At 36.0% G+C, this 72,089-nt stretch overlaps 2 protein-coding genes across 4 annotated transcripts; one reads left to right on the forward strand and one right to left on the reverse strand.

Annotated features, from left to right (window-relative positions):
* Positions 1-33,636: 33,636 nt before the first annotated feature.
* LOC139872503 (plant intracellular Ras-group-related LRR protein 7-like) lies at positions 33,637-38,853 on the forward strand. 3 transcript variants are annotated; one of them, XM_071860394.1, is made up of 9 exons: positions 33,638-33,952; positions 34,231-34,300; positions 34,989-35,035; positions 35,282-35,390; positions 35,785-35,870; positions 35,944-36,034; positions 37,692-37,777; positions 38,475-38,561; positions 38,663-38,853. In XM_071860394.1, exons 1-9 carry the CDS (start codon positions 33,851-33,853, stop codon positions 38,771-38,773), a joined length of 789 nt encoding a protein of 262 aa, XP_071716495.1. In that variant the 5' UTR covers positions 33,638-33,850; the 3' UTR covers positions 38,774-38,853. The 3 variants fall into 3 exon arrangements, with proteins under 3 accessions (XP_071716494.1, XP_071716495.1, XP_071716496.1); XM_071860395.1 differs by having other exon boundaries at positions 38,670-38,843; XM_071860393.1 differs by having other exon boundaries at positions 33,637-33,952; positions 38,475-38,843.
* Positions 38,854-39,950: 1,097 nt separating this feature from the next.
* LOC139870442 (uncharacterized) lies at positions 39,951-44,255 on the reverse strand. The gene is made up of 4 exons (XM_071858249.1): positions 44,180-44,255; positions 42,051-43,176; positions 41,577-41,912; positions 39,951-39,957 (listed from the first exon to the last, which is right to left on the reverse strand). The coding sequence occupies exons 1-4, from the start codon at positions 44,253-44,255 to the stop codon at positions 39,951-39,953; spliced, it is 1,545 nt and encodes a 514-aa protein (XP_071714350.1).
* Positions 44,256-72,089: the final 27,834 nt, after the last annotated feature.

A 72,089-nucleotide genomic window follows, 5' to 3' on the forward strand; every position in this document is an offset into this window, starting at 1 on the left:
CATATTCGTCATGAAAACATTTATATTGTTAGCCATGACCACCTCACTCAAATTTCGGGACGAAATTTCTTTAACGGGGAGGTACTGTGACGACCCGCAAATTTTCGACCAAATTTAAACTTATTCTTAATATGATTTCGACACGATAAGCAAAGTCGGTAATGTGGAGTCACAAAACAATTTAAACTGTATTCATGTAATCATTTGAACCTCGACCAACTCCCGACGATTCACGAACAAATGTGTGTAAATAAAAATGTAAATATATATAAGTATGAACATAAGTATATGTAATATTTTTGAATAAATAAAATACGCTTTAATCAATTAGAATTAAAAATGTAAATTAATAATAATTATGTATTCTTAAAATAAATATATATATATTGTAACGACCCTGGAATTTCCAACGTTTATTTATTAATAATTATTATTATTAATACGTGTGATTAAACGAATGTATGTTATTACATTTACATGTTACCATGATTGCCCGTACTTGACTTTTAAGTGCCCGAAACGTCTTTGTGACACCCGGAACTTTCACGAATAATATTTTCAAGTATTATTTACATTCATGATTAAATTTATTAATCATTTTAATTAACTAAGACTATTAGTTAGTTACTTGGGCTTTAATTGGCTTAACTTGTTATTAATTGTACTTGGGCTTTATTAGTGTTATGGACTCTTGAACTTGGGCTTCCAAGCCCAGCCTACTTATGTTAATGGACCTTTTAGCCCATGTCTTCCTTATGTAAGTATCAATTAAAGAGTAACTAGCTAGTTACTTCATTAAGAATCTTGTTAGCTCATAATCCCCATGAACAACCATCCTTTAACCAACCTTTTTAGTTTTTACATGCTTGTAACCATCAAACAACACCCTCCCTCTTCCTTTGGCTACTGCAGGCTGTGAGCTATGGGGTGCCCAAGAGGGTTCAAAATCTTTTTTTTACTTACTTGCTCTCTTGCATTCTTCATTCCAAAACACACACTTAATTCTCTCAACATTCTTTCTCTCTTTTCTCTCCAAGTTGTAAGTAACATGAAGCTTTTATCTTTTCTTTCTTTGTCCCAAAACCAAATACATACATGAATCATCATCATCTTTTGTTGATTGTTACTTGTTTCATCTTGTTGTTGTAGTTACTTACTAGCTTTCAAGAACCTAACTTTCTAGTTTTGGTTCTTCTATTATCTTGTAAGTTCAAGAACACAAGAACATAAACTCACTAGCTTATGATTCTACTTCAATTGTTTCAAAAGTTGCAAGTTCCATGTGTTGATTAAAGACATACTTGAAGCTCATGAAGTAAACTTTAAAGTTTACTTTCTAAAGATCAAACTTTTGTTTGAATCTTTAAAGTATGAACAACCATGAACATTTTCTTGTTTATTTAAGTTTACTTCTTCATTTTATGCACTTTAATTTCATTATTTATGTTCTTGTTGGTCAAATGTTACAAGTTAACTTTGATCTCATTAATCTTGAACTTAAAGTTAACTTTAAAGTTCAAGAACATATAAAGGAAACTTTTTAATTATAACTTTGTATACTTATGCTTGATCTAGACTTTTGAGTCTTGAATCTTCAAAATCTAACTAAGAACTATGTTCTACATTTTAAGATCTTGATTTCATAAGTTCATTTTCAAGTTTGTAACTTATTATTAGTCTTATAGTTCATGTAAGTGTCAAACCTAAGACTTCGATGTAACTTTAGTTCATCAAACTACATGCAACTCTTAAGTGAGTTGTGCTTCATGTCTTAGACGGCACTAGGGTTATGATGGTCAAGACTTGGTTAAGATGATGTAGATACGTCAATAAGTTGTACACTTGAAGCTATATGCATCAAGGATGAGAACCATGATGAACATCAAGCACCAAGACCACCGTAACCCTTTTAAACTTACTGTTTCTGTCCAAAAGCTACTGATCTGATGTTTCTGTAACAGACCAGTAGACTTGGGCTGTTCTAACCTTGATTTTTAGATAGAACTTTTCGAGTAGATAAATTTTCATATAGGACTCGTCTTAATCCGAGTTACGGTTTAGGATTTATGGCCCTCCGATCGTCACTATGTCCTTTAACGTTGTGCAGAAATTTCTGACCTACTCGCACTTAGATCATCGCCACGGTCAAATGAAGACGAGTTTGCTTTTGGAATTTTTACCACACTTAAGGGACTCATAGACGGAGCCATGGCCACTGGTCTCACCTTAATTCAGTAAGGGTAGAGGCCGTGGTGACTGACTGAAGTCGGACTTTGTTTTAAACTACTTTCATAAACGAAACCTACTTTACACCTTTTGTTTAATGATGAATGATGATGACCCTTAAGACCTTAATTACATACTTTTAAACCTATTAAGACGAATTACTGACTTAGTACTATTTGCCTTAGATTGAGGACCTTCGGACCGATTACTTGCACACCTTTTCCGAACCGACTTTACGACTACATTATCATTGTGAGTTATAGCATTCCCTTTTTACTTTAACTTGTTTTGGGAACTGAGAATACATGTGGATTTTATGTTTTACATACTAGGCACGAGTACTTAAATTTTATATATGTGTGGGTTATATAACGGCAGAAAGATTCCCTTTAGCTCGGTAACGTTTAATCATTGGTTTATGAACCGTGAACGCGAATCTTAGATATGGATCCATAGGGTTTGACATCCCCACTCGGGCTAGTAGTGCTAGCATTTAACGAGTGTTTAATACTTCGTAGACATACGCACTTGCCAAGTGTACTTTCAGGGGGTATAAACGTTAAGTTAGTTACCAAGTGCCCACGGTTAGCATATACTTTTACATACTTTCGAAACGCTCGTTGTAGCACTGAAATCTCGTGGCCTACCTTACATACTGTTATACTTAAACTATAACTCACCAACCTTTGTGTTGACATTTTTAAGCATGTTTTTCTCAGGTGCTTGAGGTTAGCTTCCGCTGTGTACTAGTCGTGCTGTAGACACCCGCTGCTTAGAGTTGTCATCGCATGAACTACTTTATTTTGCATTCAAACATTCGTACTTTTGAACTATGACTTGTAACGACCATTGTGGTCACATACACTTATTATTTGCTTCTACTTAGTGAAGCATGCTTTTGAAATGTAAAACATTTGATGTCGGTTATGACATCACCTTTTTATCGTGAATGCAACTTCTTTAATTACAGCATATAGTACTTAACCTTGTAATGATCCTGTTGTTGATGATTCGTACACGATGGTTTTGTACGGGGCATCTCATTTGGTATCAGAGCATTGGTTGTAGGGAATTAGGTTGCATTAGTGAGTCTAAGACCGACTCGAGTAGGATTCACTAATAGGACTAATCTACAACTTGCTAGTTTACTTGTTTCTGCTGTATTTACTGCATGCTACTGCTTACTTTTTCCGCTATATGCCATATGCTACTACATGATATCACTACTGTATGATGCTACTTGCTTTTGATTGCATGCTACTTTCATACGAATTGCTGTTATTGCCATGCTAGTTACTGTTATACATGATTTAAACTGTTGGCCTATTAATTGCTTGCTTTATGACATACTGACATGGAAAATTTATTTTTCCTTGTTCAGATGTCGGATGTTCCACCTACTGGCATTTCGGGCAGTATAGACTCAGACCCCGTCACCCTACCTACTGCTACACCTGCTACTGCTACTGCCGATACACCGGCCCCGACACCCACTAGTGATCCCGGCGCTTCTACTTCCGGAGCTGGTACTAGTGCACCTGCCCCAGTGTCTGCTCCCGGACCCTCGAGGTCACAGCCCCGCATTGGTGGTATTGAGATCCCCGCGGAGTTCGGGGAAGGGCCGTTTCGTAACCACATGCGCACGCCTTGTCGACGCACTCCCGACGGACGTTTAGTCGTGATTCCTCCAGGCAGACACAGACAGATGTTGGCCGCCTTCGGACACTTCGGATTACCAGCTCAGCCACTAGTGTCACCACCACACGATTCGGATGACTCATCATCCGCCGATTCTTCATCATCAGACGACTCCAGCGATGATGAGGATCCTGCTGATAGACCTATTCAGGCACCCTCCACCCCGCTGAAGAAGCGGTACCATTTTTACGGCACCGTCATTCCAGGGGTGAATGGAGGTCGTGCTTTTACTGACGCTTTTGGCCATCGTCGTAGGGTTACTGCTCGTAAACAAGTTGTGCCATACCCTGCCGACCCACAGATACGTAAGGTTCCCCGTTACGTATTGACTATTCCTGGAACTGTACCACCTAGATTTAGATACGGACCACTTACATCTAGGGACGTACCGTCTACATCCAGAGCCGGACCATCTACATCAGCACCACCGGCACCACCGGCACCGCCTGCCCCACCAGCTCCCTCTAACGAGGAACTGATGAGGGAGATTAAGACTCTCCGAGCTCGGGTCACTGAGCTCGAGGAGCAGTTGGCTCGAGGAGCAGTTCACCCGCCTTCACTGTAGGACCTTGTATTTAGATTTCATGATGTAATCTAGATATAGTTTCATGTATTTCATATGTATTGTATGAACTTATTCAGATGTATGAAACTTATTATTATTAATGAATGGAACTTTGCATTATTTAATTCTTGCACGATGTTCTATTTACATTGTTATACGATGATTCTGTGGTATTTGTACCTAGATGCATTATTTAATAACATGTGATGTTTTGATTCCATGTTGGTCACTATATACTGTATTATTACTACTTGCATACTGGATTTTGACTTGAGTCAAAATTTTTGTTTAGAATACCATGGCTAACGGAAGATCCACACCTACCGCCGCCCAGATTGAGGACATGATCAACGAACGGGTCGCAGCAGCCCTAGCAGAAAGAAATCTCGAAGCTCCACCGCCACCACCACCGGTTATTCCACCTGTTTGAAATGGGTGTACATACAAGGAATTCCAGAGCTGCAAACCGCATAACTTCAGCAGCACCGAGGGACCAGTTGGTCTCACCAGATGGTTCGAGAAACTTGAATCAGTATTCCGAGTTAGCAACTGTTCGGAGGACAATAAGACCAAGTTTGCATCTTGCACGCTATCTGACGGTGCGCTAACGTGGTGGAACACGTTAGCTCAAGCGAAAGGTATCGATGAGGCGTATGCTACGCCATGGGAGGAATTCAAGGCGGCTATGATTGATGAGTATTGTCCGAGAACCGAAATTCATAAGATGGAAATTGAATTCATGCAGTTGAAGGCCGTAGGGAATGACCTTAACAGTTACAATCGTAGGTTTTTGGAGTTAGCACTGATGTGTCCGACCATGGTCACCCCCGAATTCAAGCGCATGGAGAAATACTTCTCGGGACTCCCTAAGTCCATCAAAGGAAATGTCACCTCATCCAAACCACCGAATGTTCCCGAAGTAATGCACATGGCGCATACTCTCATGAATCAGATTCTTATTGATGAGCCGGAGAAGGCTAAATTTGAGGCTGGTAGTAGCGAAAAGAGGAAATGGGACAACAACCACAACAACAACAACAACAACAACAACAACAGGGGGAGAAACTACGATCAAACCCCCGCCAAGAGGCACAACAATGGTGGAAACCCTCATCCCAACAACAACACCAACACCAACCCGAACTACAAAGGAACCTTACCACAATGCAAACGGTGCTACAAACACCATACTAGGTATTGCAATGTTGTCTGCGAGAGGTGCCAACGGGCTGGGCATATCGGGAAAGACTGCAAGGTCACCACTTTGAATGGGAAGCCGAACACCAATGGACCTAAGAAGTGCTACGAATGTGGACAGATGGGCCATTTCAGAAACGCATGCCCCAACAAGCTAAAAGATGGCGGGCCACCCCGTGGTAGAGCTTTTAATGTTAATGCAAGGGATGCACGCGATAACCCCGACTTGGTGACAGGTATATTCAAAATCAACAATCTTTTAGCTTCTGTCTTGTTTGATACTGGTGCGGATAGAAGTTATGTATGTAGACATTTTTGCGATAAGATTAATTGGTCATTAGTCCCGTTAAAAGAAAGTATGCTTGTCGAGGTCGCCAATGGTAAACTTGAAAAAGTTGACCACATTAGTCGAGGAGCTATTATCAACATAGCTGGTGCAGATTTCGAAATTGATTTGATACCTATCAAACTGGGAAGTTTTGACGTAATCGTCGGTATGGATTGGTTGAGCAAGATAAAGGCCGATATTATCTGTGGAGATAAAGCACTTCGCATACCACAAGGAGATAGCGAACCACTGGTTATCTATGGAGAGAGATGTACCTCGAAGTTGAACCTCATTAGTTGCGTGAAAGCACAAAAGATTATGAAGAAGGGACGTTTTGCTGTCCTAGCACATGTGAAAGCGGTAGAAACTGAGGTGAAGAGCGTGAACGACATTCGAATTGTGAACGAATTTTCCGATGTCTTCCCAGAGGAATTGCCTGGATTGCCGCCGCAGAGAGCCGTAGAGTTTCAGATTGATTTAGTGCCAGGAGCAGCACCTGTAGCTCGTGCACCTTATAGACTCGCACCTTCCGAGATGCAAGAATTACAGAGTCAACTACAAGAGCTGTTAGACCGAGGATTTATCCAACCAAGTTTCTCGCCTTGGGGCGCACCTGTGTTGTTTGTGAAGAAGAAGGATGGATCCTTCTGTATGTGTATCGACTACCGTGAACTCAACAAATTGACTATCAAGAATCGGTATCCTCTTCCACGAATTGACGATCTTTTTGATCAACTACAAGGATCGAGCGTTTACTCAAAGATCGATTTGCGATCCGGATATCACCAGCTGAGGGTGAAGGAAAGTGACGTGATGAAGACTACATTTAGAACTCGTTATGGTCATTATGAGTTTCTTGTGATGCCATTCGGTTTGACCAATGCACCTGCCGTGTTCATGGACCTCATGAATCGTGTTTGCAAGCCTTACTTGGACAAGTTTGTTATCGTCTTCATAGATGATATCCTCATCTACTCTAAGAGCGAAGAAGAACATGAGCAACACCTCCGATTAGTGCTTGAACTCTTAAGACAAGAGCAACTTTACGCCAAATTCTCCAAGTGTGAATTTTGGTTGAAGGAAGTTCAATTTCTGGGTCATGTTGTAAGCGACCAGGGTATCAAAGTTGATCCCGCCAAGATTGAAGCCATCAGCAAGTGGGAGACCCCCACTACTCCAACGCATATTCGCCAATTCCTAGGTCTCGCCGGTTATTACCGAAGATTCATCGAAGGATTTTCTCTGATTACGCGTCCTTTGACCGCACTGACTCACAAGGGCAAGAAGTTCATTTGGGAACCCGCACACGAATCAGCATTTCAAACTTTGAAGAAGAAGTTAACCACCGCACCTATCCTATCACTTCCTGAAGGCAATGACGACTTTGTTGTTTATTGTGATGCATCGAAGAGTGGTTTTGGTTGTGTACTGATGCAACGATCAAAGGTTATTGCCTATGCCTCCCGCCAATTGAAGATTCACGAGCGGAACTACACTACACATGATCTTGAACTTGGAGCCGTTGTCTTTGCGCTTAAATTGTGGAGACATTATTTGTATGGAACTAAGAGCATTATCTTCACCGATCACAAGAGTCTCCAGCACATCTTTGATCAGAAGCAACTGAATATGAGACAGCGTTGATGGATCGAGACGCTCAACGACTACGATTGTGAACTCCGTTATCACCCTGGCAAGGCCAATGTTGTAGCTGACGCTTTAAGCCGAAAGGAGAGGATGGCACCCCTTCGTGTTAGGGCTCTGAACATCACTATCCATTCGAACCTCAATAGCCAGATCAGAGTAGTCCAAGATGAGGCTCTCAAGGAGGAGAACATATCTCATGAACATTTGAACATACTTGTCTCTCGATTCGAGGTTAGGGAGTCTGGACTTCGATGTTTTACCGGAAGAATTTGGGTACCTTTTTATGGTGATCTACGAAACCTGATACTTGATGAAGCACACAAATCGAGATATTCGATTCACCCTGGAGCAGGCAAAATGTACCACGACCTTAAAGAACAGTATTGGTGGCCGAATCTTAAGAAGGATGTTGCAACTTATGTTGGGAAGTGTTTGACTTGTTTGAAAGTTAAGGCCGAACATCAGAGACCTTCTGGGTTACTTCAACAGCCGGAAATCCCACAATGGAAGTGGGAAAGGATCACAATGGATTTCATTACTAAGCTGCCGAAGACGGTGGGCGGATACGATACTATTTGGGTTATTGTTGACTGCCTTACCAAATCTGCACAATTCCTAGCGATGAAGGAAACTGATACAATGGAAAGACTTGCTCAGCTGTACATTAAAGAGGTTGTATCTCATCATGGTGTACCTTTATCGATCATCTCCGATCGCGATCCTCGTTTTGCCTCTAGATTTTGGCGTTCTTTGCAAGAAGCCATGGGAACTCGTCTTGACATGAGTACTGCTTATCATCCTTAGACTGATGGGCAAAGTGAACGAACGATTTAGACGTTGGAAGACATGTTACGTGCATGTGTCATTGATTTTGGAAAAGCCTGGGAAAGGCATTTACCACTAGCCGAATTCTCGTACAACAACAGTTATCACTCGAGCATTAATGCCGCACCTTTCGAGGCATTGTATGGCCGTAAGTGTCGATCTCCTATTTGCTGGGCCGAAGTAGGCGAAAAGCAAATCACCGGACCCGAGGTAGTCCACGAAACAACGGAGAAGATTGCTCAGATTCAAGCGAGACTTAAGACTGCCCGCGATCGTCAGAAGAGTTATGCCAATCTTAAACGTAAGGACTTTGAATTCAACGTGGGTGATCATGTAATGTTGAAGGTTGCACCTTGGAAAGGTGTGATCCGTTTTGGAAAACGTGGAAAGTTAAACCCACGATACATTGGTCCTTTTGAAATCTTGGAACGTGTTGGACCCGTTGCATACCGTTTGGATCTACCAGCACAATTGAGCTCAGTTCATCCTACCTTCCACGTGTCAAACTTGAAGAAGTGTCTTGCTGCACCGGAACTTATCATACCACTTGAGGAACTTACAATTGATGACAAACTTCACTTTGTAGAAGAACCTGTTGAAATTATGGATCGTGAGATCAAAACTTTGAAACGCAACAAGATTCCGATCGTCCGAGTACGGTGGAATGCCAAACGAGGACCTGAGTTTACTTGGGAACGAGAGGATCAAATGATGCGAAAGTATCCTCACCTTTTCCCGACTCCTCCATCACCTGCAGCTTAAATTTCGGGACGAAATTTTCTTTAACAGGTGGGTAATGTAACGACCCTGGAATTTCCAACGTTTATTTATTAATAATTATTATTATTAATACGTGTGATTAAACGAATGTATGTTATTACATTTACATGTTACCATGATTGCCCGTACTTGACTTTTAAGTGCCCGAAACGTCTTTGTGACACCCGGAACTTTCACGAATAATATTTTCAAGTATTATTTATATTCATGATTAAATTTATTAATCATTTTAATTAACTACAACTATTAGTTAGTTACTTGGGCTTTAATTGGCTTAACTTGTTATTAATTGTACTTGGGCTTTATTAGTGTTATGGACTCTTGAACTTGGGCTTCCAAGCCCACCCTACTTATGTTAATGGACCTTTTAGCCCATGTCTTCCTTATGTAAGTATCAATTAAAGAGTAACTAGCTAGTTACTTCATTAAAAATCTTGTTAGCTCATAATCCCCATGAACAACCATCCTTTAACCAACCTTTTTAGCTTTTACATGCTTGTAACCATCAAACAACACCCTCCCTCTTCCTTTGGCTGCTGCAGGCCGTGAGCTATGGGGTGCCCAAGAGGGTTCAAATCTTTTTTTTTACTTACTTGCTCTCTTGCATTCTTCATTCCAAAACACACACTTAATTCTCTCAACATTCTTTCTCTCTTTTCTCTCCAAGTTGTAAGTAACATGAAGCTTTTATCTTTTCTTTCTTTGTCCCAAAACCAAATACATACATGAATCATCATCATCTTTTGTTGATTGTTACTTGTTTCATCTTGTTGTTGTAGTTACTTACTAGCTTTCAAGAACCTAACTTTCTAGTTTTGGTTCTTCTATTATCTTGTAAGTTCAAGAACACAAGAACATAAACTCACTAGTTTATGATTCTACTTCAATTGTTTCAAAAGTTGCAAGTTCCATGTGTTGATTAAAGACATACTTGAAGCTCATGAAGTAAACTTTAAAGTTTACTTTCTAAAGATCAAACTTTGGTTTGAATCTTTAAAGTATGAACAACCATGAACCTTTTCTTGTTTATTTAAGTTTACTTCTTCATTTTATGCACTTTAATTTCATTATTTATGTTCTTGTTGGTCAAATGTTACAAGTTAACTTTGATCTCATTAATCTTGAACTTAAAGTTAACTTTAAAGTTCAAGAATATATAAAGGAAACTTTTTAATTATAACTTTGTATACTTATGCTTGATCTAGACTTTTGAGTCTTGAATCTTCAAGATCTAACTAAGAACTATGTTCTACATTTTAAGATCTTGATTTCATAAGTTCATTTTTAAGTTTGTAACTTATTATTAGTCTTATAGTTCATGTAAGTGTCAAACCTAAGACTTCGATGTAACTTTGGTTCATCAAACTACATGCAACTCTTAAGTGAGTTGTGCTTCATGTCTTAGACTGCACTAGGGTTATGATGGTCAATACTTGGTTAATATGATGTAGATACATCAATAAGTTGTACACTTGAAGCTATATGCATCAAGGATGAGAACCATGATGAACATCAAGCACCAAGACCACCGGAACCCTTTTAAACTTACTGTTTCTGTCTAAAAGCTACTGATCTGATGTTTCTGTAACAGACCAGTAGGCCTGGACTGTTCTAACCTTTATTTTTAGATATAACTTTTCGAGTAGATAAATTTTCATATAGGACTCATCTTAATCCGAGTTACGGTTTAGGATTTATGTCCCTCCGATCGTCACTATGTCCTTTAACGTTGTGCAGAAAATTTCTGACCTACTCGCACTTAGACCGTCGCCACGGTCAAACGAAGACGAGTTTTCTTCTGGAATTTTTACCACACTTAAGGGACTCATAGACGGAGCCATGGCCACTGGTCTCACCTTAATTCAGTAAGGGTAGGGGCCGTGGTGACTGACTGAAGTCAGACTTTGTTTTAAACTACTTTCATAAACGAAACCTACTTTACGCCTTTTGTTTAATGATGAATGATGATGACCCTTAAGACCTTAATTACATACTTTTAAACCTATTAAGACGAATTACTAACTTAGTACTATTTGCCTTAGGTTGAGGACCTTCGGACCGATTACTTGCACACCTTTTCCGAACCGACTTTACGACTACATTATCATTGTGAGTTATAGCATTCCCTTTTTACTTTAACTTGTTTTGGGAACTGAGAATACATGCGGATTTTATGTTTTACATACTAAGCATTAGTACTTAAACTTTATATATGTGTGGGTTATATAACGGCAGAAAGATTCCCTTTAGCTCGGTAACGTTTAATCATTGGTTTATGAACCGTGAACGCGAATCTTAGATATGGATCCATAGGGTTTGACATCCCCACTCGGGCTAGTAGCGCTAGCATTTAACGAGTGTTTAATACTTCGTAGACATACGCACTTGCCAAGTGTACTTTCAGGGGGTATAAACGTTAAGTTAGTTACCAAGTGCCCACGGTTAGCATATACTTTTACATACTTTCGAAACGCTCGTTGTAGCACTGAAATCTCGTGGCCTACCTTACATACTGTTATACTTAAACTATAGCTCACCAACCTTTGTGTTGACGTTTTTAAGCATGTTTTTCTCAGGTGCTTGAGGTTAGCTTCCGCTGTGTACTAGTCGTGCTGTAGACACCCGCTGCTTAGAGTTGTCATCGCATGAACTACTTTATTTTGCATTCAAACATTCGTACTTTTGAACTATGACTTGTAACGACCATTGTGGTCACATACACTTATTATTTGCTTCTACTTAGTGAAGCATGCTTTTGAAATGTAAAACATTTGATGTCGGTTATGACATCACCTTTTTATCGTGAATGCAACTTCTTTAATTACAGCATATTGTACTTAACCTTGTAATGATCCTGTTGTTGATGATTCGTACACGATGGTTTTGTACGGGGCATCTCATATATGATATGAAACTATATATATATATATATATATATATATATATATATATATATATATATATATATATATATATGATTCTTACTAATAACTATTATTATATGGTAATATATATAAATGGATAATAATAAATGTTCAACACATGTAATCATATAATATATAATTGTAATTTAAAATTAAATTGTTATAATTTTATTGTCATTATTTTTCTTATTATTAACATCAGTATCTGTAGTATTAATATTGTTATATAAGATTGGAAATATGTAACATATTATACCTTAATTATAAATTGTATTATTATTTGATATTATTGTTACATTATCATTAAAAATTATTATTATTATTATTATAAAGTAAGACAAATTATTATTTTCATTAGTAATACTATTATTACTATCATATTATTATAAATTTGCAATATCATAACACTAAGAGTAATATTAATATAGTATTAAGATTAATTATAACTTATAAAAATAAATATATAAATATAAATAGATATACATATAAACAGATTTATAGATATATATAGGCTACTGATATATATGGTTATGAACACATTATATACATATTTAATTACTGTACAAAACGAATTTTGTTTCCAATCGTTATCATGATGTAGTAAATATTGCTTTATGATTCCCATCTAGTACCAATCACGACTTTAATCAGAAGAACGATCCAAAATTTGTTACATACCCTAATCAGCTTTTTATAATTTAACTTCTTTCGATTGTCTGTACTAAAATTCGATACCCACTCACTCCTTCATTATTTCTTAAATCATCATCTCCACCGAACTCTCCTCACCAACACCAATACCACAACACTACTTGTTTCTCATTGTTAATGACAACAAACAAGTACATCAAAAACACGAAGAACTACACCCACAGTTATATGTTTGAAAAGGTCGACGCTAGTGTTGGATCAACGTGTCCATATCACCACCTTGTACAATCAAGAACCACACTATTATCATCTCTATTTTCTTTCTTTCGTTTTCTTCTTCCTTTCGATTTTCTGTGTGAACATAACCAAACACCACCACCATAGTTCTATATATTTATTTTCTCTCTTCTATCCGGGAACACTCAATCCCTCTTCAACCCGAGAACAACTCGATCACTTTTCTTCTTCTCCAACACCATCGATCATCTTAAATCGATTATTGTTGCTTGCTCCTTTCTGTTAGAACCAAAACCCAAACACCCTTCGACTACAATTAACAATTTCCTGCTGATATACGTGTACACTGCTGCAGTTAACCTAAACAAGAATGATAAACGAAAACCTTTTTGTTGTGACTGCTACTGCTTGACGGCTATAACTATTGCTTCTGTGATTTTTCTATGTCGAGTCATTTCTTAAACAAGGAAAACGAATGAGGTGGTGATGTCAATTATGAAGACGAGGTATAAAAGAATGCGTATAATATTTTTCCATTGCTTCTTGATTTATAAATCCCTTAATGATAGGCGACATATACAAGTGGGTAGGGAAAAGGGAATTCACCTTTAGCAATACAAAAATAGATATTAGGTGTCTTTCTTTTCTTTCTTTTTCGATGGTTGGTAACGAATGATGATGGATCGATGATAGTGAATGCCACTTGCAATACAATAAGTTGAAACATACCGAATATTTGAAATGATTTCGGGCTTGATTGGAGGGAGTAAGGAATATTATATTACAGAAGACGTTGGTGTACTCTTGATTATGGCAAAACCCACTACAAAGTTTAAATGGCCACAAAAACCTAACCTCCATTTTGGTGTAACTAATCCATTATCAACGGCCCCATTTAGTTGGACCAACATCACCTAAACGTATTACATATGCTATTATTTCATTTGTAAACGATAATGATGTCATGAATATCATAAAGATCACGAAGTTTGATGACGATGTTATTATGATTTTATGATGATGAATGGTGTCTAGATAATGATAGGATAGAAACCGATAATCATAGTGATTAGGATTAAGATGATGATGGAAATTATAAACGAGAAGGATAAATGAGGTGATGATAACGGTGATGAAATGACGATGCTATGAAGAAGATGATTACATGATTATGGAAGCAATGGTGATGATACGTATGTGCCTGTTCGATATCAAGACCTAAATCTAACAATTAAATTGTTGTTATGGTTATCTATACCTCTGCTCGATTAAGCTTTAGAAGAAGGAGAAACAAACAGACTTTGACACCGCTGATTTTTTTTTTATACGTGGCGGAAGCATTTATTTATTAATTACAAAATAAACATTAACTATTGCTAAGACAACCAGTATCACGTGTCATTACAAAATACATGTTTAAACGAAGAAGATGTAGTTACAAACTGTTTTCAAAAGAACACGGTTTAAGCTATAAAAGATCACATCAGAGTTAATCCTGTCAAATATAACATCACCATGCCTGTCTTCTCCCAAAAAGTACTATCTACAAAAGCTATCAACCTGCAGGGAGGAGATGGAGGGGAATTAGCACGAAGCTAAGTGAGTACGACTAACTACAGGTCATAGCATACACAAGTGTTATACTAATCATGTCGCATAGTCTAACACACAAACATCACCCAAGTGCCGTCTACAGAGACTCTGGCGGCTCGACCAAACCATTAACCACCAGCTGATCGGACTGGGGCTTACCAGAAGTTCCTCCACCACCGTATGTATATACATAATCCACACGCAATGGACGCGTCATTCACATATATATACACCACGGCTGTCTGGGCTACCACAGAGGAACCCAACTCGCAGGTTGATCTCTCCTACCGAGGCTACCACACAATAGGGACGCACTGGGCTCCAGCAGACAAGCATCAACTAACATGCAGTCATCACAAGAACTAACTAACCACAACAATAAGTATATCTAACAAGCATGGCAATCATAATATAACATGCTTCTATATACTATATTCTCCAGTTAGTCCCACTCACCAAGTACCAGCAAACGAGAAGGTACTCAGCTATCTAATCACTGAACCTTCTCTTTCTCCTTTTCTCCTGAGAAAAACATATACACAAGTTAGTTTATATCCGATAGCACAAAACAGCACAAAACAGCACAATACTGAAATTTTTGTCAGAGTATCCGCTAAAAATTTTCTGTTTAACACTTGTGCACTTTCAAAATTTACATCATAAACACCAAAATACAAACGGGCAGCATAACGGCTAGAAATCGACACTAGGTAAAATATTCACTGCCCAAGACACTCGGTCGACTGTCAGAGACAGTCGGCCGACTGTCTACACTCACTCGGCCGAGTGTCTAGTCACTCGGCTGATGGTCTCTCACAGACACACTCGGCTGTAGGTCTTACACACTCGGTCGATGGTCGAGTCAGTCGGTCGAGAGTCGGGAGACACTCGGTAGACCGTGTTCATCTGCAGAAGCTGAAGATAAAGTGACGGGTTTCACCAAAAATCGACCAATTCTTTCACTAGAGCTCGATTACGACCTCAAAACTGACCAAATCAAGACACTAAGCATGTAGAAACATAAACCCACAAGATTTAGACTCAAACAACATCAAATCTAACTCTTTTGACCCAAAATATACACTTTGTAAAAACTAACACAAAAACCCAATTTTCTTGAAGATTAAAGCATGAAAACTTGTGATTCTTACCTTGATAAAATCAGTAAAACACAAGGAACAAGATAATGTAAATGATTTGAGCTCTAAAACAAGAATTTAGGATTATGGTTTGGTGTAGGTGGAGAAGATGAAGAACGGGGTAGTTTGGGAAGAATCTGTAAAATGCAAGAAAGTGGACAGCACTAGCCATCTAAAGTGGGTTAAAATCCTACACTGTGCAACACACGGGTATTTATCAGTTATCTGATATCTTTCGTACATCATTTTGCAACCCAAATGAAGTCCAAATTAAATAAACAAACCTGTTCTGTGACCTTTGTCACAAACTGGTCCTAACCACATCATTAATTAATCATAAATATTAAATAAAAATAAAAGATATAATAACACAATACTAACTTAAGGGCAATTTAGTAATCTTACAGCTAGGCCTGATTGAGGATGTTACAAATCTACCCCCCTTAAGAAGATTCCGTCCTCGGAATCTGGTCAAGGTTAAACAACTGGGGATAGCGTGCTCTCATTAACTCCTCAGTTTCCCACGTCAAGTTAGAACCTAAACTGTGTCGCCACTCTATTAATACCATTGGAATCTGCTTCTTTCTTAACTTGGTGACTTTCCTGTCTACTATTCGAATTGGCTCTTCTACTAACTTCTTACTTAAATCCATTTTCAAATCCTTCAGCGAAAGAATCAAACTTTCGTCGTCTACTTTACACTTCCTTAAATAACACACATTAAACGTGTTGTGAATTCCTGCCAACTCTGAAGGAAGATCTAAAACAACAGTCTGATCATTCATAATTTCTTTGATTGGAAACGGCCCAATAAACCTCGGAGCTAGTTTACCGCGTTTACCAAATCTGATCACTCCCTTCCACGGTGAAACTTTCAAGTATACACGATCACCTACATTAAATATTACCGGACGTCTGCGCGGATCAGCATACATCTTTTGTCGATCTCTGGCTGCTTTTAACTTCTCACGTGCAATTTCAACTTTTTCGACAGTTATCTGAACAATTTCAGGACCCGTAAATTGTTTCTCACCTGCTTCTAACCAACACGTAGGAGTTCTGCACTTGCGACCATACAACATTTCGTACGGTGGTATTCCGATACACGAATGATATGAATTGTTGTAAGCAAACTCTATCAATGGAAGATGTGAATCCCAAGAACCACCATATTCTAAGACACACGCTCTCAACATGTCTTCTAACATTTGAATCGTCCGTTCACTCTGACCGTCTGTTTGTGGATGATAAGCTGTACTTAGATTCACACGTGTACCTAGATTCTGTTGTAAACTGTTCCAGAAGTTAGATACAAACCTAGTATCCCTGTCGGAAACTATTGACAATGGTACACCATGTCGACTAAGGATTTCTTTCAAGTACAACTCTGCCAAATCACTCAACGAAGCTGTTTCACGAGTAGCTAAAAAGTGAGCACTCTTTGTCAGACGATCCACTATCACCCAGATCAAGTCGTGACCTTTATGGGTTCGGGGTAACTTGGTTACAAAATCCATCGTTATATGATCCCATTTCCACTGAGGAATTTCTAACTGTCGTAGAGATCCATATGGTTTTTGATGTTCTGCCTTAACTTGCGCACATATATGACATTTCTCAACGAAACCTACAACATCTGTCTTCATTGTTGGCCACCAATACAATGTTTTCAAGTCTCGGTACATCTTAGTACTACCTGGATGCACTGATAATCTCGATTTATGCGCTTCAGTAAGGATTAAATCCCTCAAATCTCCAAGCTTAGGCACCCAAATTCGATCTTTATAGGTCTTTAATCCTCTAGAATCATTGCATAGGTCAAATTTTCTTTTAGTCATTTGTTCAGTCTTTAGGTTTTTGTCATTCAAAGCTACTAACTGAACGGTTTTCAATCGATCAATCAAGTCTGAAACTATCTCAATTCTCATAAATCTAACATTTTTGACTGTTTTCTTGCGACTCAGAGCATCTGCGACCACATTTGCTTTACCCGGATGGTATTTAATCTCATAGTCGTAGTCTTTAATCAATTCTAAACATCGACGTTGACGCATATTTAATTCCTTCTGCGAAAAGATATATTGAAGACTCTTATGATCTGTATAGATTTCACAATGTGTACCATACAAATAATGTCTCCAAAGCTTCAAAGCAAACACAACTGCAGTTAACTCTAAATCGTGAGTAGGGTAGTTTCGTTCATGATTCTTCAACTGTCGTGAAGCATACGCTATAACTTTATTTCTCTGCATTAAAACACAACCCAGACCTGCACGTGACGCATCGCAGTAGACCACAAAATCTTCTGTACCATCTGGTAAAGCTAAAACCGGCGCTTGACATAATAACTATTTGAGAGTCTGAAAAGCCTTTTCTTGTTCATCAGTCCATCGAAAGGCTACATCTTTTCTAGTTAACTTATTCAACGGACCTGCTATTTTAGAGAAGTCTTTGATAAATCGGCGGTAATAACCTGCTAAATCCAGAAAACTCTTGATTTCTGTCGGCGTTTTCGGTGAGTTCCAATTCATTACGGCCTCTATCTTAGACTGATCCACTTTAATACCCTGTTCACAAATCACATGACCCAAAAACTGTACTTCCCGCAACCAAAATTCACACTTGGAAAACTTAGCGTACAACTGTTCCTGTTTCAGAAGTTCTAATACCAATCTCAAATGTATAGCATGATCTTTCTCGGTTTTCGAATATATCAAGATATCATCTATGAAGACAATCACAAACTTGTCAAGATACTGACGACACACCCTGTTCATGAGATCCATAAACACTGCTGGCGCGTTTGTCAACCCAAATGGCATAACTAAAAATTCATAATGACCATATCTAGTTCTGAACGCTGTTTTTGGTATATCACTCTCTGTAACACGTACCTGATGATACCCTGAACATAAATCAATCTTTAAAAAGTAGGAAGCACCCTGAACTGATCAAATAAGTCATCTATTCTTGGTAACAGATACTTATTCTTGATTGTTCTCTTATTTAAGTCGCGGTAATCTATACACATACGAAGCGACCCATCTTTCTTTTTCACAAACAAAACAGGAGCACCCCACGGTGAAGAACTTGGTCGGATAAACCCCTTATCTAACAGTTCCTGAATCTGAGACATCATTTCTCGGATTTTTGACGGAGCTAATCTGTAAGGAGCTTTTGCAACTGGCGTAGCACCTGGAACCAAATCAATTTTATACTCTACTTCACGTACTGGAGGTAACCCTGGTAAATCACCTGGAAATACTTCTGGAAATTCTAACACAACGGGAATATCGGTCACCTGCTTCTTCTCTTTCTTAACATCAATCACGTAGGCTAAGAATGAATCACACCCTTTTGTTATTGCCTTCTGTGCTTTCATTAGGGAAACCATAGGGAAGTTAAGTCCACTGAGCTCTCCCCTAGCTATCACTCGAGATCCATCAGCCAAACGGAAAGAAATCATCTTCTTATCACACTTAATATTAGCCCTATTAGCTCTTAACCAATTCATGCCTATGACTACATCAAAGCTAGGTATAGGCATCAATAAACAGGTTAAAGGAAAGGAATGGCCGTCGATTTCGATGGTAACTCCAGACACAGATGATGTGCATGGAACCATTTTACCATCATCTACTTCTATTCCCAAAGGCTCATCTAACATCCTAACAGGAAACTTCAACTTATTATAGAAGCCTAAGGACATAAAAGATCGATTCGCTCCAGAATCAAATAACACACGAGCTGGCAAGGAATTAACCAAGAACATACCGGTAATGACGTCATCGATAGCGGTTGCAGCATCTACCGTCATCTGAAATGCCCTTGCCTCTGCTGTTGGAGGATTCTTTCTCTTCTGCCCGGCAGTAGAAGCAGAAGATCCCCCAGAAGTTACCGACCTTGCCCCTGACCCTGCCCCAGGACTGGCTCTTGACGCAGATGGACAATTTGCAGATCTATGCCCCTCTTGATGGCAACTCCAACAAACATTAGACTTAAAAGAACAAGTTGTTGATTCATGCCCTAATACTCCACATTTCAAACACCTTATGGTCATTGGAGAACACGGACCGAGATGGGTCGACTTGCAAACATTACACCACCCAGACTGACTTGAACCCGATCTACTAATACCAGACTTACTTTTCTGTTTAAACCCACCTGACTTCTTACCACGAAATCCTGATTGCTTACTCGACTGCTGAGTCGACTGTCCACCTGATTGACTTTCTGATTTTCCCCCAAAAGATCCACACTTTGAACTTTCTCTTTTTGCTACTATTACATCACCTTCTGTAACTTTAGCCATCTCATGAGCCTGCGCCAAGGTTGTTGCAAATCTCGCAACGGTTCTGTACTCCGGCTTAATCACCCGCATGAAATGCTGAATTTTATCCTTTTCAGTCGGTACCCACTGTAACATCACGCGTTTTTCCGTTAAATTTATTTTTAACACTATCTTTTTTTTTTAAATAATACCTTTCGTTATTTAAATTCGTAATTTCCGTTGACCAACGTTCTTAATTTTCCCGTTATTTAATTATAACATCACTCGTTTACTCGAACGTTTTTAAAATATTCGTTCGGTTAATTCCCGCACCCGCTCTTAAACTCGAGGGACTATTGGTGTCAAGTGAGCAAAGAAGTAACTAGTGGTTGACTAGTCAACCACCTCCTCCCCACCATTTATTATTTTCTTTTTATTTTCCTTTTTCTCTCCATTTTTACTCCCAAACTTCAATCTTTTTGATCTTCATCACACATTCATCATCTAAATCGGATTTAGCAAGCAAACATCAAAACAAATTACATATTTGGAATCCTCTCTTCATCCTCTTCGATTTGGTACCAATTTCATAGCTTGGGGTAAGGTTTCTAAAAACTCTATATTTCTCTAAATTCATGTTTTTGACTTGAAATTGTGTTAGTTAGTGTCTATGGCTCGTGTATAACATGAATATATGTTTTGTTTGCTCGATTCGTTGTTTTGAGTAACTAGTTTGAACATTTGAAATGGGTGTGCTTAATCCTTAATTTTGGATGAGTTAATGTTGTTAAATTGTTAGAGTTTATGTTTTAAAAAGTGTTACTAGCATCTTTAGCATCAATTTGATGTGTAGGTTGATTTGGAAAACATCATTAACATGATTATTGGTTTTGTGATTCTTGATTAGGGTTTGATGAACTCTAAAAGGAAATTTTGATGCTTTGAATGCCATGAAATGTTATTAGTTAGTGATTAGTTGTATTGTATGTTTCATTACCTTTAAAACGGCATATCATATGTGTGAATTGCATTCCCGAATCTTAAAATGCGTTTTGTAAACTTGAAACGATAGTTTTGAACATTTAATGACCACTTGACGAGATTTCGGCTATTGTAAATGATGTTTTTTCTTGATGAAAAGTGGTTAGTTGTATTCCTTGTCAAAATACCTTTCCAACGATATAAGATACTTGTTTTGGATGTTTACGGTTTAGGATTTATGGGTATTTGAAGTTGGATTCGTGCTTGAGTGTGAAAACTGCCAGAATTCTCTGCACAGGTAATGGCGCGGCGCGCCATGTACCCGCGCGGCGCGCCAAAGTGGTCTGTCCAACTTTGTCGATTTTTGAATAATGTTTGCTATGCTATGCTACGCACCTCCGATTCACATGTAACTTGTTCTAACATGCTCATATATGATTAAAAACCTCAGAAAAATAGTTCGGGACCCGACCCGAACGTGTTGACTTTTCGTTGACTTTGACCGACCGAAGTTCGACTTTTTGTCAAACTTAACCAAATGATTGTGCAACCTTCCTAACTTGTTTCTATACTTGTATCTTGCATGAAACTTGACAAATTGATTCACATGCTACATAATCGAGTCGTAACGAGCCATAGGACTAATTGAACACATTTCACCCGACCTTGTGTCGTAACCGGTTAATTGATACAACTTTTTTGTTTAGGTCAAGGCTAAGCAACTTTCATGCACACGTTTACTTTGTGAAGTACATTTATACTCGTGCACTCGAGGTGAGATCATAGTCCCACCTTTTCAACAACTTTTTATACTTTTAAATTGTGGGCTGAGAAATATATACTTTGTTACATTTTGTACTACTTACTTTTATACTTTGAACACAAGTACGATGAAACAAACATTCCACAGCGAGTTAGAACAAAAATCCTCAATTCGATTATCATTAGTTACACTTGCAGGGTGTAAGCGAGAACTTATATTGTGTGGCCATACGGGTTTGACAAACCCTCATTCAAACGGTTCGCTACCGTTTACGAATGGAATATATTTTCGAGAAACAGTGTATGTTCTAACACTATTGTGATGGGGTTCTATGGAAGGAATGTTAAGCATTGATAATTGGGTGCTCGCGAACAAACTTTTGGAATGCAACTTTTGGATGATCAATTTTATGGAAATACTAAATCTTGTGGTTCAAAATATAACTTTTATTAATACACCTATGATTTCACCAACGTTTTTCGTTGACAGTTTTCTATATGTTTCTCAGGTTCATACATGGCTATTTGATACATGCTTCCGCGTACTTTCATACTTGCTTGAGGTCGAGCATACATGCATACACTCTGATTTCTTGCTTGGAGTCAAGCATACATACATACTTACGCTATTTATAGCAACTGTGATTTTCAACTAATTATGTCGCAAGTTATTTCATTTATACATTACTACTTTTGTAAACTTAAACTTGTTGTCGATCCGTTTGGTAAACTAAACTTTGCAAGTCTTGTACTTTTCAAATGAATGCGACATAGTTTTGGTCAAACGAGTCTCATATAGGGACTACGACCACGTAACGGGACCTAAGTTAGCGGCGCCGTAAATGACGATTTTGCCGGGTCGCTACAGATGGTATCAGAGCGTTGGTTGTAGGGAACTAGTATGTGCATTAGTGTGCCTGACAGAGTCGTTGGGACGCATTAGTGAATCTAGACTACAACCGGATAGTTAGCCATTGCATTCTGACATACATTTGCTATAGATAACACTTACTTGACTACTTGTGCATTATACTTGAATCATTCTTAGGCAAACTTTTTAATGGTACCCAACTTTCATCATACGAATCCGTATTCTGCCACTTTCTGGTAACACACGTAAATTCAAGATTCATACACGTATGGATGACGACGACTTCATTAGTCTCACTTGTTCGGGAACTCTGTCTCCCGGATTGTTATTTGCCAGCGTTTCAACTTACTATCGGTTTCCCACTGGTGTTTCTTACTATCTACTTTTTGGTGTTACTACCATTACTACTCTAGGTGAGTATCGTCATCAACATTTATCACTACGGTTGCGTGCTACTCGTTATCATGACTCGTTACTCTTTTCATACCTGAATACCTTATTGTCTGACTCGAACCGCATTGACGTGAACAATCATTTATACACTTCCCTCGGGGAACGCTTCCTTAGAGTTGCAGAAATTCTTTCGATTTAATACGAGTCACGTTTGAGACGTCGTTACATTTTGTTCATTTTAGATCTTCACAGTTACACGAACTTGATGTTATGGAGTGATGTGGGAATGGAGGTATGAGTTAGCGTAATATAACGACACTCGATCAACGTGGTTATATTACGGTAAGACATACCAAAGTTCTAATGACACGTGATGGTGGTTAGACTCGATCAACCTAATCACCACCATGTGCCATGTACATGATTTCATCTATTCATGTTTGGACATCTGAAAACTCCAAAAGTACTGACAACAACCATACCGGGGACACACCTTCGAATATTGTCGAACCATATTTATGCTTCCGAATGAATGACGAATTCTTTCAACTTCAAACATACGTTATACATGAATACTATCTCGTCCTCGCACAGTTTTATCAACGAACTACAATATACCTGTTATGCTCACACCGAGGTGGAAACTTCTCTCGTATTACACTCGTACTTCCGTATAAGGAAATCTTTGATTCTGAATTTTCAATGGAGAGATAGACTCTTCACGTTATACTAGTACTCGCCTCGAGGGTGAATAGCCCCGACGAACGTTTTCAGAAACCGATGAGAACTTGCTCCGACAAATGTTTTGGGAAACAGATAAATCTTTCGCGACACAAATTTCTTGAGAAACTTGTTCTAACTAACATTTTCGAGTCCTGATGTACCCGTTCAAACATACCTTACAGAAATGTACCTCATTTCAGATCGAGATTCTTGTTTCACTTCTAGATTTCGGAGTGCTTTACGAAAAGCCTCGGGACCGCGTTTAAACATGAGTACAACACATCAACGCATCTCGAAGGGCCAAACAAACATACGATTCAAACCTTGGGAATCATAAAACAAATTCGTGTTATCGACTTCAAAATTTCTTGAGAAAAGTCATTGCCTTTACTAAATTCTCTTACGCCGATGGTTATCATTCAAGTCTTAACGTCACACCTTTTGAAATCTTATGTGACCGGAAACGTCATTCTCCTTTTGTAGAACCAAGTTAATGATAATCAAACCACCGAACCCGAGCTAATTCATGGAACAACCAAGAAACTTCTTTAACCTCATAAAGGCTCGAGACGACCGTAGTCGCCAAAGGAGCTATGCCACTGTTAGACGTAAACTTTTCAAATTCCATGTGGAAAACCGCGTAACGTAAAAAGTCGCATCTTGAGGAGGTGTAAATCATTTCGGGAAACGTAGAAAGCTAAATCCCCGATATTTTGATCCTTTTAAAAATCTTGGGGCGTTTTGGACCCGTTGCTAGCCATTTAGATTTTCCGACTCGTTTGAGTCTCCGTTCATCCTACATTCCATGCGCTAAACTTAAAGACGTGTCTCGCGAAACAAAAACTTATTATTCCTATCGATGAAACTATGAATCGTGAAACCAAACTTTAAACCAACGTAAAATCGCGACTGTCGAAGTTCGTTGAAATACCCGAGGGAGTACCTTCACTTATTCGTAGAACCGACAACGCAAGATCTCGAGGAAGAAACAACGACTACTACTTCCAACTAAATTTCGGGACGAAATTTCTTTTAAGGTGTAGGTAATGTAACATCCCGCGTTTTTCCGTTAAATTTATTTTTAACACTATCTTTTTTTTTAAATAATACCTTTCGTTATTTAAATTCGTAGTTTCCGTTGACCAACGTTCTTAATTTTCCCGTTATTTAATTATAACATCACTCGTTTACTCGAACGTTTTTAAAATATTCGTTCGGTTAATTCCCGCACCCGCTCTTAAACTCGAGGGACTATTGGTGTCAAGTAAGCAAAGAAGTAACTAGTGGTTGACTAGTCAACCACCTCCTCCCCACCATTTATTATTTTCTTTTCATTTTCCTTTTTCTCTCCATTTTTACTCCCAAACTTCAATCCTTTTGATCTTCATCACACATTCATCATCTAAATCGGATTTAGCAAGCAAACATCAAAACAAATTACATATTTGGAATCCTCTCTTCATCCTCTTCGATTTGGTACCAATTTCATAGCTTGGGGTAAGGTTTCTAAAAACTCTAGATTTCTCTAAATTCATGTTTTTGACTTGAAATTGTGTTAGTTAGTGTCTATGGCTCGTGTATAACATGAATATATGTTTTGTTTGCTCGATTCGTTGTTTTGAGTAACTAGTTTGAACATTTGAAATGGGTGTGCTTAATCCTTAATTTTGGATGAGTTAATGTTGTTAAATTGTTAGAGTTTATGTTTTAAAAAGTGTTACTAGCATCTTTAGCATCAATTTGATGTGTAGGTTGATTTGGAAAACATCATTAACATGATTATTGGTTTTGTGATTCTTGATTAGGGTTTGATGAACTCTAAAAGGAAATTTTGATGCTTTGAATGCCATGAAATGTTATTAGTTAGTGATTAGTTGTATTGTATGTTTCATTACCTTCAAAACGGCATATCATATGTGTGAATTGCATTCCCGAATCTTAAAATGCGTTTTGTAAACTTGAAACGATGGTTTTGAACATTTAATGACCACTTGAAGAGATTTCGGCTATTGTAAATGATGTTTTTGCTTGATGAAAAGTGGTTAGTTGTATTCCTTGTCAAAATACCTTTCCAACGATATAAGATACTTGTTTTGGATGTTTACGGTTTAGGATTTATGGGTATTTGAAGTTGGATTCGTGCTTAAGTGTGAAAACTGCCAGAATTCTCTGCACAGGTAATGGCGCGGCGCGCCAAAGTGGTCTGTCCAACTTTGTCGATTTTTGAATAATGTTTGCTATGCTACGCACCTCCGATTCACATGTAACTTGTTCTAACATGCTCATATATGATTAAAAACCTCAGAAAAATAGTTCGGGACCCGACCCGAACGTGTTGACTTTTCGTTGACTTTGACCGACCGAAGTTCGACTTTTTGTCAAACTTAACCAAATGATTGTGCAACCTTCCTAACTTGTTTCTATACTTGTATCTTTCATGAAACTTGACAAATTGATTCACATGCTACATAATCGAGTCGTAACGAGTCATAGGACTAATTGAACACATTTCACCCGACCTTGTGTCGTAACCGGTTAATTGATACAACTTTTTTGTTTAGGTCAAGGCTAAGCAACTTTCATGCACACGTTTACTTTGTGAAGTACATTTATACTCGTGCACTCGAGGTGAGATCATAGTCTCACCTTTTCAACAACTTTTTATACTTTTAAATTGTGAGCTGAGAAATATATACTTTGTTACATTTTGTACTACTTACTTTTATACTTTGAACACAAGTACGATGAAACAAACATTCCACAGCGAGTTAGAACAAAAATCCTCAATTCGATTATCATTAGTTACACTTGCAGGGTGTAAGCGAGAACTTATATTGTGTGGCCATACGGGTTTGACAAACCCTCATTCAAACGGTTCGCTACCGTTTACGAATGGAATATATTTTCGAGAAACAGTGTATGCTCTAACACTATTGTGATGGGATTCTATGGAAGGAATGTTAAGCATTGATAATTGGGTGCTCGCGAACAAACTTTTGGAATGCAACTTTTGGATGATCAATTTTATGGAAATACTAAATCTTGTGGTTCAAAATATAACTTTTATTAATACACCTATGATTTCACCAACGTTTTTCGTTGACAGTTTTCTATATGTTTCTCAGGTTCATACATGGCTATTTGATACATGCTTCCGCGTACTTTCATACTTGCTTGAGGTCGAGCATACATGCATACACTCTGATTTCTTGCTTGGAGTCAAGCATACATACATACTTACGCTATTTATAGCAACTGTGATTTTCAACTAATTATGTCGCAAGTTATTTCATTTATACATTACTACTTTTGTAAACTTAAACTTGTTGTCGATCCGTTTGGTAAACTAAACTTTGCAAGTCTTGTACTTTTCAAATGAATGCGACATAGTTTTGGTCAAACGAGTCTCATATAGGGACTACGACCACGTAACAGGACCTAAGTTAGCGGCGCCGTAAATGACGATTTTGCCGGGTCGCTACACCCACTGTTGAACGAACCTTAACTTAGATGTGAAATCTCTGAAAACCTCATCAATCTTCATACTTTCTGTCATCTTCATATTCAGAAACTCGGTTTTCAATCTTTCCATCTCATACTCAGAACAATACTGCTCACGAACTTTAGCAGCAAATTGTTCCCAGGTAATTTGACTGATCTGTTCCTTGGGTAAATAAGCAGTAATTGAATCCCACTATTCCATTGCTTCACCCTTGAGAAGCCTACTAGCAAATAACACCATAGATTCAGGCTCACAAAAACATGCTTCCAACGCTCTCTCTACTTCTCTTAGCCAATTAAGGGTCATTGTAGGGTTTGTGTGACCACTGTACTCAGGAGGTTTGCAGTCCATAAACTGTTTATAGGTACACTTCCTTCTTGTCTCAGGGACTTGAAATGGGTACATCATTTGATTAGGAAAAGTCTGGTTAAACGGAAATGACATTTGATAGTTTTGATAGGTATTTTGTGGAAACTGCGATTGGGAACTACCACCGGCTTGATTATAAAGGTTTGAAGGAAAAGTTGTGTTTAACGCAGTGGTATTAGGGTTCCATTGCGCCCGTTCTTGTTCCAACTCCTTAATTTTCTCCTGAGCTTCTAGTAACCGACTTTGAAGTTCTATCACTTCTTGAGAGGTTTCTTCTTTTGAAGACACATGTCCATCTTCGTCAGGGGCTCTAAAAGTACCAGTTCCAGGGACAGTAGGGCCAGTAGCGGTTGTTTGATTATCTGCCATTATTGCACTACCACAACACTCACACCAAAGCTTAGTATAAATTCTGTTAGTACTAACAACTAACACATATCATGTCCTAATACTCACTTAACCCATCCCCAGCATGTTATGTTTAACATGACTCTTCTAAGTTTGGGAACATGACATGTTGATCACAATGCACATGCTGCCAAGCTCAGCTCTGATACCAACTTGTGACACCGCTGATTTTTTTTTTTATAAGTGGCGGAAGCATTTATTTATTAATTACAAAATAAACATTAACTATTGCTAAGACAACCAGTGTCACGTGTCATTACAAAATACATGTTTAAACGGAGAAGATGTAGTTACAATCTGTTTTCAAAAGAACACGGTTTAAGCTATAAAAGATCACATCAGAGTTAATCATGTCAAACATAACATCACCATGCCCGTCTTCTCCCAAAAAGTACTATCTACAAAAGCTATCAACCTGCAGGGAGAAGATGGAGGGGAATTAGAACGAAGCTAAGTGAGTACGACTAACTACAGGCCATAGCATACACAAGTGTTATACTAATCATGTCGCATAGTCTAACACACAAACATCACCCAAGTGCCGTCTACAGAGACTCTGGCGGCTCAGCCAAACCATTAACCACCAGCTGATCGGACTGGGGCTTACCAGAACTTCCTCCACCACCGTATGTATATACATAATCCACACGCGACGGACGCGTCATTCACATATATATACACCACTGCTGTCTAGGCTACCACAGAGGAACCCAACCCGCAGGTTGATCTCTCCTATCGAGGCTACCACACAATAGGGACGCACTGGGCTCCAGCAGACAAGCATCAACTAACATGCAGTCATCATAAGAACTAACTAACTACAACAATAAGTATATCTAACAAGCATGACAATCATAATATAACATGCTTCTATATACTATATTCTCCAGTTAGTCCTACTCACCAAATACCAGCAAACGAGAAGGTATTCAGCTATCTAATCACCGAACCTTCTCTTTCTCCTTTTCTCCTGAGAAAAACATATACACAAGTTAGTTTCTATCCGATAGTACAAAACAGCACAATACTGAAATTTTTGTCAGAAAAAGTATCCGCTAAAAATTTTCTGTTTAACACTTGTGCACTTTCAAAATTTACATCATCTTTCAAAATTTACATCATAAACACCAAAATACAAACGGGCAGCATAACGGCTAGAAATCGACACTTGGTAAAATATTCACTGCCCAAGACACTCGGTCGACTGTCTACACTCACTCGGCCGAGTGTCTAGTCACTCGGCCGATGGTCTCTCATAGACACACTCGGCCGTAGGTCTTACACACTCGGTCGATGGTCGAGTCAGTCGGTCGAGTGTCAGGAGACACTCGGCCGATCGTGTTCATCTGCAGAAGCTGAAGACAAAGTGACGGGTTTCACCCGAAATCGATCAATTCTTGCTCTAGAGCTCGATTACGACCTCAAAACTGACCAAATCAAGACACTAAGCATGTAGAAACATAAACCCACAAGATTTAGACTCAAACGACATCAAATCTAACTCTTTTGACCCAAAATACACACTTTGTAAAAACTAACACAAAAACCCAATTTTCTTGAAGATTAAAGCATGAAAACTTGTGATTCTTACCTTGATAAAATCAGTAAAACACAAGGAACAAGATAATGTAAATGATTTGAGCTCTAAAACAAGAATTTAGGATTAGGGTTTGGTGTAGGTGGAGAAGATGAAGAACGGGGTGGTTTGGGAAGAATCTGGAAAATGCAAGAAAGTGGACAGCACTAGCCATCTAAAGTGGGTTAAAATCCTACACTGTGCAACACACGGGTATTTATCAGTTATCTGATATCTTTCGTACATCATTTGGCAACCCAAACGAAGTCCAAATTAAATAAACAAACATGTTCTGTGACCCTTGTCATAAACTGGTCCTAACCACATCATTAATTAATCATAAACATTAAATAAAAATAAAATATATAATAACACAATACTAACTTAAGGGCAATTTAGTAATCTTACAGCTAGGCCCGATTGAGGATGTTACACAGACATATTGGCTATATGTTTTGTTCCGTAATTTTAATCAGAAGGTAATAGGCAGAGCAACTGGTTGGGCGTCTGTTGGTTTATCAATAGGTCCTGAGTTCGAATCTAGGGGACTCTAAACATTTTTTTTTATCTAACTGGGCTACTGCTATTGATGGGCCGAATTCTGGGTTAGCAGGTTAAAAATAGGAACATAAAGCAAAACTGGTTATATAAATTTAACAGTTAAATTAGAACAGAAAGACTAGCGGTAGTGTAATGGTTGAGACAGTTTGGTTTAAGTAAGAGGTCGTGGGTTCAAGCCTCCGCAGTAGCATTCTTTTTGGAAACTTGTTACCTTAAGGTTCGTGAATCCGAGGCCAACCCTGCATTGTTCAGTATAGTAATATGTATTTTTACTACAAAATACAGTATGGTGAGTTCATTTGATTCCCTTTTACTCTTTACATTTTTGGGACTGAGAATACATGCGCTGTTTTTATAACTGCTTTATTAAATGCTTTTGAAATACATTTTGAACTCCGAATACATGAAATGCTTTTATAAATATATGACGAGATAGACACAACCAAAACATTCCTCGAATGAATTATGTGGACGTGATAATTGCCACCATTGAATTATGTGGACGTGATAATTGCCACAATTGATATGAATATTTTTTCCCTGATTATTATTGCTTGGTAACCTAAGAATTAGGGAACATCACTAATTTTGAGAATTAGTGCACGCCTAATTGACGCGAATCCTAAAGGTAGCTACCGGGTTTAACACCCCCACCCAGAATGTTCACTAGACGAAAGGGCTAGTGGGCGTGGTGTTTAGTACTTCGAAGTTTATATGATTATTATACAGACGAGATGTTCTGTTTTGGGGATATTATTATGCGCATTATATGTTAAGGTCGGTTACCAAGCCAAGCTATGAAAGAAATGAAAAGTGAATGTTATGTATCGAGAGAATGATTTTATACACAGGTTATGTGTATGTTATTTTTGTGCACGAAATATGTGTACGGTTACTAAGATTTATGAAAGATGATTTCGTACACGAGAAAGGTGTACTGTATTTAAAAGATATCGCATGTACATTACAGGTGGGTATAGGATTCGGGCCCATTTGTACCATGCAGCATTTAAATCTTGTGGTCTATCAAAATGATGAATTTTATTGTTTTATGATAAACCTATGAACTCACCAACCTTTTGGTTGACACTTGAAAGCATGTTTATTCTCAGGTATGAAAGAAATCTTCCGCTGTGCATTTGCTCATATTAGAGATATTACTTGGAGTCATTCATGACATATTTCAAAATACGTTGCATTCGAGTCGTCGAGTTCATCAAGATTAATATTAAGTTAATTATAGTTGGATATATTATGAAATGGCATGCATGCCGTCAACTTTCGATGTAATGAAAGATGGTCTTTTAAAAACGAATGCAATATTTTTAAAATATATCATATAGAGGTCAAGTACCTCGCGATGTAATCAACTATTGTGAATCGTTTGTAATCGATATGGACTTCGTCCAGATGGATTAGGACGGGTTGTTTCAATCTGGGTGTCCCTTTAGTGTCTACCCAGTTGCACTATAGAGATTGTAAAGAATTGGTGGATGCTGTGAGCTCTCGGATTAACAACTGGAAAAATAAATTTCTGTCTTTTGTAGGGCGTCTTCAGTTGATTAATTCGGTGTTATCGTCTACGCAAATCTATTGGCAGTCTGTCTTTCTTCTGCCTAGTGCCATTATAAATGACATAAAAGTTTTGATGCGGGGTTTTCTTTGGTGCCAAGGAAATTTTAAGAAGGGTAAGGCGAGGGTTAAATGGGAAGACGTTTGCATTCCTAAGATTGAAGGTGGGCTTGGAATTAAAAGACTTAAAGTATGGAATGTTGCTCTTCTTTCGACTCATATCTGGGGTCTTTTGTCCAACAAGGAATCTCTTTGGGTTCGTTGGGTTCACTCGTACAGGTTAATGGGACGAAATTTTTGGGATATTCAGACTCCTGCGAATGCGAGTTGGAGTTGGCGGAATATCCTATGTATTCGTGAGGTAATCAGAGGTAGATTTTTTCATGAAGTTGGTAATGGTAATATCACATCAGCTTGGTTTGATTGTTGGTGCTCGCAAGGTCCTTTGTCTGCTGTTATTTCTCGCCATGTTTTGTCCCAAACAGGTTACTCAGGTAGAGAATTTGTTCATGAGATTGTTGATGGTAATGGATGGAATTGGCCTCATGAATGGTTCTCTAGATTCCCTATTTTAAATAATGTTGATCCTCTTGTCTTGTCTGAATCAATTGATCTTGTTAAATGGAAAGCAACTAATGGGGAGATGAGGGAATTCTCGGTAAATGTTGTATGGGAAACTATTCGCCCTCGTGCTCCATGCGTGGACTGGTATTCTGTGGTTTGGTTCTCTAATTGTATCCTGAAGCATGCTTTTGTTTTGTGGCTCCTAATGGGTGAGAAGTTGAAAACGCAAGATAAATTGAACCATTGGGAGATTTGCCCGGGTAGCTCTTTGGTTTGTCCGCTTTGTGAACAGGTAGCCGATTCTCATGATCACCTATTTTTTATGTGTTCTTTTTCAAAGCAGGTTTGGAATTTAGTTTCAAGGCACATGGACTTTCCGATTGTCTGTGATGGATGGCGTGATTTTAGAGCTATCCTTTCCCCTTTTGCTGATCGCAACATCGCTCGTATAATTATTGTGAAACTTTTATTTGCCGCCTCAGTTTATTGTATATGGAATGAGCATAATGCTAGATTTTTCAAGAAAAGGAAGAGCTCCTGTAAGCAAATTTATGACCTTATATATCGCACAATTCGTTTGAAGATCATGAGCATTAGATGGAAGAGTTCTCCTCAAGTCCTCCGGCTTAAATTCGATTGGAAAATCTCTTGAGTTGTTTTCATGTTTTGTTTGTGAGCTTTTGCTCATGGTGCTATTTTGAGTTGTAATAGCTAGGTTGTTTGAGAGACTATATGACTCACCTATAGTCGTTGTGATACATTGTATTCTGTTTTATATCAATATATTCACCGGGTGATACCCTAAAAAAAAAAAAGAAAAAAAAGTTTGAAAGTAAAAGAGGAAAAAAAGTTGAAGAAAGTGAAATATGATTTGTCGCTTTAAAAAAAGTTCTACTGTACTTATTTTTTATAATAGTTTTTCATTCACTTCTCTCTTCACTAAAATAACGTTACAATTTCGCTACATCGCGCGGACGTTTACACTAGTTCAACTCAACTCGTGTTCATATACTAACTCGAACTTGTATTAAACGACTTCGAACTTAATTTACTCAAGTCGTTAACACCTTTAAAAAATAAATCATATTGTTCAAACAAGTGCAAACCACGTGATTCATTCCAATCCTCTTTATTTCCAAATGGATTTGGTCTCACCTATAAAGACACCCCACACCAAAATATCCTACTTTTATCCTTTGCGTATCTAAACAAAAGTAGAATTTTCTTGCAAAAAAAAAGAAAAAAGAAAAAAAATAACACAGCAAAACAGCACAAAAATAAACTGTAACTACACAAATTCGACGTTAGAATAGTCTTTTTTCCAAGTCATCAATTTCCATTTTAATCTTAATTTTTCATCCGTATGTAATTTGATTCTCAATCAAGAATCAAACCCTAAACAAAATCTCTCTTTCTAATTTATTTATCTAGATCATTTTGAAGTAAAGTTGAAAACTTTTTTGGTTTGTTTTGTGAATTAATTAATTAATGGGTTGTGTTTCTAGCAAGACGAATGCTGATTCAAAGTCCGACCGCCTCTCACGGTGGCGCGCCACCGGCATTGTTGCCTTACGTGACTCCAAATTAAAGGTAATTACTTTTTTATCTTTATTTTCTTTAATTAATAGCAAATCAGCTGTTTTTTATATTTTTGATCAAAGGGTTTATTTCGATAAATCATTCGCTGCAAATGACTTAAAAAAGTTGGCTACTTTATGTGTTTTACTGTTACATTAGCACACAGGAATTTTGTTTTTTCTTCTTTATTTGGTATTTATTTATAATTTATAATTTATAATTTGTAATTTATATTTATAGAATATGATGTTTCAAGACTAAATTTTTCTTTTCATTTTTTGATGAAACAGTCATTACCAGATGAAGTTCTTGAGCTGGATAGATCTGTTCGGACGCTCGATTTAACTCGTAATAAATTAGGTAATTGTTCCTTTATGGTTTAAGAAGTTTATAAGTTACTGTACATTATTTGAAGGGCATCATAATGTGTTTTTTGGGTTTACATTTGTTTGCTTGATATGATACAAATGTTTGCGTAGCAAGTAGACGATAAATCATGGCTTTTGTTGATTTATTTCCGATTTTGTTTAACTGTACTCGGATTAACTATAAGCTAGTAAAAAAAGTTCCAAACTTGATAATAAAAACAAAAGGGAAAGTTCATTACTTTACAATATATACAAGAATAAAAAACGATAACACTACAAGAATAAAAAACGTTAACACGTGATTGTATGTGTTACTAAGTTGATGTAAATGGATTTGAGATGAGACCTGCAAAGTTTGTTCTATTGCAACTGATCATTCAATATCGTGGTTCGTAATCCACATTCGAACCACAAGCACCCTTTTCTAACTAGAGGAAATTTAGATACTATTCGTTTAAACTTACTTCCTTAGTTATCCCTGATATGTTTTATGAACCATATCTTGCTATCTTCTTACATCAAAATGAACCTAACCTGCGAAAACATCATCTTGAACTGTTTATTTTCGTCCTCTATCTAAACCAACATACTTGTTCGTCCTTTATTTAAACCAACATACTTGGTATCTTATAGAAATCTGATTAGTTTTACTGTCCAATTTTGTCGTTTTGCTACCGCAGCTGATATTCCGGAGGAGATTAGCAAATTAATAAACATGCAGAGGCTGGTAAGTACCGATTCTTTCATTATTGTTTTGTATTATTTTTATTTAACTTACTAGTTTAGGATAATTATGAGATGATCGAGTTTACAGTTTCGTGATCATTTCTTGAATTAAGTGCCGACTTTATATGTACAGTAATTATGAGTGATCGAGTTTTCTGTTTCGGGCTTCGTATTTGTATTATATATAGTGATTAATGACTAATAGTGTGATTCTGTGTTAATATCTGAAACACTAATTTGCTTTCAGATTTTGGCTGAAAATGTAATCGAGCGTCTTCCAACGAATGTGGGCCAACTTCAGTCTTTGAAGATATTAAATCTCGATCAGAATAGAGTTACCTTTTTACCCGATGAACGTAATAACACAATTTTTTTCTTTCATTATTTCCCCCATCCCGTATAAATTTGCCACAGTTTCATATATATATTTTTTTTCTAACAATAATGGGATTAAGGCTTTGTTATCCAAATTAGGATGTGTGTTTAAAGTCGTTATGAATTTTTTTTAATAATAAGACTAAAATAAGCAGCCATAATAATAGTAATAGCTAAAGATAGATACTGATCGAATGTTCTTCTTTTAATTGATGAAATAAAAACAATGAGATAATCAGATGTTCTAGTATTAAAAGTTTTTCATTATTTATAAAATTGATTGATAGATAAAGTTACCAAAAAGGCATTTTTGGTGAATTTTCCTTGTTTGAGTTCATGTGTGTATTTTTCATGAATTCAAATTATTGTGTTCAGTGGGCCAATTGGTTAGACTTGAGCGGTTATCTATCTCGGGCAACCAGTTAACTACTTTACCTGACACCATTGGAAGTTTACGCAATGTAAGTGATATCTTCGCAAATTCCGAGTACGCTGTGAGAATATAGAACTCAATTATGTTTTTGCAAAATACAGCTGTTGCTGTTGAGTGTATCGAATAATCAATTGAAGCTTCTTCCAGAATCTGTTGGGAGCTGCTATTCATTAGAAGAGCTACAAGCAAATGGTATCTTTCTGTTGTTTGCATTTTGCGTTAACTTAACATTTTATTTTGTTGTTGCTTTACTTTATGATAGAGGTGGCAAATTGTGCGGGTCAAAACAGTTAATGTTAACCCATCATACTTTTTTTTTCTGAGAATATTAAGTCTCACACTTGATTACAATAACTCCATTATTCTTAATATGGTAGTTTGAATAAAATGATTTAGAAGGTTATGCTCCAAAAATACTCTGGTCAACTTTCAACATGTTTTTTTTAATCTAATCGTTTTTACTGTACCTGTTTGACCTGTCAGAAATAAAATTTGATCCAGCTTATGCCTTAATTTCTAGGTAGTATGCCATGTTTGTTATTTTCTTTTAATTTACTTTTCACAATTGGTCCCAAACTTTTTTGTTTTCAACTACTACTACTACTACTTTCTAGGTATTTTGTCAAGGATGAATTAGTATATCGCATTTGGGGTACCAAAATGGGTGGGTTTGTTAATGGGTTAAACTGGGTTACGTTTTAATACATGTTCGTTGACCTATAACCATTTTTTGTCCGTTTCAACAAAGGTATATATGTTAATAGTTACTGTATTAAATATGCTTATAGAACTTATAGGAGTAAATTATTAACGTTTCTTTTAACTTTCATGACCTATTGGCGGCTTGTCTGCCTCGTAGAGCCTAAATTGAATTTCAGTCAGGCTTTAAAACCCATGAAAATTTGATTTTACCATTTTCATGGCGTCCTTTTTTTTCCGGCTCTATACCATTTTCATGGCGTCTCAGTTTTATTTTTAATTTTATGTTTAATTTTATTTTACTATTTGTTTTTTTAAAAAAAATTTCCTACTTATTGGCCGGAGGTTCACTCGGAAGCAATCTCCTTATCCGCCGAATAGAGAGAGGGATGACTTTCTCTACTTTTGAGAGTGTTTCACTTTGGGTGGAGAAATGACTTGTTTTTATTCTCGGATAGGGGAAGGATTGTCTACATCTCACCTCCCCATACACCACTCATGTGGTATTGAGTTTTGTTGTTGTTTGTTGTTGTTGTTTAGCTTTCATGATTTCTCCAAGTTTGTCCCTATCTTCGTAAAGGGTATTTGACTTGCCCACTTTTTGAAAGTTTGTTCACTAGTAGTCCAATTTTGGACTACCGGTGAAACGACTCTTTCTATGGATGGAGAATTCTTTCTTTACACGTGGGCGGAGAAATGACTTCGATTCTATTCTAGGGTAGAGGAATGATTGTCTACCCCATACCTCGCAAGCGCGGGATTGGGTATTGTTGTTGTTCAACCACTGGTGAAAAAAAGTTTTGAAAATTGGGCATTTAAAAGTACAGGGACACTTTTCGTAAAGAATTTACTTAACTAATAACTATAGTTTTTCACTAATAATCTGAATTTTTAAAAGCTGTTTAGGACAATATTATGTTAAATACATTTTTTGAGCAACTTTTTTAGTTAACTTCTTCAATTTGACCCATTTGAGACAAATGTAAATCAAACCCACTAATAAGTAATCAGGTCGATATTGACACTTCTTGTTTGCAGTTAAAGCCGGGTACAACGGTTAAGAATGTTAAAGCACTCATTTTTTAATGTCTACCATGCTTAAAATCTCACTGTGATGCTTCTTATCGTTTCTTATTTTTGTGGTTTGTAGATAATTCTATTGATGAACTTCCTCCTTCTGTCTGCAATCTCATTCACCTTAAGTCATTATGCTTGGACAATAACAATATTAAACAGGTATCATTCATTTGTAATATTTGAACTATTCGTTCTGCATTTACATATGGTCTTAGATTTGAAGTTGTAATTGTGGGTTGAGAAAAAAACATGATATTCCCTTGGTTGCGAAATTCGCTACTCGGGGAGTACTTGGTTGGGACTTTGGAGGGAGTTATCGGCAATTTAGGGATTAATCGGTTTGAACTTTCTATACATTCAAATAATAAATATTAAAATCATATGTATAAATATAGAAGTAACCATAAACATAAACTTTAACATAATTGTGTAAAAACATAAACATAATCGTTCTTTTGTTCAAAAACTCTAACATCCTAGTTTTTTAATTCACATTAAAATGTTGACCAATTTTGACTTTCACCGGCTTTGACCAACAAATCCAATTGATCCATTAACCGACGTTGGCCGATTAATTAAACGTAGTTTGGAAAGTTGGATCGATCTGTTTTTAAAATTGAGTAGTTAATTGGGAGTAATCAAAGTATTTTAAAGCAGTGGATATTCCTCACACAAATCAAGAAATAAAGAAATCTAAAATGCACAAATTCTACTATGTTTTTTTTTTTTTTTTTTTTTTTTTTTTTAATTCTACTATGCTTGTCAACATTAAATATATATATATCATTGTAATGTGATAAAAATGGCTTTACTTTCTAGAAGTGAAAATTAAATTTTTGCACCATTTTTCCTACAGATACCACCGGATTTGTTGAAGGCATGCAAGACTCTACAAAGTATTTCATTGCATGATAATCCCATATCTATGGATCAATTCCAGTCGGTAAGCTTCAACGTCTCCTTTCTTAATACTCGATATCTGCATTTCTCCATAAAAGTTAAGTCGTGTGGTCAAAGTGATCAAGATCCGATTTTTACTCTCAGATGGAAGGATTCCAAGAATTTGAAGGTAGAAGGAAAAAGAAATTCGACAAACAAATAGATTCGAATGTGACGATGGGTTCTAAAGGCCTTGATGAGGGCGTTGATTTGTGATGCTATCTATACTTTGCTGTTCTTGTAGAGAGCCGCTTATTGTACATTGCTAATTGCTATTGCTAATTGCTAATTGCTAATTGCTATTGCTAAATTGCTAATTGCTAATTGCTAAATATATCTAAAGTATAAGTTATAGGAACTGTATATACAAATGTATATACAAAAAAGTGGTCTTTTGTCATTCTTTACTTTTAGTATTTTTGGTGTATATTTATGAGTCTTTCTGTGTTTTGACGCTAAAACACAGAAAGACAACAAACTTCTTTGACGTTTTTGACACTAAAACGGGCCCACGTACCGTTTATGATGGTAGACAACAAAATGAGTGATCAAAATACAGTGATACGTTCCTAGCTTTTAGTTAAATGATTATATAGTTATATGTCTAAAATGCCTCTTAGTTGAATGATATTTTCCTATCTTGAAACTTGGCAAACTCGACCCGATTATATGTCCCACAACATCAGAATACAAATAAATAAGTAGTCGTTCAAGGTTACTACTAACTACTAGTGATACTTTAAACCTCGAGTTGAGTTAATTGACTCAACACTTGAATGTTATAGAAAGTATGGTATATATGTAAACTTACATATACACAAAAGTTAAATGCTACAATGTACAAGTTTAGTAACGCTTGCATCAACAACAACAACAACAACATTACTCAATTCCACTAAAGTGGAGTATGGAGGAGGTTAGATGTAGACAGTCCTTTCCTCTACCCTAAAGTAAAAGGGAAGTCATTCTTCTACCCAGGATACCTATCGGTCCCCAGGTAGAGGAAGTCGTCCCTCCTTATTCTGTAGAGCAGAGAGGCTGCTTCCTAGGGACCTCCGACCAGAAAGAACCATGAAATCCGATATGTGAAGTAAAAATATACAAGTAAAGTTGATAAAATAGAAACTTTACCATGAATAATGTATACTCCAATACGATATATATAGGTAAATAAAGCATATAGCAATATAATGTAATATAACATATACGAAAATATGTGAGTGTCAAATATGCAAGTATAACAAGTCATGTAAGTACAATAAGTATACGTAAACATGTTGGTAAGAAGCATGTAGGTATAATATGTAGTATAAAATAGATGGTATACTATGTAGGCATAGACAAATAAGTATACTATGTAGCATAAAACATGTGATATGTAAGTACGTATAAATTAATTGCTATATAATGTAATACAAACATGTAACCATATAGTGCAATAAAGCATGTGAATATGCTACAATAAGTATAGATATATTATATATCCATAAAACATGTCCAGCCAATACGTAAAGTCCCACGAAAAAAAAAAATATTAATAATAATAATAAAATAATAAAGACATATATGAAGTGCACACAAGCAAGTAGGCAAGAAATATAATATAAATATATAAAATAAATAAACACCATGTAGAACCTATTCATCTATTCTAATTCTACTCCTCCACAAATTCCTATCAGAAGTCATGTCCTCGGTCAATAAGAGCTCCTTCATGTCAAGCTTCAATCTATCCTCCAACCTACGTTTGGGTCTACCCCTTCTCCTTACGCCCCCAACAACAAGGGTCTCGACTCTCCTAACCGGGGCTAAAAGTGGGCGCCTCATAACATGCCCGAACCATCTAAGTCGTCCTTCCCTCAATTTGTTGGTTATGTTCCCAACTTCCAAGTTCTCCCTAAAAACTCCATTTGGTATCATATCTAGCATGGTCTTGCCACACGTCCACCTAAGCATCCTCATTTCTGCCACCTCCATCCCCCTCTCTTGGGCTTTCGTCATTGGCCAACACTCTGAGCCGTACAACATGGCCGGTCTGATTGCGACCTTGAAAAATTTCCCTTTCAATTTAAGGGGTACCTTCTTGTCGCACAGCACCCCTTTCGCTGCCCTCCACTTCAACCATCCTACTCGTATACGATGCGTCACGTCCTCATCTATCCTTCCCGATTTGTGAAACATCGAGCCTAAATATCTAAAGGACTCTTGTGGTGGTAAAATCTGATCCCCAATTCTGACATCCACTAAATCCTCTTGTTCTTCTTCGCTCGTCTTGAAATCGCATCTAAGGTACTCCGATTTAAGTCTGCTAATCCGTAGGCCATTTGATTCTAGTGCAGTCCTCCATTGCTCTAGCCTTCTGTTAAGCTCCTCCTGGGAATCCGAAACTAAAACAATATCGTCGGCGAATATTAGGTACCATGGGATGTTATCTTGTATCCTCTTAGTTAGTTCGTCTAGGATCAAAGCGAAAAGATAAGGGCTAAGGGCCGATCCCTGATGTAAACCTACCTCAACCGGGAAAAACTCTGTGTTTCCTACTGCCATGCGTACGCGAGTCTTCGCCCCATTGTACATATCTCTAATAGTTCTTATATATCTACTTGGGACACCCTTAGCGTTAAGAGTCTTCCAAATCAGCTCGCGCGAGACACAGTCATAAGCCTTTTCCAGGTCTAAGAACGCCATGTGTAGGTTCTTTTGTTTTTCCCTATACTTCTCCATAAGGCTTCTAACGATGTGAATCGCCTCAGTCGACGAGCGTCCTGGCATGAAACCGAATTGGTTCTCTGAAACCTTTGTCTCGCGTCGGAGCCTTGTCTCAATCACTCTCTCCCAAAGCTTCATAGTATGACTAAGTAACTTTATGCCTCTGTAATTACTACATATTTGTGCATCTCCCTTGTTCTTGTAAATGGGGATGACCTCACTGAGTCTCCATTCCATAGGCATCTTTGCGCTTCTAAACGTCGTGTTGAAAAGGTTTGTCAACCATCTAACCCCATCGCCTCCTAGGCACCTCCACGCCTCAATCGGGATTTGGTCTGGTCCTACTGCTTTGTTTCTCCCCATCTTTCGTAGGGCTGATCTAACTTCCTCCTGGTTAATCCTCGTGCAGAAACAGTTGTTTTGATATTCACGAACCTCGTGGAGTTCCTCGTTCCGCTTTGTTCTTTCCCTACCAAAAAGGGATGCAAAATACTCTTCCCATCTTTTCTTAATAAGGTCTTCTCTCACTATACTTTGACCCGCTTCATCCTTGATATATTTGACGTTAACTAAGTCCCTGCCTCTTCGCTCCCTAGCTTTAGCTATTCTATATATGTCATTGGCTCCCTCTTTAGAGTCTAGTTTCCTATATAAATCTTCATAAGCTTTGTCTTTTGCAATTGTTACGGCCTTCTTTGCTTCTCTTTTAGCTTCTTTATATCTTTCTTCTACCCTAGTTCTCTCTGCAGGTGTCCCTTCTCCAAAAGTAATGAGCTCCCTAAACCTCGCATGCTTTAACACGACTTTCGTTTGGACATCGTCACTAAGCCACCACGATTCTCTACTACTCTTATGGGCTCTCGATGTCCCTAATACCATCCCTAAAGCTTCTTTTGCCACCTCTCTGATAGTGGACGCCATGCGGTTCCATAACTGGTCAACGTCAGCAGGGGCTACGTTATCCCCTTCTACACACAATCTATCGGCCACAGTCGTTCTAAAAGTCTCCGCCTTCGCTCCATGTAGGTTCTTCCAAAGGATTCTATGTTGCACAACCTTAGCCCTCCTACGAACTCTTCCCCGGGTAACTAGGTCCATGATCAACAATCTGTGCTGGGAGGAGCACGTATATGCTGGAAGGACCTTACAGTCCCTACATGTCCTAAGTTCCCCTTTACGAAGGAGCAAAAAGTCAATCTGGGTGCAACGGCCCCCGCTATAAAAAGTGGCTAACTGAGCATCCCTCTTCTTGAAAAAAGAGTTAGCTACAACCAACTCGTGGGCAATGGCAAACTCAAGGGTTGAGCGCCCTTCTTCATTTCTAGGACCAAACCCAAAACCCCCATGGGCTCCCTCGTAACCTTCTGCCTCCACTCCTATGTGTCCATTCAGATCACCCCCTATAATTAGTCGATGATCCGCTGGGCACCCCCTCACTACCTCATCTAACAATTCCCAAAAACTCTTCTTTTCCGCATCACTTAAACCCGCATGAGGTGCGTACGCGCTAATGACCGTGAAAGTTTCCTCCTTAATAATTAGACTAGCCGACATAATCCTATCGCTAAACCTACCCAAGTCAACAACGTTATCCTTATGTAGATTTCCCAAAAAGATACCTACCCCGTTCCGTGCTATCCTAGAACCCGAGTACCACAACCTATAGTCCTTAATATCTACCGCCCCTTCACCCTTCCATCTAGTCTCTTGAACACACCCTATGTCCACATTACTCTTGATAAAGGTATCAACGAGCTCAATCCTCTTGCCCGTCAAGGTTCCTATATTCCAACTACCCACTCTAATCTTACCAAGGGTGGCTACCCTACTACCGCCTCTATCCCCTCTAGGCCTACCCACCCCTAAACTAGGAGGACATGACCTCAAGTGACCATAGGTATGCGTAAGATCTATATTAACCTATACACCAAAAGATGACCTAAGTAAAAGCTAAAATATGACTATGTTAAATAAGTATTTATAGTTACCTACACTATTAAAAACAGAAGATAAATAGAAATAGATGTAAGTTATAGCTAATATAGATTTCAAAATGGAAAGCAAAAATAACAGTAATATCTATAACTATATAAATATGATATAAATATATAAATATATGAATATATATAACAATGATATATATATATATATATATATATATATATATATATATATATATATATATATAAGGGTTTACTCCTAATATATATAAGTATAGGCAGGAATCAGCAAGCAATTAACAAAAAGATAGATCGAGAGAGAGAAACGTAACCGGCCGGAAAGATAAATTTCCGGTTACAAGCGGCGGCGGCGGCCGGCGGGAGAATTGTGGTGAAGCAAAGGGTGGTAATTTCCTATGCGAAGAAACGATCTTGGGCCAGGTATGAGGTATGTGATTGTTCGCTCGCCGGAAATTGGCCGGAAAAGCTTGTAAATTGACCGGAAAAAGTCACATACGACGGTCGTTCTTGGCGGCGCGTGGGGTCTCCGTCACCGGCGAGAGTGGTCTCGTTCTGATCGTTAGCTATAAACAGGTTAAATGAAAGTGGTGGTGTCTTTTTAAAATCAACAGGTTTGAAGAATTTTGACAAGCAAGATAAATGCACTCCTGGTGAGAAGTATTACTCGAGTAGCTTGAGCTTGTTTTGATTCAAGCCGACTTGATTTCGGATATTTTTAAGTGGATCTAGTAACTTACGTGTTTCAACTATAGTATTTCTACCTTTTGTTGGTATGTAATTATTATTATTATGATTATCGATAGAAAGTGGTGTACTTTAAAATCACAACTTTAAGCATCACAAGTTATTTCAAAGGTTTCGCTTCGGAAACTTATGTTGGTCCACCCCAGACAGTCTCATATCCAACACGAGAGGTGAATCGTGTCAGATGTGAGAGGTGAATAGAGCTAACCTAGTGGTAAGTCAATGTGGTTGGGTTTGACATTTTCAGTAACTTTCTCTAAAGAATATATTAGTACTCCATCCATTTTAATGTCAAAGTCCGGGTTGACATTTTCATAACTTTTATATGTTATATAATACTTGATAAAAGTTTTACCGGATGAAATCACATACTAAACTTGATTTATTCATATTCATCGTGTATTATATAACCCAAAAAAGGTTATTTAAATTCAAACTTAAGAAAAATAAAAAAGTTAACCCAAGACTATTAAGTTGAAACGAAACGAGAAAGAGTATCCGTAATATAAAGAATTTAGTTGGGAATTATTGTTCCACGTGGCATTATATGATGGTGAGCAAGTAGTCTGTTTGGTAAGCTAAGCTCAAACTGTTGCACCAAAACAAGAGACAACACTATAGTGGTGGGTGAGATGAGATCATTCTCACTACCTCATTTGTAAGGTTCACTTGTCAAAATTTGTGATCCAAATTAATAAGAGAAATAATTTTGCATAAAGTTCATATAGACTTGTATTTATTGGGATTAAACAAAAGACACTTCATAAGTTAAAACGATTTAATAATTGATTCTTTCCTCTGTTTAGGTTAACCGAGAGTGTAAATACTTTTACTCCGATGTATATTGGAATATCCCGTGAAGGTTTCGACCAATGACGGATCAAAATCTTCTTTGGCGAGGGCAAAACATTAAAAAAAAATCAATATAGCTTACGATGTCCAACTTTATATAAATACCCAGGCGCGTGGCTGACCCAGTTGCTCTGCTCGACACTGGACCCACCTCTGTTTTCGAGCCTTGTTGCTATCTATGATTAAACGAAACCTCTTATGATTGTGGTTATGTTGTAATGGTTAAACTAAGTTAATGTTAACACTCCCTACTTGTGTAAAGTGGTTAGAAATGAGATGGTGCAATCAAATAAAGACCTACTTATTATGCTCTTCACAGGATAGTAGCTAAACAAATATGTCTTCACGTTTTTATCATATTGACAGCAAGTATTTTTACGTAGATCTGTAATCTTAATGGTAGCTCGATCCAAGAGAATGGGACCCACTCTTCAAATATCTAAGGTTTTTTTTTTTCAATTGAGGTTTCATTGACTCTTTGGTTAAAGAGTATTTTCTAAGCATGGCTGGTGAGTAACTTGCTTATCAAACACATGACACCATTATCACAATTGTAAAGGAACACATGCACTTTATGATTGGTCTACTCTACACACAATTTAGCATTTTGGATCAACATTTTATACACTCAACAATAAAAATTAAAAAATACTTACACATGTTCTAGAGGATGAAAAGAAGATTTTTAAACCACTAAAATTAAGCCACACATCACCGTTTATGCTCTAAGGTATTGTACATTATAATAATGTAATGTATAGATAGATGTATAATGAGCGGTGCATGACTAATTTTGACAGTGTACAAATCACCGACTAAAAGAAAATAAGTATTTTGACTCCTTTTTGACCTTTTGTACATGTTATATTATCTATGATTGTATAATAGTAAATTATAAGGGTAAGTAAGCTACAAGGCATCTAATCTAACTCTAACTACAAGGCATCTAATATAACTGTAATATTTGTAGATCCATTTTTAAGAGCAACGGTTAATTTGTAAAATTTATTTTGATATGATGGTATTGGAATTATGTGCACCTAATGTTTGAATGGTTAATATATCATCAATATTTATTGGTTTTGATTATGGAAGGACAGTTGTACAAAAATTTTAGTTGTTTGATTAAAAATTGATGTGGTCATAACATAATAATAAATTCTTTGGGATTAAGTATTAGTTAGTCACCGATTAATGTTGATCACCAATTAAGCACTCACATGCTTTACTTTATGTACAACAAGATTGCTTTTGGAGCAATGAAAGCACTTCAAATAGTTACGAGTCTCCTTCATGTACTTAAAGCTCACCCCCATGATGCGCTTTCACTTGTATAAATACTAAATGGTTGTGGGTCCCACAGAAATAGTATGTACAATTTTTGAATAGATGACACTAAAATTTATTAATTCACATTGACATAAACATTTTTTTTTTCTAAGATAACGATTACTATTAAAAAGAAGTCTTCGTCAATAAATGAAGGATCTCTAACCGCTACAAGCTAACGAACATAAACGACGAAGGGGCTCGGAAAAAATAAACCAACTAGACCAACATAAATACGAGCTAACTCGAACGGAGCCCATCGTAACCAAACAACAATAATAAACAAATCAACCTAAATAAAGGCGAACAAAAAATACAAGAATAAATAACACAAAATACAATCGCATTCAAAACGAGTTAACGGTCTGCTAATCCTTGAAAGAATCTCATCCACTTGTCATCTGACTTGACATAATCATTTGTTCATAAGATTATATGAGGAATTTTAACTCCAACCCCTCCTCTCAAAATTTGAGTCCGTTTGCGTGTCAAACACACCCAGACGAAAAATGTAGAGATGCAAAATTTTAGGAAAACGATGACAAAGCGCCACCCAATCGGCATTATCTAACTATAACCACAAGGAGCATAATAATCAACGTAAGACGTCTTATAATTGGACTACAGTTGTATACAAAGTGGCATATAATAGAAGACAAAGAGTGGCCACTTTTAGTAATTGCCTACTTCTCTCATAAGTGAAGCTTCTTTAGCTTAGTTAATGCCACTACATGTGTATATGTTTGTGCTTACCATTAGGCAACAAGATTCTTTAATTGATAACTACTCAATAAATAATTATACTTTATGCAATCCAAGTTGTACATTGATTCGAATCTGGAAATCACACCCAAAAAGAAAACAACCACTATTACTATTGTTAGTTCTAAGCAAGTTTGTTAGTGTCATTTGATCACTCATATATCACATAGGTTGTTGAAAGCTTTGACGAGCCCAACACACCCACTATAGAGGACCTAGGTTATACTCACTCACTACACCAACACTTTGACGTTGGTTAGCCTTTAATTTTATAAATCTTTAGTGCACAATAATACTTAGGCGACAGTGTCGACCATATATCATTCAGGTGGTATAACCGACCATATATCACTTAGGCGGCAGAGCCGACCATATAATGAAAATAACACAAGTGCACTAAGAACTTAAACACGAACTAAGGCTTAACCGGGAAACTTAACAAATAACACTTTTATTAATACAAAATACAATTACAATATTACTTACTAATAAGTTTTCTCTTCTCTAACTCACAGTCTTCTTACTTCCTCAACTTTCACACCTTACACAAATGAACCCACCCAGTGGTGGATCCAGAAAAAAATTTCACCGGGGGCAAAAAAAAAATTTAAAACGTAAGGATTTTTTTTCCACAAAAAATAGAGGTTTTGGGGCAAAATATAGAGTTTTTTGAACAAAATTAAGAGGCTTTTGAGCAAAATACCAAGGTTTTAGGGCAAAATATGAAAGTTTTGGGGCAAAATATAAAGGGTTTGGGGCAAAAAAAAAAAATTCCACCTGGGGCAAAATCGAAAAACCGAAAAAATTTACACTAAAATTTCAAAATTGTCGGGGGCGGCTGACCCCACTTGACCCCCCCTCCCTCCGCCCCTGAACCCACCACCTATATTTATACTACTCCATGGAAGTTTCTAGAAACTAGATATTTCCATTGATATATAAATATCTATATATTTTTATACATATAAATATCTAGATATTTCTTACACATAAATATCTAGATTTTTCTTTACATTTTAATATCTAAATATTTTTCATATACATATAGGGGTGTTCATCGGTTTGGTTTTCGGTTTGTTCGGTTTATTCGGTTCGGTGTATTCGGTTTTGAAATTTTTTTAGGCAAAACCGAAAACCGAACCGAAAACCGAATTCAAAGTTAAAACCGAACCAAACCGAAAACCGAAAACCGAATTCAAATTCGGATTCGGTTCGGTTAAAACCGAATATTATGAAAAAACTGAGAACTTTGGTAGTTTAATTGTGGTGTTACGGATGTCTTAGTTATTTATATCCTAAAACAATGACGTATTATTAAATTATCAAGAATTCGATGATTTATTAATATTTATAGCTTAATTATGACGTTTACTGCTTCTGTTATTAAGAATAAGAACATAATAATTTAAGTAACATAATTATAATGTGAGCTACCAAATTTTCATATGGGTGAGAATATATTTTATTGATTGGATCCCAAATTATAATGACACTAAAACATAAATGTACAAATTAAATATATAAAAATTTTGAATTCGGTTTTGAAATCGGTTTTCGGTTAAACCGAATTCAGAATTTTCAAAACCGAAAACCGAACCGAAAACCGAATTCAAATTCGGTTTCGGTTTGACGCGATCCGAAAACCGTTTATCAAATTCGGTTTGGTTTTTTTCCGGTTTGGTTTCGGTTTGGTTTTCGGGTTCCACGGTTTCAAACCAAATACTGACCACCCCTATATACATATTAATATCTAGATATTTTACCCATATACATTTACTAATTCCATATTATTCTAAATTTGCATTGTATTTTAACACTCTCTCTCTCAATGCAAATTTTCTTCCAACGATGTCTTGCAGACCATTCCAAGTGCTTCTCTGAATTTTGTAAACTTCGGTTTACTTAGGCTCTTGGTGAATATATCTGCAACCTGTTCATCTGTCTTTGTTGGCATCATCTTGATCTCCCCTTCAAGGACCTTCTCACGAACATAGAGATAGTGCACTTCTATTTGTTTTGTTCTTGCATGGAAGACTGGATTCTCTGCTAATCGAATAGCTGATAGATTATCGCAAAAAAGTTTTACTTGATAATCTGTTGACTGATGAAGATCTTCCATTAGTTGCTTCAACCAAGTAATTTCTTGTGTTGCTGATGCTGCCGATCAATATTCTGCTTCAGTGCTTGATAAGGATACAGTTGGTTGTCTCTTGCTGCACCATGATATTACTCCCGATCCAAGACTAAACATGTATCCAGTTGTTGACCGTCGTGTATCATAGTCTCCAGCGTAATCGGCGTCACAATATCCAGTCACGTGACATTCTTTTGTTTTTCTTTTGTATAAAATACCAAAGTTAATAGTGCCTTTAATATACCTTAAGATGCGTCGTACAACATCAAGGTGAGACTTTTTCGGATTGCTCATGTATCGACTAACCACTCCAACTGCATAAGATATGTCTGGCCGGCTTAGTGTGAGATAAATAAGACTTCCGACCAACTTTCGATACATGGTAACATCTTGAAGACTTTTTCCTTCATCTGCTCGTAGTTTTGTATTCGGATCCATCGGAGTTGAGATAGGTTTGCAATTAAGCATTCCATACTTTTGTAAAAGATCTCGCGCATATTTCTGTTGTCCTAGAAATAATCCTTCTCTTTTCTGCTTTATTTCGAGTCCAAGAAAATGTTTGAGTTCTCCAAGCTCCTTCATATGAAATTTGATAAACAGATTCTCTCTCGTTCTTTGGATCTCCACATAGTGATCTCCCGTGATGATTAAGTCATCCACATATACTAGCACTATGGCTAGTTTTTCTTGATCTTGTGTGACACCGCTATTTTTTTTATAATAAATACGTGGCGGAAGCATAATATTAATTAAATACGATATCGACATTTGTACAAACTGATGTCACGTGTCATTAAAACAATTTACATATTAACAGGAAGAGACGTAAATACAATCTGTTTTCAAAAGTACACGGTTCATATTCTAAAAGACCACATCAGAGTTAATCCTGTCAAACATAACATCATCATGCCCGTCTTCTCTCAAAAGCACTATCTACAAAAGCTAACAACCTGCAGGGAGGAGATGGAGGGGAATTAGCACGAAGCTAAGTGAGTACGATTAACTACAGGTCATAGAATACATAAGTGTTATACTAATCATGTCACAATAGTCTAACACACAAACATCACCCAAGTGCCGTCTACAGAGACTCTGGCTCGGCCAAACCATTAACCACCAGCTGATCGGGCTGGGGCTTACCAGAAGTTCCTCCACCACCGTATGTATATACATAATCCACACGCGACGGACGCGTCATTCACATATATATACACCACGGCTGTCTAGGCCACCACATGAGGAACCCAACCCGCAGGTTGATCTCTCCTACCGAGGCCACCACACAATAGGGACGCACTGGGCTCTAGCAGACAAGCATCAACTAACATGCAGTCATCACAACAACTAACTAACCACAACAATAAGTATATCTAACAAGCATGGCAATCATAATATAACATGCTTCTATATACTATATTCTCCAGTTAGTCCCACTCACCAAATACCAGCAACCAGCTCAGATAATTTACTACTGAGCGGCTTCCTTATCTTTTTCACCTGAACATAAGGCAAATCAAGTTAGTTATTGTCTATTAACACCAAATAACACAATATATAAATTTTTGTCAGAAAAAGTATCCGCTAAAAATTTTTGCTTAACACTTATGCACTTTCAAAAATTACATCAATATCATCAAAATACAAACGGGCAGCATAACGGCCAAAACTCAACACTTAGTAAAAATTTCTACTGCATAGACCATCGGTCGATCGTCAGGGACGGTCGGCCGATCGTCAGGGACGGTCGGCCGATCGTCAGGGACGGTCGGCCGATCGTCACTACACCATCGGCCGATCGACCACACTATCGGCCGATCGTTAAAATTACAACCGTTGGTCGAAGGACTTCCACCGTCTGTAGTGACCCGAACTTTTCCATGTTTATATATATATTAATTGAGATTGATATTTACATGATTAAATGTTTCCAACATGTTAAGCAATCAAACTTGTTAAGACTTGATTAATTGAAATATGTTTCATATAGACAATTGACCACCCAAGTTGACCGGTGATTCACGAACGTTAAAACTTGTAAAAACTATATGATGACATATATATGGATATATATATAGTTAACATGATACTATGATAAGTAAACATATCATTAAGTATATTAACAATGAACTACATATGTAAAAACAAGACTACTAACTTAATGATTTTTAAACGAGACATATATGTAACGATTATCGTTGTAAAGACATTTAATGTATATATATATCATATTAAGAGATATTCATACATGATAATATCATGATAATATAATAATTTAAAATCTCATTTGATATTATAAACATTGGGTTAACAACATTTAACAAGATCGTTAACCTAAAGGCTTCAAAACAACACTTACATGTAACGACTAACGATGACTTAACGACTCAGTTAAAATGTATATACATGTAGTGTTTTAATATGTATTTATACACTTTTGGAAGACTTCAATACACTTATCAAAATACTTCTACTTAACAAAAATGCTTACAATTACATCCTCGTTCAGTTTCATCAACAATTCTACTCGTATGCACCCGTATTCGTACTCGTACAATACACAGCTTTTAGATGTATGTACTATTGGTATATACACTCCAATGATCAGCTCTTAGCAGCCCATGTGAGTCACCTAACACATGTGGGAACCATTGATGTGCAACGAGGTGTATATAAAATAGTTATTATTTTACTAGGAAAATACTATTAAATACGATACAATTTTACACAAGATATTTATTTATTTATAGAATGGATATACTTAAACCTTGCTACAACACTTATAGGCAGTGTACCTAATCGTACAGTAGTGTAGTTTTTAGTAAGTCCGGTTCGTTCCACAGGGAAATCTTTAAACAAAGCTCAACGCTATATTAGTTAACTTTTATAAAAATACAAATATATATATAGGTAATATTATTATTATAAAGGGGGGTTTTTACCGTTTAATGACCGGTTTGTCGATTTTAAAACTTTAGTCGCAGTTAAAACCTAATGTAAAATATAAAATAAATACAAGACTTTAAATTAAAGCGTAAAGTAAATAACGATAATGAAATTGCGAATAATAAAAATGCGATAAAATTAAATTGCGATAATTAAAAAGTACGATAATTAAAAGTGCGATAAAATAAAATAAATAAAAGTGCGATAATTAGAAGTGCAATTAAATATAAAATAAAGGAAATTAAATATGAAATAAAAGAATTATGCTTATTTAAACTTCCGTAATCATGATGTTTGACGTGTTGATTTTAGTTTTATGCCCATGGGTTAATTGTCCTTTGTCCTGGATTATTCAATATGTCCGTCTGGTTTTTGTCCATAACAGTCCATCAGTCATAAATATAAATTGCAAGTGTCCTTGTCAAATTATTATTATACCCGAAGATAAATATTCCAACTAATTGGGGATTCGAATTGTAACAAGGTTTTAATACTTTGTTTAATGAATACACCAGGTTATCGACTGCGTGTAAACCAAGGTTTTACTACTTTGTTAACAATTACACCAATTACCCTTGAATGTAATTTCACCCCTGTTTTAATTATTCTAGTGGATATTAATCCATTCCCGTGTCCGGTTAAATGAACGATTATTCGTACATATAAATACCCCGCCCATCGTGTCCGATCGAGTGTATATGGTAATTTATAGGGACGCCCAATTGTAAATCTTTATATTAACATTAACAAACTTTCATTTAGTTAAACAAATATAAAGCCCATTAATAGCCCATAGTCTAATTTCCACAAGTGTCGTTCTTTTGTCCAAACCCCAATTATGGTACAAAGCCCAATTACCCAATTTTAGTAATTAGCCCAACATCATGATTACTTCGTTTTAAACAAGCATAATAATAACTTAGCTACGAGACATTAATATAAAAAGGTTGAACATAACTTACAATGATTAAAAATAGCGTAGCGTTACACGGACAGAATTTCGACTTACACCCTTACAACATTCGCTAACATACCCTTATTATTAGAATTATAATTAAAATTAAAATATAAATTATAAATATAAATATATTTACGTTGAAGAGGAAGAGAAAAAGGATGTTAAATTCGATCAGAATTCGGTTGGCTTTATAGCCAGAAGTGAAATTTGGGGCTCCGCGACTCGCGGCAAAAAGCCCTTCAAACTCCGCGAGTCGCGGAGAGGTATTTTCAATTCACACCCTTGGAGTTTCTGGCTGCCGACAGTTTTTAATATATATATATAATATATATATAATTAATATAATTAATTATATATTATATTATATTTATATACATAGTTAACTTGTAATTTTTAGTCCGTTGCGTCGAGCGTTAAGAGTTGACTCTAGTCCCGGTTCCGGATTTTTGAACGTCCTCGCGTACAATTTAATATCTTGTACTTTGCGTTTTGAATCTTGTACTCTTGTGATTTCGAGACGTTTCTTATCAATAATTGGAACCTTTTTGATTGTCTTTTGTTCTTTTGAGCTTTTTGGTCGTTTGCGTCTTCAATTCGTCGAATCTGTCTTTTGTCTTCACCTTTTATTATTTAAACGAATATCACTTGTAAATAGAACAATTGCAACTAAAAGCTTGTCTTTCTTGAGGAATAATGCTATGAAATATATGTTCGTTTTTAGCATTATCAAATATTCCCACACTTGAGCGTTGCTTGTCCTCAAGCAATATTGTCTTGAAATACTAGAATCACTTCTTTATTCTTCACACTTTGTACATCAGTGATTTCTATATGGCGGTATAAACAATGGTAGTAACGATATGGTTTACAGTCCCACATGACTATAAAAATTTAGATCCATTAAGGAAATTGGATCTTTATGAAAACATTTGATCTTTTGAAATCTAGTTTTTACCCTAGATAAGTTTTTCGGGATAACCCTTTACCGGTGTTTGCAAAATATTTTTGTGGGTTTGGTGGGTTTCAGATTTGAAAATTTTAGCTCAAAACTTGCGGTTTTGTGTCACCCACTTGCTAACCTTGTATTTGGAAAGCAACACGTCCAGTTTACTTGTTCCGTATATTACCTTTCGGCAAACTACCGTCCGGTTGTAAAGGAAAGCGTTGAACAAGCAACTGTTAAGGCAATGTCCCGTGACATGCTTTTGATTATGGTCTATAACGTGTCGGACGCAATTACTATCCTTGGTAGGAGCAATAGTAAAGCTCACCCTTATAATTTGTCGGTCTGGCACAAGGTCCTGTCTTTGACCATGTTATGCAACCACCGTTCTTACGGTTGACACCCGATTTAGTTCAGGTGACCTAATGAATTCCAGGTGAATTCCTAGGATTTTACGTTCAATGGTAATGAACGCATTGAAAATAGGGTTTTCAGAAAACAAATCGGTTTATAATTTTGATCAAAATATTTTCTCGTTCAAGCTCGAGTTTAGATATCATTGAATTCCATGAGTTTGTAATTCTCAATCTTTAAGGTCAATCTCTAGGATTGAGTAATATCAGTCTTAAAAGCTGATTTTTAATCTTTAAGGAGATTATCCTTTCTGGGGATCTGATTCATTAGTCTTATCCAGCTAATTTGCACGGTGCCTCCCCATTGTACGAGATAAATCCTTCTCATGGTGAGGATAAATCTGACCACTTGGCGACCCTGTTTGATGCTGAGGTCCGTGGATTTCCTGCTGATTTTAGTGATGACTTTTCTAGATTTTTCGTCAACCTACAGCTGGTCTGAACGACAACTTCATGACCTAAATCAAGAAGCGCGTGTCTTTTTCGGAAGACTTTACTTCCTTTTAATGATGGAATTGATTCATCGTGTAGATCCATCTCTTCTTTTCTTTCATCGGGTAAAACAGTTTAGTTTAGTTCAAAGCAAAAGTATTTTCAGTTATTTGTTACAAATATATGTGGCATATGTTTAAAATAACTTGGTAAATTTTCCCACACTTGGCTTTTTATTTTTCTTTTTATCGTCCTCTATTCCATTTTAAATGAATTTTAACATTTTAGTTTGTTTCTCAATTTATGTCCTTTCCTAGGTAACAATAATTTCGGTGTTAAAACCTAGTTTTATCGTTCATAAATATGTATAAACATGATTTGAATTCATTTAATTGAAAATTTTGAAAAATTTTACTAGAATTGGGTAGTCAGTATATAAGACCAGGGCTGTTCTTTTTTATCAGAGAGCACTAGATTCTAATACAACTACTGCTTTACTAGTATTTTTTCTTAATGGTAACCAAGTGTTTATAAAAATTTTTAAAAAATCCGAAAGAATTTAACCCCTTCCCACACTTAAGATCTTGCAATGCCCTCATTTGCAAGAAATCAGTAACAATTTAAATTATTGAGGGTGATTTGTGTGAAAATGATTAAATTTTTACCAAAGTTTCCAAATATATTGGCGTTTGTTTGCTGAATGATAAATGGTGCACATCATTTGTTCATCCCGTCTTGTTGTTATTTCACATATATTTTTCATCTTGTCGTCAAAATTAGTTGCTTTTGCTGAACTTAATGCCAGTCTTTGAAAATGCGTTGTTTTACCCTGTTGTGTACATAAGATAAACTGCAAACATATATACATATTTTTGAAGTTTGGTTTATTACCCCACATTCAAAAATTATTAAAATCTAAGAATAAAAGTTAGATAATTATAAAAATGATTACAATATTAACAAAAGTATTAAACATATCAATAATTACATATTACAAAATAATAAAAATAAAAAGTAAACTAAGGATGATATTGGTACCAATAGGGGTTCCACGCATAACCATAAGTGCTATAGAATGCTTCGGCAGGGTCATACGTAGGATATGGTGGCTGCATCTCTATCGACCAAGGAGGGAAGACGGGTTTCGGAGTAGGAATATAGTTTCTACCTATATGTTGGCAATGCGCTATGATCTGGTTCTGATGAACTTGCCAATCTTCAAATGCTCTCTGTCTAGCATTTTCGTATTCCTGAGAAGCTATAAACCTATGCATTTCTTGCATCTCATTCCCCCCTCCTACATTACCTTGTTCCTGGTTTCTCTCTACCTGTGGATGTCTACCATTGTATCGTACTGCGGCGTTATTTCGCCGCTTCAACACTTTCGCACCATGGTATACATTTAAACCTATAGTGTCGCGGGGTTCTGGCTCTTCTACTAATAATCCCCCCCGACTTATATCCACACCAAGATATTCACCAATCAAAGTAATAAAAATACCACCTCCTATTATGCTATGTGGACGCATCCCTCGAACCATAGCTGATAAATAATAACCCACACAATATGGTATACTTACAGCGCTGTGTGGGTCTCGAATACACATATGGTAAAACAAATCTTGTTCATTTACTTTTTCTTTGTTTTTACCCCTTTGTGTAATCGAATTAGCTAAAAACCTATGTATTACTCTTAATTCGGCTCTATCTATATCCAAATAAGAGTAGTTTCCCCCTTTAAAACGGTGATGGCTTGTCATTTGACTCCACACACCGTGTGTATCAAAATTTTCATCTATTTTCCTACCGTTTAGTATCAATCCTCTACAATCGGCAGACGCTAATTCCTCAGGCGTATATATACGTAAAGCCTGAGCCATGTCCAGTAAAGACATGTGGCGCATCGAACCGCCTAACAAAAATCTAATAAAAGAACGATCGGTTAAACTAGCTACCCGATCATTCAACTCTATACTACATAACAACTCTTCACACCATACTTTATATACAGGTCTGCGTATGGTGAATAAACATATCCAGTCATTAAAAGAAGAATTACCATACCTCTGTACCAGTAATTCCCTAATTGGCCCGGCCAATTCTACAGCTTCCAAGGGTCCCCATTCTATGACCCTTGGTACCTCAACAACCTTGGAATGAAGAGTATGCAAACCCCGTTGATATTTTGGATAATCTATCCAAAGTCTGTCAAATCTCAGGTTCGGGTGCAACTGTTCCAAGTGCATATCTGAAAAGGTCATGACTGGATGAGGTACATCCTGCTTGTAGTAGTTATCTACCTCCTGTTGTTCCAAGTTCTCAGCAGGAGCATGGCGGGCTTGGGATGAAGATTCACCCCTTTCATTCTGCAAAACACATCAAACACAAATTTTGTGCATCCAAATATGCATTAGTGTCAGCAAAATCATCAATCAAAATAATTACAATGACATTATCAATTTATATCAAACTTAAGCTCATTTTCACATTTTTATCAAATCTACACTTTTTCAAATAAGCATATACGAAAATTTTCGCCAAGTTCATAAGCATTCAACTCAAATAATATGTCAAAATAATCATTACTAGCAAATAAACAAGTCTCAAATGGCATTATCTTTCAAAAATCAAGTTCATGAATTTTGGACTTGAAAAAGTCCACTTTAATTCTCAAAATCATGTTTAGGCTCAAAGTTTGGATCTTTTAACTACCTAGACATGTTACACTACTCAATTTAGCAATAATTCATGACAAAAATCGGCCATAACCTGTTTATATCAAAAAGCCCCAAATTGCTCAAGAACACAAACCCTAGATTCTAAAGATTTTGAAGTTTTTGGCTTCAAATCATGTTAACAAGCATCAATCTAGGTTATACATGCATAATATACTAACAATTTAACACTAATTACACTAAAAATTAACAAAATTCAAATTATGAAAATATGCTCAAGAACACACTAAAATTCGGATTTAAAGGTGATTTGGGGTGTAATTGTACCTGTTTTCTTGAGTAATTCTTAGATATCATCCTTCTCAACATGATTTTAGCAAAAAATTTGGTGATTAACGGTTAAAAATTGAGATTTTTGGGGGTGATTTTCGTGGGTTTTCGGGTGCTTTTTCGCAGAAAATTTCTGTGTTTTTGGTGGTGGGAGTTCACTGATCGATTCAGCTGTTTTATTTTTTTTTCTGTGTTTTGGTCCCTCCGCGAGTCGCGGAGTTTTGCACTGCAAACTCCGCGAGTCGCGGAGTTTACCCTTTTTTTTTTTTTTTTTTTTTTTTATAATCTTTAACTTATAACACAATTAAGAAATTAATTTTAAAATTTTGTTTCCCTTGTTATTTAGGACGAGGTCGTTTCGGATCGATGTCCTAGTCCGTCCCTCGACAAAATTTTAAAATTTGTCTTTTTGTAGCGATTGTTTTAAAAGCTTAGATTTTTGGATTTTTTAATGTTTTTGGCATACTTTAAATCAACAAGATTAAAAATAATGATAATAAAAGTTCTCGTCCCTCCCTCGGGTAAAGCAATTTCGGTTCAGAGACCTAGTCTTCAACTTACGACGAATTTTAAAAATCATATTCTTAACTTAATGAGATAAAGTAAATTTTTGTTTTTAAATTCACACAATTATAAAATTCAAAATTAATAATTAAAAATTCACACCAAACTCAAAATTTAAAATGCATAAAATTAAAAATTAATATTTTAAAAATTAAAAATTCACACCAAACTTAATTTAAAAATTCATAAATTCATACCAAACTTATATTAATTTTTCAAATATTTATAATTTTAAATATATTGTTTTTACAAAATTTACAATATTAATTTAAGATTTAAATATTAAGATTAAAAACATGGTAAAAAAAATCTTTTTGTCTTTTTATCCCACTTTAATCAATCAAATATTATCAAAAATATGCGCCCCTCTTTTCGGTAAAGTAATTTCGGTTCCAAAACCTAATTTAACTCATGACGAATTTTTGAAATATTTTGGGTTGATTTGATTAAAGATATTTATACCTTAAGAATAAACGTTAAATTTCGCAGTGATGTAATAAATTTTTGAATGATATCAATAATTTCGGTCGCCAAACCTAATTTTATTTAATACCAATTTAATACTTTTTAGCGAACAAATTAGCGTTTATTATCAAAAGGTTAAAAATAAAAATAAAAATAAAAACTGTACAGACATACCTGTGAAATAGATTTCTTAGTTATATGATCTATTATATTCATAAGATAGTCGGTTTAATTGGTTTTCCATGGCTGCATAGGCGTAACCTCGAGCATTCATTGTCTTTTCTTCTAAACATATGAACGGTCCGTCTCTGCATAAAGTAACAAATTCGGTATTTGAATAAGTTTGATTATTTGAACATTTACCTCCATGTGACCATTTTCCGCATTTGTGACATTTTTCTAGGTGTCGTGCTCTTCTTTTCGCTGCGGATTTTGATTTTCCTTTACCAAATTGTAACTTATTATCTTCGCATCTGGATCCTTTTCTAACTCCGTCCATTCTTTCTCTGATTACTGATACTATTTCACTCGGGAGTATGTCATTATTACGTTTAGTGATCAAAGCGTGTAGCATTAGACCATGGTTTAGTTCACAGGCAGTCTTCATTTCGTAAAAACCTAAAAAAATAAAAATTCAGAATGGGGGGAGAAGACTAGTTCTTTAGGGTCTGCTAGGGAAAGACCATACGTGTTCCATTTTCGAGAATTACACGAAAACAGACAATCTAACTCTAACAGAAATACATATTATCCTTTAAAGACTTGATTCTCCCCACACTTAGTTAGCTGTGGTGTCGAAATTGTGATTAACTTCGTTGTCGACTTCCATCGGACCATGTATGTAATGTTTAACTCTGTGACCATTAACTTTAAATTCAATCCCATTTGAATTTATTAATTCTATCGTTCCGTATGGGAAAACTCTTTTGACTATGAATGGTCCAGACCATCTTGATTTCAATTTTCCAGGAAATAGCTTGAATCGTGAATTGAAAAGAAGAACTCTGTCTCCTTCTTTAAATTCTTTTGAACTTCTGATTCTTTTATCATGCCATTTCTTCGTTCTTTCTTTATAGATTAACGAATTTTCGTATGCTTTATGTCTTAATTCTTCTAATTCGTTTAGTTGACTTAATCGTAGACGTCCGGCTTCATGTAAATCAAGATTACATGTCTTCAAAGCCCAAAATGCTTTGTGTTCAATTTCTACTGGAAGATGACATGCTTTTCCATAAACAAGTCTAAAAGGTGTGGTTCCAATTGGAGTTTTGTAGGCTGTTCTAAAAGCCCAGAGTGCATCCTCCAATTTAATGGACCATTCCTTTGGATTTGATCCTACGGTTTTCTCTAGAATACGTTTTAAAGCTCGGTTGGTATTTTCAACTTGTCCACTTGTTTGTGGATGATATGCGGTGGAGATTTTATGAGTTACTCCATATCTTTTAAGAACTTTCTCAAGTTGATTATTACAGAAATGAGTACCCCGATCACTTATTAAAGCTTTCGGTGTTCCAAACCTTGCAAAAAGACGTTTTAAAAAGTTGACTACAACTCGTGCATCGTTAGTTGGGAGAGCTTGTGCTTCCGCCCATTTAGATACATAATCAATGGCTACGAGTATATATAGATTATTATGAGATTTTGGAAATGGACCCATAAAGTCAATACCCCAAATGTCAAATACTTCACATACTTGGATGACATTTTGTGGCATTTCATCACGTTGACTTATTTTTCCGGCCCTTTGACATGCATCACAGGATTTGCAAAGAAGGTGTGCGTCTTTGTAAATTGTAGGCCAATAGAATCCAGCTTCATAAACTTTTCTTGCTGTTAGTTGAGGCCCATAATGCCCTCCTGTTGGTCCTGTGTGACAATGGTTTAAAATTTTACTAGCTTCATCTCCAAATACACATCGGCGTATTATTCCATCGGGACAACTTTTAAACAGATGTGGATCTTCCCAGAAATAGTGTTTTATATCACTGAAGAATTTCTTTCGTCTTTGGTACGATAATCCTTTTTCAAGGAATCCACAAACTAAGTAGTTTGCATAGTCTGCAAACCATGGGATTTCTTTATAATCTATCTTCAATAGATATTCATCAGGAAAGTTGTCTTGTATGGCTGATTCATTCAGAACTTCTAATTCGGGATTTTCAAGACGAGAAAGATGATCAGCGGCGAGATTTTCTGCTCCTTTTTTATCTCGGATTTCAATATCAAACTCTTGTAAGAGTAAGATCCAACGGATTAATCTTGGTTTAGCATCTTGTTTTGAAAATAGGTATCTAAGAGCAGAATGGTCGGTATAGACCACCGTTTTTGCTAGAACGAGATATGATCGAAATTTGTCAAAAGCAAAGACAATAGCAAGGAGTTCTTTTTCAGTAGTTGTATAGTTCGTTTGTGCTCCTTGTAATGTCTTACTAGCATAATATATAGGTTGAAATCGTTTTTCAATCCTTTGTCCTAAAACGGCTCCCATTGCAAAATCACTTGCATCGCACATTAGTTCAAATGGTAGATTCCAATTTGGTGTTATCATGATCGGTGCATTAGTGAGTTTTTCTTTAAGAATATTAAAAGATTTGATACACTCATCTGAAAAGATGAATGGCGCATCCTTTTCTAGGAGTTTATTCATAGGAGTGGCAATTTTAGAAAAATCTTTTATGAAACGTCGGTAAAAACCGGCATGCCCTAGAAAACTCCTAACTCCTCTAACATTGGTGGGATGTGGAAGTTTAGCAATTACATCTACTTTAGCTCTATCCACTTCAATTCCTTCTTTTGAAATTTTATGTCCAAGAACGATGCCTTCTTTAACCATAAAATGGCATTTCTCCCAATTAAGCACTAGATTTGATTTTTCGCATCTAATTAGCATTCGTTCCAGATTAACTAGACATGATTTAAATGTATCACCGAAGACTGAAAAGTCATCCATGAATACTTCCATGCATTCTTCTATCATGTCGTGAAAAATCGCCATCATACACCTTTGAAAGGTTGCAGGGGCGTTGCAAAGTCCAAATGGCATTCTTTTGTAAGCAAAAGTACCATAAGGGCACGTGAATGTTGTTTTCTCTTGGTCCTCGGGTGCTATTGGAATTTGAAAATATCCGGAAAATCCATCTAGAAAACAATAGTAACTATTTCCGGCTAATCTTTCCAACATTTGATCTATGAAAGGTAAGGGAAAGTGATCTTTTCTGGTGGCGTCATTTAATTTTCTATAATCAATACATACACGCCATCCTGTTACAGTCCTAGTAGGAATAAGCTCATTTTTCTCATTTGTAATGACAGTCATGCCACCCTTCTTCGGCACGCATTGAACTGGGCTTACCCATGGACTATCAGAAATTGGATATATCAAACCTGCATCTAGCAGTTTAATAATTTCTTTCTTAACTACATCTTGCATATTAGGATTTAGTCTTCGTTGGCGTTGCACATACGTTTTATGACCTTCTTCCATAAGGATTTTATGTGTGCAATACGAAGGACTTATTCCTTTAATATCATGAATCTTCCATGCAATGGCTGGTTTATGAGCTTTCAACACAGAAATGAGCTGTGATTTCTCATTTTCAGTAAGAGAAGACGATATTATTACAGGTAATTCAGATTCACCATGTAAATAAGCGTATTCCAAATGGTTTGGAAGTGGCTTTAACTCTAATTTCGGAGGTTCTTCTATCGATGATTTATATCGATATCTGTCTTCTTCTTTTAGCATTTGAATTTCTTCTGTTGTTGGTTCATATCCATTAGCTATAAGTGTAGCTAACATTTCAGCTTCATCAATTGGTTCATTTCCTTCTCCTAAAGAACATTCTCCTGTTCCTTGTAATTCTGGAAATTCTTCTAATAATTCTGCATGTGCATCTATAGTTTTAATATAATAACATGTATCATCTGCAGATTGTGGTTGTTGCATTGCTCTATCAACTGAAAAGGTAACACTCTCATCCTCTATACTTAGGGTCAGTTTCTTACCGAACACGTCTATCATTGCTTTAGCCGTGTTTAAGAATGGTCTTCCTAATATGAGAGGAACTTGAGAATCTTCTTCCATGTCTAAAACAACAAAATCTACTGGGAATACTAAAGTACCAACTTTAACTAGCATGTTCTCCATTATCCCTCTAGGATATTTTATTGATCTATCGGCTAGTTGTATGCTTATTCTTGTTGGTTTCAATTCTCCAAGGTCTAGTTTAGCGTATAGTGAATACGGCATTAGATTTATACTAGCACCTAAATCTGCTAATGCTTCTATTGAACTAAGGCTACCCAGAAAACATGGAATTGTGAAACTTCCTGGATCAGATAGTTTTTCTGGTATCTTATTCAACAGCACTGCTGAACAATTAGCATTCATAGTGACAGCCGAGAGTTCTTCCATTTTCTTTCTATTCGTGATCAGATCTTTCAAGAATTTAGCATATCTAGGCATTCCTGAAATCACATCAATGAAAGGAAGATTTACATTTATCTGTTTAAACATATCCAAGAATTTGGATTGCTCGGCTTCAAGTTTCTCTTTCTTCATTTTACTTGGGTAAGGAAGTGGTGGTTGGTATGGTTTAACATAAGGTTTATCCTTAACTGTGTTATCTTCATTAACCTTTTCAACTACCGGTTCTTTTTCCTTATCTTGATCTGGTTGTGGTTCTTGTGGAGTAGGAATAGTTTCATCAGAAGTTACAGGTATTTCAGGTGGTTTAAGTGTTGTACCACTTCTTGTGGTAATAGCTTTAGCTGTTTCATTCCGGGGGTTAGCGTTTGTATCACTAGGTAGACTTCCCGGTTTTCTTTCACCTATTAACCTTGCTAGGTTACTTACTTCTTGTTCTAGATTTTGAATAGAAGCTTGTTGATTTCTAAATGCTTGAGCATTTTGTTCATTGGTTTGTTTTTGAGATGTGAAAAACTGCGTTTGAGTTTCAACTAGCTTCGTCATCATATCTTCTAAATTCGGCTTTTTATCATCGGTTTGTTGTGGTGGTTTGTTTTGAAAATTCGGTCTTTGCTGATTATAAGTATTGTTGGATACTTGTTGATTGCTAGGACCTTGTTGGTTGTTGTATGGAATATTTCGGTTATAATTCTGGTTTTGATTGTAAATCGGTCTTGGCGGTTGATAATTATTCTGATAATTATTTCCAGGCCTTTGGTTTATGTATGAAATATTCTCTCTTTGTTCCATTGTTAATTCAATACTGAGACAATCTTTTGTCAAATGTGGTCCTCCACACTGCTCACAACTAATTCGTATAGCATGAATATCTTTAGTCATCTTTTCCATTCGTCTCTCGAAAGCATCTATCTTTGCGGAAATGGAATCTAAGTCATGGCTAGAATCGGCTCTAGCTGCTTTAGATGATCTAATGATGTCTTTTTCTTGGTGCCACTCATGTGAGTGGGAAGCAGTATTATCAATAATTTTGTAAGCATCAGTTTCGGTTTTCTTCATAATAGAACCACCAGCTGCTATATCTATGTCTTTTCTTGTAGTGATGTCGCATCCTTGGTAGAATATTTGTACTATTTGACAGGTGTCTAAACCATGTTGCGGACATCCTCTTAACAACTTTCCATATCTTGTCCACGCCTCATATAGAGTTTCATTTGGCTTCTGTGTGAACGTAACAATTTCTGCTTGAAGTCTTACTGCTTTAGATGCAGGAAAGAATTGTTTAAGAAATTTGTCAATTAAAACATCCCATGTATCGATCGCTCCTTCAGGTAATGATTCCAACCAATCTTTGGCTTCTCCCTTTAAAGTCCAGGGAAATAACATGAGATATATCTGTTCATCCTCCACTTCTCGTATTTTAAATAGTGTGCAGATCCTATTAAAGGTACGTAGATGTTCATTTGGATCTTCCTTCGGCGCACCACTAAATTGGCATTGATTAGTCACCATGTGTAGAATTTGTCCTTTGATTTCATAATCTGGCGCATTAATGTCTTGATGAGTAATTGCGTGACCTTGGCCAGTGCGTTTAGCTCTCATTCGGTCTTCCATACTTAAAGGTTCCAGATTCTCCATAATTGAATTTGTTGACTCGGTATCACTAGATGGTTCTGATTTAATAGTTCGTTCCTCAACAATCTCTGTTTGAATGATTGGTGGTTCCGGAGGAAAGTTTAATGGTTCAGGATCTATGAACCGTTCCTGAATATTTTCTGAATTCTCAATTGTTAGGTTTGTTTCAAAAACTGGATTATCGGAAATTTGAACTGAAGTACTTGGTCGACTGGATGACGATTCTAAAGAAAAATCAACGGCGGTTATATTTGTTAAACGATGTCTTGATCGAGTTACAGGTGGTGAACGTACAAAAGGTGGTGAACGTCTTGCTCGGTGCATTCACTGAATATCCTATTAGTTTTAAAAAGGAAAGAAAAATTATAATAAGTTATCCAATCAATAGACTTTTCTGATTTTGCCCACGTTTCGAATAGCCAAAAGATGCAGCAGAGGGGCAGGATTCGTTTGGTCTCAATATAATTGAGGACTGTTTGGCTCCAATAACCCGGTCCACGTACAAATCCAACTATTACTACGAACCAGAAAATTTTGATGTCTATCAATTTAACCACTCAAAATAAATTTTCGTAATTTTAAGAAATTTAGATAAGAAGTAGAAAAAAATTCTAAGTCCTAAAACTAGAATAGCGAGAAATAAGAGAGAAAAAGAGTGCGCGTCGAAAAATGTCGAAAAAAAATGGTTGAAAAATAAAAGGTGACGGAAAAATAAAAGAAACTTATAAAAACTTAAAAATACTTAACTAATTTAACCTTATTACTATAACTAACTTAAAATTATAATCGCAAATTGAAATTACTAATTGGAATGATAATTGATACATAGTAAAAGGTCTAAAAATATTAAAGCTTACAGGAAAAACTAAATCCCAAATGGAAATAACTTAAAAAGAAACTAAAACTTAAAAAGGCGTCGCAAAATTCTAAAGCACCTAAATCTTAGTCTAAAGAAAAAGCACTTAAGGAATTCTACGGCAAAGCCTAAAAATCTAGGAGTAAAAATAACTATAGCAAAAACTAAGTTTAAAATTAAATATGAGCTAAAAAATACAAATATTATGCTACAACGATTAAAAAGGTACAAAATATAAAAATATACAAAAAGTTGTAAAAAGTACAATTTTTATAAAAAATATTATTTTTATATTATTTATTTAATAAAACTATTAATTTTATAATTTAATAAAAACTAATTAAAACTAAATACATAAATATAAAGTAAAAAGTAAAAATAAAACTAAAATTAATAATAATAATAATAATAATAATTAAAATTAGGTTTAATAATTAATAATAATTAAAAATAACCCGTGATTAGGGTTTTTGTCCGTGTGTCAGAGGGTCTCCGCGAGTCGCGGCAAAAAGAGAAGAAAACCCCGCGAGTCGCGGGGTTCAGAATTTGAGCTGACAGGTTTCACTTTTACGCGTTTTTCTTTATTTTTTTTTTTTTTTTTTTCTTTTTATTTTGTTTTCTGTTTTTTTTTTTTTTTAATTAAATAAAAGATATTAAAATTAAAACTTATATTTTTATAAACTAAAATAAAAATAAAGAAACTTATAAAACTTAAATATTTAAAAAAAATCTTAAAAATGCTTATATTTTTGTTTTTTTATATTTTTGAATAATTAAAACGTATTTCTACAAAAGCAAATTTTTAATAAAAGTAACTAAAAATCTTGTTTTTTTTTTTTTTATATTAGCGTTGCGCTTCCGGCTTTTAAGATGTTCCCCGGCAGCGGCGCCAAAAATACTTGATGTGCAACGAGGTGTATATAAAATAGTTATTATTTTACTAGGAAAATACTATTAAATACGATACAATTTTACACAAGATATTTATTTATTTATAGAATGGATATACTTAAACCTTGCTACAACACTTATAGGCAGTGTACCTAATCGTACAGTAGTGTAGTTTTTAGTAAGTCCGGTTCGTTCCACAGGGAAATCTTTAAACAAAGCTCAACGCTATATTAGTTAACTTTTATAAAAATACAAATATATATATAGGTAATATTATTATTATAAAGGGGGGTTTTTACCGTTTAATGACCGGTTTGTCGATTTTAAAACTTTAGTCGCAGTTAAAACCTAATGTAAAATATAAAATAAATACAAGACTTTAAATTAAAGCGTAAAGTAAATAACGATAATGAAATTGCGAATAATAAAAATGCGATAAAATTAAATTGCGATAATTAAAAAGTACGATAATTAAAAGTGCGATAAAATAAAATAAATAAAAGTGCGATAATTAGAAGTGCAATTAAATATAAAATAAAGGAAATTAAATATGAAATAAAAGAATTATGCTTATTTAAACTTCCGTAATCATGATGTTTGACGTGTTGATTTTAGTTTTATGCCCATGGGTTAATTGTCCTTTGTCCTGGATTATTCAATATGTCCGTCTGGTTTTTGTCCATAACAGTCCATCAGTCATAAATATAAATTGCAAGTGTCCTTGTCAAATTATTATTATACCCGAAGATAAATATTCCAACTAATTGGGGATTCGAATTGTAACAAGGTTTTAATACTTTGTTTAATGAATACACCAGGTTATCGACTGCGTGTAAACCAAGGTTTTACTACTTTGTTAACAATTACACCAATTACCCTTGAATGTAATTTCACCCCTGTTTTAATTATTCTAGTGGCTATTAATCCATTCCCGTGTCCGGTTAAATGAACGATTATTCGTACATATAAATACCCCGCCCATCGTGTCCGATCGAGTGTATATGGTAATTTATAGGGACGCCCAATTGTAAATCTTTATATTAACATTAACAAACTTTCATTTAGTTAAACAAATATAAAGCCCATTAATAGCCCATAGTCTAATTTCCACAAGTGTCGTTCTTTTGTCCAAACCCCAATTATGGTACAAAGCCCAATTACCCAATTTTAGTAATTAGCCCAACATCATGATTACTTCGTTTTAAACAAGCATAATAATAACTTAGCTACGAGACATTAATATAAAAAGGTTGAACATAACTTACAATGATTAAAAATAGCGTAGCGTTACACGGACAGAATTTCGACTTACACCCTTACAACATTCGCTAACATACCCTTATTATTAGAATTATAATTAAAATTAAAATATAAATTATAAATATAAATATATTTACGTTGAAGAGGAAGAGAAAAAGGATGTTAAATTCGATCAGAATTCGGTTGGCTTTATAGCCAGAAGTGAAATTTGGGGCTCCGCGACTCGCGGCAAAAAGCCCTTCAAACTCCGCGAGTCGCGGAGAGGTATTTTCAATTCACACCCTTGGAGTTTCTGGCTGCCGACAGTTTTTAATATATATATATAATATATATATAATTAATATAATTAATTATATATTATATTATATTTATATACATAGTTAACTTGTAATTTTTAGTCCGTTGCGTCGAGCGTTAAGAGTTGACTCTAGTCCCGGTTCCGGATTTTTGAACGTCCTCGCGTACAATTTAATATCTTGTACTTTGCGTTTTGAATCTTGTACTCTTGTGATTTCGAGACGTTTCTTATCAATAATTGGAACCTTTTTGATTGTCTTTTGTTCTTTTGAGCTTTTTGGTCGTTTGCGTCTTCAATTCGTCGAATCTGTCTTTTGTCTTCACCTTTTATTATTTAAACGAATATCACTTGTAAATAGAACAATTGCAACTAAAAGCTTGTCTTTCTTGAGGAATAATGCTATGAAATATATGTTCGTTTTTAGCATTATCAACCATCATTTGGCAACTAGCATGAAATATCTCATAAAATTACAAAAATATGAGTAATCATTCATGACTTATTTACATGAAAACAAAATTACATATCCTTTATATCTAATCCATACACCAACGACCAAAAACACCTACAAACACTTTCATTCTTCAATTTTCTTCATCTAATTGATCTCTCTCAAGTTCTATCTTCAAGTTCTAAGTGTTCTTCATAAATTCTACAAGTTCTAGTTACATAAAATCAAGAATACTTTCAAGTTTGCTAGCTCACTTCCAATCTTGTAAGGTGATCATCCAACCTTAAGAAATCTTTGTTTCTTACAGTAGGTTATCATTCTAATACAAGGTAATAATCATATTCAAACTTTGATTCAATTTCTATAACTATAACAATCTTATTTCAAGTGATGATCTTACTTGAACTTGTTTTCGTGTCATGATTCTGCTTCAAGAACTTCGAGCCATCCAAGGATCCGTTGAAGCTAGATCCATTTTTCTCTTTTCCAGTAGGTTAATCCAAGGAACTTAAGGTAGTAATGATGTTCATAACATCATTCGATTCATACATATAAAGCTATCTTATTCGAAGGTTTAAACTTGTAATCACTAGAACATAGTTTAGTTAATTCTAAACTTGTTCGCAAACAAAAGTTAATCCTTCTAACTTGACTTTTAAAATCAACTAAACACATGTTCTATATCTATATGATATGCTAACTTAATGATTTAAAACCTGGAAACACGAAAAACACCGTAAAACCGGATTTACGCCGTTGTAATAACACCGCGGGCTGTTTTGGGTTAGTTAATTAAAAACTATGATAAACTTTGATTTAAAAGTTGTTATTCTGAGAAAATGATTTTTATTATGAACATGAAACTATATCCAAAAATTATGGTTAAACTCAAAGTGGAAGTATGTTTTCTAAAATGGTCATCTAGACGTCGTTCTTTCGACTGAAATGACTACCTTTACAAAAACGACTTGTAACTTATTTTTCCAACTATAAACCTATACTTTTTCTGTTTAGATTCATAAAATAGAGTTCAATATGAAACCATAGCAATTTGATTCACTCAAAACGGATTTAAAATGAAGAAGTTATGGGTAAAACAAGATTGGATAATTTTTCTCATTTTAGCTACGTGAAAATTGGTAACAAATCTATTCCAACCATAACTTAATCAACTTGTATTGTATATTATGTAATCTTGAGATACCATAGACACGTATACAATGTTTCGACCTATCATGTCGACACATCTATATATATTTCGGAACAACCATAGACACTCTATATGTGAATGTTGGAGTTAGCTATACAGGGTTGAGGTTGATTCCAAAATATATATAGTTTGAGTTGTGATCAATACTGAGATACGTATACACTAGGTCGTGGATTGATTCAAGATAATATTTATCGATTTATTTCTGTATATCTAACTGTGGACAACTAGTTGTAGGTTACTAACGAGGACAGCTGACTTAATAAACTTAAAACATCAAAATATATTAAAAGTGTTGTAAATATATTTTGAACATACTTTGATATATATGTATATATTGTTATAGGTTCGTGAATCAACCAGTGGCCAAGTCTTACTTCCCGACGAAGTAAAAATCTGTGAAAGTGAGTTATAGTCCCACTTTTAAAATCTAATATTTTTGGGATGAGAATACATGCAGGTTTTATAAATGATTTACAAAATAGACACAAGTACGTGAAACTACATTCTATGGTTGAATTATCGAAATCGAATATGCCCCTTTTTATTAAGTCTGGTAATCTAAGAATTAGGGAACCGACACCCTAATTGACGCGAATCCTAAAGATAGATCTATTGGGCCTAACAAACCCCATCCAAAGTACCGGATGCTTTAGTACTTCGAAATTTATATCATATCCGAAGGGTGTCCCGGAATGATGGGGATATTCTTATATATGCATCTTGTTAATGTCGGTTACCAGGTGTTCACCATATGAATGATTTTTATCTCTATGTATGGGATATGTATTGAAATATGAAATCTTGTGGTCTATTATTATGATTTGATATATATAGGTTAAACCTATAACTCACCAACATTTTTGTTGACGTTTTAAGCATGTTTATTCTCAGGTGATTATTAAGAGCTTCCGCTGTCGCATACTTAAATAAGGACGAGATTTGGAGTCCATGCTTGTATGATATTGTGTAAAAACTGCATTCAAGAAACTTATTTTGTTGTAACATATTTGTATTGTAAACCATTATGTAATGGTCGTGTGTAAACAGGATATTTTAGATTATCATTATTTGATACTCTACGTAAAGCTTTTTAAACCTTTATTGATGAAATAAAGGTTATGGTTTATTTTAAAATGAATGCAGTCTTTGAAAAACGTCTCATATAGAGGTCAAAACCTCGCAACAAAATCAATTAATATGGAACGTTTTTAATCAATAAGAACGGGACATTTCAGTTGGTATCCGAGCGTTGGTCTTAGAGAACCAGAAAATTTGCACTAGTGTGTCTTATCGAGTTTGTTAGGATGCATTAGTGAGTCTGGACTTCGACCGTGTTTTCTTTAAAAATGATTGCTTAACATTTTTGTTGGAAACTATATATTTTTAACATATGAATATTATGTGATATATTAATCTCTTATCGTGTTTGATATTATGTGATAGATGTCTACCTCTAGAACAAGTCCCATTGACTCACCTAATAATAATGAAGAGTCAAATGTAAATTGGAATGATTCGTGGACTGATTCACAAGTTCCCGAAGAGGAACCGGAAGAAGAGTCGGAACCGGAAGAAGAATCGGAACCGGAAGAAGAATCGGAACCGGAAGAAGAAATAGAACCGGTGGGGGAAATAATAAAACGGTTAAGTAAAAGAGAATCCTCAACCAACCGACCAAGGTTAATTATGGTCAATGGTGTTTCCGCCAAGGAAGCAAAATATTGGGAGGATTACCAATTCTCCGATGAATCGGATTCCGACGAGAATTCCGATGATGTTATAGAAATTACCCCAACTGAATTTAAAAAGGCAAAAGAAAATAATAAGGGAAAGGGCATAAAAATAGAGAAATCTAATTCCAACCCCGATGAACTTTATATGTATCGTCAACCCCCGAAGTCCTTAAGTTGTAACAATGACCCGGGAACCTCTAAACCACCAGGTTTTTCTAAACCAATGTGGATAACTACGGCTCGTATTAGGGGAACATCATATATCCCTAGAAACTTGGAAAAACGAACCAAAACCGAACAAGAAGAAACGAGCGAGTCGGAATAAGATAGTTATATTCGTGTGGTGTAATATATGTAATATAGTGTGCTTATGCTTTATGATATATGTAAAAATTGCTTGTATTAATAAGTATTTTTTTTATGAATCTAACTCTTGTCTATTTTACAGTATAAAAACACAAAATGGATAGACAACCCAATATTTTAAGAGACCTACCCGGAGACATGATTGATGAAATCTTGTCTAGAGTCGGTCAGAATTCCTCGGCACAA

Source organism: Rutidosis leptorrhynchoides, chromosome 10 (genome assembly GCF_046630445.1).
Source record: "Rutidosis leptorrhynchoides isolate AG116_Rl617_1_P2 chromosome 10, CSIRO_AGI_Rlap_v1, whole genome shotgun sequence".
Lineage (NCBI taxonomy): Eukaryota > Viridiplantae > Streptophyta > Magnoliopsida > Asterales > Asteraceae > Rutidosis > Rutidosis leptorrhynchoides.

What these genes read in the sequence shown, in the direction of transcription:
- LOC139872503 (XM_071860393.1), top strand. Translation starts at nt 33,851, where the DNA reads ATGGGTTGTGTTTCTAGCAAGACGAATGCTGATTCAAAGTCCGACCGC. An exon ending in TAATAAACATGCAGAGGCTG is followed by an intron (nt 35,036 to 35,281) that starts GTAAGTACCGAT and finishes ATTTGCTTTCAG; the next exon opens with ATTTTGGCTGAAAATGTAAT. An exon ending in AGAAGAGCTACAAGCAAATG is followed by an intron (nt 36,035 to 37,691) that starts GTATCTTTCTGT and finishes TGTGGTTTGTAG; the next exon opens with ATAATTCTATTGATGAACTT.
- LOC139870442 (XM_071858249.1), bottom strand. Translation starts at nt 44,255, where the DNA reads ATGGATGGAGTACTAATATATTCTTTAGAGAAAGTTACTGAAAATGTC. An exon ending in CCACATTGACTTACCACTAG is followed by an intron (nt 43,177 to 44,179) that starts GTTAGCTCTATT and finishes AGGTTAATATAG; the next exon opens with ATCTTACGCATACCTATGGT. An exon ending in GTCGTGTTAAAGCATGCGAG is followed by an intron (nt 41,913 to 42,050) that starts GTTTAGGGAGCT and finishes AGATTTATATAG; the next exon opens with GAAACTAGACTCTAAAGAGG.